Raw genomic sequence first — 72,089 nt, forward strand, 5'->3', positions numbered from 1 at the left:
GGAAAACATTGGACTATTCTGAAGTGGTCTTCTATGAGCCCTGACCTAAATCCTATTGAGCATCTTTGGAAAGAGCTGAAACATGCCTTCTGGAAAAGGCAACCTTCAAACACGAGACAACTGGAGCAGTTTTCTTATGAGGGGTGGGCCAAAATACTTGTCGAGAGCTGCAGAAGTCTCATTGACAGTTACAGGAATCGTTTGATTGCAGTGATTGCCTCAAAAGGTGGTTCAACAAAATATTAAGTTAAGAAGAACCATTATTTCTGTCCAGGCCTATTTCATCCGTTTCATTTTTTTAAAAATTCTGTGTAAGCAGGGTTGAAAAGCAATGTCTGACTTTCATTTGTTCATTTTCATAGATTTTTAATTTATTATTACTTTTCTCAGATTCAAGTTATTTCTGTGACCATTGTGTGTTTTTCTTTCATTAAAAGAGGGGTACCCACAATTTTGACCACATGTGTACATCACACAGATAGTACATGGATGCATTCCGTGTGCTATACGTATTTTTCACTGACCCATACACTTGTATTGGCAGTTGGCGGGGTCACAGGAGGCAGGGTCGCTGCTGCCAGAAGCCAGCGGCGGCAGGAGTGGGACGATGCTGCAGGCTCCGTTGTGGGAGGAGAGGGTGTCTTGGTGGTGCGAGGCTGAGGGCGCTGGGCTTCAAGAGAAGGTCCAGGGCAGGAGCGGAGTCTATTGATTTACCAGTGGTGGACTTCAGGAAAATGGCCGTCGGAGGCGGCGAATGCGCAGATTGAGATCTCGCATGCCCCACTCTTGCCGCCATCGCCGTCTTCCTGAAGCAGCAACCCTGCCTCTTATGACCCCACTCCACCGCCGCCGACCCATGGTAAGCTTCCGTAAATTCGGACTATAAGACGGACCCCAATTTTATTAAAAACATTTTTTTCCTATTTCCTTCTGCAAAATTTGGGGTGTGTCTTTTGGTCTGGTGCGTCTTATAGTCTGCAAAATACGGTATATACTTACTGATCTACTTGTGTAACATCTGTCAACTGTGACATCTTTAGATGATATTGAAAGATTTCATGTTTGGTATATACTAATTGTTCATGTGTCTGTAAATGTTCAAAGTTTTCTCATTCACTTCATGTTTTCTGGTATTTTCTGTCCTGCATGGGTGCTTGTTTAGCGTGCATAGTAATGCCTGCTCTGGTCTCTAGTTAGTTGATTAATTGTTTAAAAAGGTAAATTGAGCCTAGAATAGATCTTAGCAGAAACTTACCCATTTGATACAGAATACAATACAAACTTATCTGTCTCACCCACAAAGCTCTCCAATTTCTGCAACAACCTCTATCTCCACCCTCATCTCTGTCTATCACCCTACCCATGCTCTCCATTTTGCAACTGATCTAAGATTAACATCCGAATCTTCCACTTCAGTCTCCAAGATTTCTCTCGTGCTACGCCCGTTTTCTAGAATACACTACCCAATACGATCTTAATAATACTTAGCCCCCACATTCTTAAGTGTGCTTTAAAAACACATTTCTTTAGACAAGCTTATCACCTCACTTCACTAATCTAACTTTTCCCTATTCCCGCTTTCTAAATTTGACTCAGACTCAGCCCCTCCTAATTATGTGTGTCCACAGCCTCCATACACCCAATATCACTTGGTAACTACTTAGACAGATCCTGGCTGATGACCGGATCATGGAGCTTATTTGAAATGCCCTATTTATTATAATGATGGCCGGACCGTACACGACAAGCACTTTTTACCTATTGTCTCCCCCTATGTCCTTATAGATTGTAAGCTTGTGAGCAGGACCCGCACTCCTCCTGTAATTGTTGAACTATGTGTTACGTTTTGTTGTATTTATTGTCTGTACATGTCCCTACTTAATAATAAAGTGCTGCAGAATAGGTTGGCGCTGTATAAATCGTTGCTATAATTGCGGCAATAACTTGTGTTTTTTTTAAATCCAACTTTTACTACATAACTTGTACATCATATATTTTTTATATACATTTTTAACACCACACTTGTTGAAGTTCCTTATAGAAAGACACAAAAACATTATGGAATGGTTGAGGAAATCAATGTCTTTGTTGCTTCCAAAATCAAGTCTTCTAAGCGAGTATAACATACTGTCTCCGCACTAAATTGTCTGTGAATTTCAAAAGATAACTACTCGTGTATATAATATAAATGCCTTGGGGCGTGTAGCTTACAAAACTGGGTTACTTCTTATTTGACCCTCTGAGCCTCTGTAATCAGTAAGCAACACCAAAGTAGGCCTCAAATATTGTATGGATCATAAGTGATCATTTCTGGAGAGTAATCTTGATTGAATATAAATTAATATTTGTAAGGATAAGTATTTATTTACATATATATATGATGGTCATATATACAATACATGGTAGCAAACAATACATTTGGCAAAATATACTAGTGTATCCAATCCAAAAAATCATGTTTTTGCTAAGACCCTTTAAAAACTGATTATGCTAAGCCCATTTATATACTGATTATGTTCTTTAGGAAAACCACTCCTATAGAAGATTATTTTTCACAGTAACTTTGGGTGGTTTTCTCACCGTCATTGCATTGTAATATATGTTTCTTGTCTTTAGCAAAAAAAAGCACTAAGGGTAACATTTCTTTGGTTACTTTTCTGGGTACCATCCAAGGTACTGTATACAGGCTACGGAGTGATACTAAAACTGGCATTGAGTTCCTGCAATTAAGTTTTTGGTGGGCGTTTCACGGATCAGTTAGGTTCTCACTGTGTCATAGAATCTAGGACTGTTACAAATTGCTCATCATGTTGGTCAAGCTGGAGAACTCGGGATATGAACCATTTAACCTGTGAAAAGAAATGATTTACCATCAGGGGCCTTATATTTAGCAGGTAGATATTTGTTCTGTAGACACATGAAACATTAAGGTGAACTTTATACAAAATATAAAAAATAATGTCAGAGATTAATTCTAAAATTAATTATAGCTGCGGCTATGGTGCAGATTATAAAATGCAACATGAAGTACTAGTGACTAATACACAATAAGAAAGTCCTAATGCAATGTCATATTGAATAATACTAAGTTCAATAACCAGTCCGCAATCTTGACTGTTAGGCCACGCCAATACTATCAGTATTTGGTCAGTATTCGGTCAGTATTTTTTCTCAGGAGTGGGAGCCAAAACCAGGAGTGGGTGATAAATGCAGAATTGGTGACTTGTTTCTATTATACCTTGTTCCTCACCTGGTTTTGTCTCCCACTTCTGAGAAAAAATACTGGTCGAATACTGACCAAATACTGATAGTGGGGCCGTGGCCTTACAATAAGAATGGTAGCTTAATTATAAATTTTTATATGTTTTACAAATTTCCTCCTACTTTTACCCGTCCTTAAAGGGGTTGTCCGGGCTTTCTGTATAATTTGTGTGTGTACCTAGACTGCAGAATGCTGACAGTTTGTAATGTACTCCCTGTCAGCATTCTGCATGGTGTCCTAGATAGCACACCTAGTCATGTGAGCAGCTCATTCCTGATTCTGGAGGAGCTGCTCACTCTCTGACTAGAGTTTACCTGTCTGGCAAGAGAGTAGTCGGTGATGTCACAAAAGACACCGCCCCCAGTCTCTGCCAGACCCTCCCCCTGCCTCCTGCTCCAGCCTTCAGTGCAGCTCACAGCAGGGGAATGACTCAGCTGATGGGACTAACCTGGAAGGAAAAGGCTTCTACATAGGTGAGTATAATGTGCTGTGTGCATCCATCCCTCTATCATCCATCTATCCATCCCTCCCTCCCTCATCCATCCATCCATCCCTCCCTCATCCATCCACCCATGTATATTATGTGGTATATATGTAAATACATCACCATAGACTGAGATTCAGCAGCAGTTGAGGTGTATTATGTGATATATATGTATACACATCACTATAGACTGAGGTTCTGCAGCAGCTGAAGTGTATTATGTGGTATATATGTAGATATACACACACATACTTACACTCTTGCACACACAGATCCACTGTGGATGTGGAGTGCAGTGATTGTGCTGCTATGATGAGGGCACTGCTCTGTTATTTCAAATACTGGAGTGAGTGTGCAGTGGGCGGTGTTGGACACTGAGGCCGGGCGGTGGTTTGGTAGAGCTGCAGGTAAACAAAGTGGGTGAGGGAATGAAGTGAAATTCAGGAGGAACGAAAGGCAGAAACAAAAAACAAAATGTATACGGGTGTTGCATATTACAATACAGCACAGATTAGCTGAAAAAAAATTGGATTTCGTGATCAGACAATTTCTTTAAGGGTAGGTGCAGACAACCGTGTATTCTCTCATCCAAGAGAATTGGGTCGATTATGCAAATCACACTCTGATCAGAGTTTGATCAGAGTGTGATCACAGTGTGCTCCAATTCTATTGGATAAGGAGAAGATGGAGAAAAAAAAATTCTCCATCTTCCCTATTGTGTCAATCGGCCGCGCTCAGATGTAATTCAACTGCAGTCCGATGTTTTCCACGGAGTCATTGATTTACATGGCTGAGCATGATCCGAATATCGGATCCAATCCAGACATGCTACAATTTTTTCCCCGGACCGGCATTTTCCGAAGAAAAAATGTGTCATGTGCAGGGCCCCAAAGGCTAACATTGGCCCTAGTGTGATCGATGTTTTGTCGGATCGCACTCGGACCAAAAAGATGGCAGTGTGCACAAGCCCAAATAATTTCTAATCCCAGGTTGCTGCTAGAATCTGAAATTCCCTTACCTTTACAATTGTAATAGTTGCACTATAGAAGAAACTAATTAGAAATAAGGTGATAAATGTGACTGCTGTAGACCAGAGACTGTCATCATCCTCCTCACTGCTGCAGTCCCAGACTACATACTCTGTTGAGGAAGAACATAAATGCAATCATTATTTATTAAGCATAACTGTTATGTGTTCCCAGTGTATAGGCCAAAGGCAGGTCAACGAAACCCAATTGCAGCGTTAAACGACAGCCGATCGGCTATTTCTTTTTCAGGCCGTATCAGTAGTAGACTGTGCTGAACGCAGACTGCTATTGTTCTCAGCAGCACATTTCCCGACGTGCTGCAGAGGACGATTATTCTTTCAGCCATAAATTAAGCATTTAGCTCGTTCGTTGGATGGTTTACACTGAGCGATTATGGTGAACTGAGCATTCCTGAGAACGCTCATGATAATCGGCCAGGGTAGATCCAGCTTTAGCTTTTATTTCCTCCTTTCAAATTCATGTAATCCATTGCTCTTATTGTCAAATTAGGACAATCTCTTCTAAACTCTTAAAAGACAGATGACATAGCGAAAATGGAAGGGATTGAAGATAAATATTTGTTTGACTGCAATAACACGTAAATTGTTTTATTCCCAATACTGGACTATTGTTATAATTGACTACAATGTACCAAGGGTTGAGACTGTACCCAGGAAAACAAGCAGTATCGGACTGTGGTGGCAAGGGCCCACCAGTAAAATTGACTCCGGGGGGCCGCTGCTTAGCTACATATAAATATTACTTTACCCATATTCATTAATTTACCTCTGCTTCTATATAATAATAAACTGAGTAGTTTGTAAAGTAACAGAATGATGAGATGCTGCCTTTATACATAGTGAATCAACAGTATTTTGCAAACTAGTTCTCATGTAGAGGGGTGGGTAGCCACTCCTATATACGGGGCCCAGTGGGGCATCACCTGTTACCCCGTGGGCAAGTGCGAGCCCGGACACGAGATTGTAATATTTGAGAGTCAGCATTTTCTCTTCTTATATAGATATTATAAACTATTATTTGATGGATTGTGATCTTCGCAGATCATCGACATTTTGTAGCCTTATTATCTGCAATCTTTTGGTCAGTGATTGTCCGAAAGTCAGACTTCCACCAATCATTCAATGATGGCCTATCCTAAGGATAAGGTCAATGTTAAGGGTATGTGCCCACATAGCGTTTTACAAGCGTATGATGATGCAGAATTTCCGCAGCGGAAACGCTTGTAAAACGCTTGTTCTTCCGCACCCCATGGTCCCCAATGAGAATCCGCAAGTTCTATGCCCATGCTGCGGATTTTTCCGCAGCGTTTTTGATGCGCACAAAAATCCGCAGCATATCAATTAATTTTGCGTTTCCGCAAGCGGAATTGCCTTTTCAATGCATTAAAAAACGCAAGGCAATTCCGCATGTGGAAAACGCGCGAAAAACGCGCTATAAACGCTTGCGAAATTCCGCATGCGTTTTTCCGGGAAAGGACATGCGGAAAATGAAGCGCAAATTTTCCGCTTCATTTCCGCAACGTGGGCACATAGCCTAAGTCTTAAAAAATAAGTTTTCTTAATAAGGATATTTATCATTTATCTACAGGAATAATGGTACATTTTTGGGTTCCAAAAATGACTAGAACAGTAGTGAAGTTCTGAAAAGTTTAGATGGAACAGGCGTCAAGTATGTGCCCTCCAGCTCCATACAAAGACAGTCAAGTACATCATCAGCTGTTCCATATCTCCCATAGACATTGAATATAGCGGCATTGTGCATGATCGACTGCTGCTCCAATTAAACTCCTTTACTGTGATTGCGCAATGATCCATGGAGGGCCCATTTACTATTATTTAGACAACAGTTTGTTTAAAGGGATATTCCCATCTCCAAGATCCTATCCCAATACGTAGCAGGTGTAATAATATTAATATCAGCAAATACCTCCAATTAAAAATGTAGAATAGTTTTCCTGAATTCGCTATGTCGCTTACTCAATGTGTACGGCATTGCAGGACCTTAGGTATCCATGGTTATGATCAACAATATAGTGACAGTAAGTTAGTTGTTAGTGGTCGTAACCATGGATACGTAAACTACTGCAACGCCCTGCACACAGGTAAGCAACACAGATTATCAGGAGAACTATACTACATGTCTAATTGAAGGTATTTGCTAATATTATTACACTTATAACATATTGAAATAGCATCTTGGATATGGGAATACCCCTGTAAGGCGTCATACACAAGGTAAGACAATATTTAATCAGGGAGAAATACTATGGCACTATGTGAGCTCACTGATGTCTATAGCTGGTGTTCTATCCAACTCAGGGTATATATTGAGCCATATTATGTCCATGTGCTTCAGATCTAATTCCCAAATCCTTTTTTATGTCATGGGTCTATTTCTATTATTTTACGTACAATATCAATAAGTATTAGTAAATCATTGTTATATTCTGTATTGTTATGGGGCTTATGTCATACCCCACTCATAAATCTATTAATGGGATTTCTTTTGGATCCACATATTTTAGAAGCATGTCCTATATGTAGTGTTCGGTGGCATTTTGTCTCATTTCCTCATGTTTTTCTATAGAGCCAGTAGTGGTTTTCTTTTTTTTTTTTATTATTAGCATGCAATTTTTGCAGCATTTTTGAAATGCAGTATTGGTGTGATTGAGGGTGGAAAGGGATTTTGACATATTGACATTTTTGCTGCTGAGGTATATTATGACAGTGGCCAACTCGTATATTTCATGAAATAGCATCTATAGAGCTATTAACAACTGAACATTAAAAGCCACCAGTAAATCCAGTGATTACTTGCTTCAAATGAAGGATTGCGTCAAGAGTTTTCCATAGGGAAAAGTCAAGTGACATGTCCCAGACCGGCTCCTTTATAATATAGATCTGGTAAAACTCCCAGATATACAATATATATATATTGCTTTCTGCCTGGCAACTAATGCTGCATGGGCAAAAAGTCTTAAAGAGAATCTGTCACCAGGTTTTTACTACTATGTCTGAGAGCAGCATAAATTACGGAGAGAGACCCTAATTCCAGCAATGTGTCAGTTGCTGAGTTTCTTGCTATAGATTTGATAAAATCACTGTTTTATGGGTATGGACTTGTGAGTAAACAGGGTATAGATATAGGGCATATCCCACAGGGCATAGATAGAGGGCATATCCCACAGGGCATAGATAGAGGGCATATCCCACAGGGCATAGATAGAGGGCATATCCCACAGGGCATAGATAGAGGGCATATCCCACAGGGCATAGATAGAGGGCATATCTCACAGGGCATAGATAAAGGGCATATCCCACTAGGTGTAGATATAGGGTATATCCCACAGGGCATAGATGGAGGCCATATCCCACAGGGCATTGATAGAGAGCATATCCCACTAGGCGTAGATATAGGGCATATCCCACAGGGCATAGATGGAGGGCATATCCCACAGGGCATAGATAGAGGGCATATCCCACAGGGCATAGATAAAGGGCATATCCCACTAGGAGTAGATATAGGGCATATCCCACAGGGCATAGATGTAGGGCATATCGCAGAGGACATAGATGGAGGTCATATCCCACAGGGCATAGATAGAGGGCATATCCCACAGGGCATAGATAAAGGGCATATCCCACAGGGCATATATGGTGGGCATACCCAACTAGGCGTAGATATAGGGCACATCCCACAGGGCATAGATAGAGGGCATATCTCACAGGGCATAGATAAAGGGCATATCCCACTAGGTGTAGATATAGGGTATATCCCACAGGGCATAGATGGAGGCCATATCCCACAGGGCATTGATAGAGAGCATATCCCACTAGGCGTAGATATAGGGCATATCCCACAGGGCATAGATGGAGGGCATATCCCACAGGGCATAGATAGAGGGCATATCCCACAGGGCATAGATAAAGGGCATATCCCACTAGGAGTAGATATAGGGCATATCCCACAGGGCATAGATGTAGGGCATATCGCAGAGGACATAGATGGAGGTCATATCCCACAGGGCATAGATAGAGGGCATATCCCACAGGGCATAGATAAAGGGCATATCCCACAGGGCATATATGGTGGGCATACCCAACTAGGCGTAGATATAGGGCACATCCCACAGGGCATAGATGGAGGGCATATCCCACAGGGCATAGATGGAGGGCATATCCCACAGGGCATAGATGGAGGTCATATCCCACAGGGCATAGATAGAGGGTATATCCCACAGGGCATAGATGGAGGTCATATCCCACAGGGCATAGATGGAGGTCATATGCCACAGGGCATAGATAGAGGGCATATTCCACAGGGCATAGATAGAGGGCATATCCCACAGTGCATAGATAAAGGGCATATCCCACTAGGCGTAGATATAGGGCATATCCCACAGGGCATAGATGAAGGGCATATCACAGATAACATAGATGGAGGGCATATCCCACAGGGCATAGATAGAGGGCATATCCCACAGGGCATAGATAAATGGCATATCCCACAGGGCATAGATAAATGGCATATCCCACAGGGCATATATGGTGGGCATATCCCACTAGGTGTAGATATAGGGCACATCCCACAGGGCATAGATGGAGGGCATATCCTACAGGGCATAGATAGAGGGCATATCCCACTAGGCGTAGATATAGGGCATATCCCACAGGGCATAGATGGAGGGCATATCCCACAGGGCATAGATGGAGGTCATATCCCACAGGGCATAGATGGGGAGCATATCCCACAGGGCATAGGTAAAGGGCATATCCCACAGGGCATAGATAGAGGGCATATCCCACTAGGCGTAGATATAGGGCCTATCCCACAGGGCACAGATGGAGGGCATATCCCACAGGACATAGATGGAGGTCATATCCGACAGGTCATAGATAGAGGGCATATCCCACAGGGCATAGATAAAGGGCATATCCCACAGGGCATAGATGGAGGTCATATCCGACAGGTCATAGATAGAGGGCATATCCCACAGGACATAGATGGAGGTCATATCCCACAGGGCATAGATGGAGGTCATATCCCACAGGGCATAGATAGAGGGTATTTCCCACAGGGCATAGATAGAGGGCATATCCCACAGGGCCTAGATAGAGAGCATATCGCACAGGGCATAGATAGAAGGCATATCCCACAGAACATACATTGAGGACATATCCCACTAAGCATAGATATAGGGCATATCCCACAGGGCATAGATGGTGGGCATATCCCACAGGGCATAGATGGAGGTCATATCCCACAGGGCATAGATACAGGGCATATCCCACATGACATACATTGAGGGCATAACCCACTAGGCGTAGATATAGGGCATATCCCACAGGGCATAGATGGTGGGCATATCCCACAGGGCATGGATAGAGGGCATTTCCCACAGGACATACTTTGAAGGCATATCCCACTAGGTGTAGGTATAGGGCGTATCCCACAGGGCATAGATGAAGGGCATATCCCACAGGGCATAGATGAAGGGCATATCCCACAGGGCATAGATATAGGGTATATCCCCTCTATCTATATGTCAGTTCATGCACCCACAAACTACTGTACGTAAGCATTTCAAAGACTTTTTCCAATACAATTTCTAAACCAAAGTGTTAAAAGGTTTATTTCCATTTCCATCTGTTATGTTACAGTATACCGAGGCACCTGCTATTTAACCATTTAGATGTGGTTTTAAATTGTGTGAGCGTTCATCTGTTCATACCGTCGGGTTACCATGGCAGCCAGTGGCCTACTGAAAGCCACTGTCACTGCTATCATGGTGACACGCTGAAGCCCATCCTGTAGGTGTGCTATATAGGAGATTCTTAATTGACTGAAGTATTGCAGTATATAGTACTAGTGATAAAATGAATACAGATTTAATTCTCTTAGAAAGACTAAACCATGAAAAGAATTGTTAGAAACATCTGGAAAAATAAAAAACATAAAAGTTTAAAGGGATTCTGTCAAGTCAAGAAATGCTACTTACCTGCAGATATAGGGTTAATCTGCAGATAGATAGAGTTTAGGTTGGGTTACTGGATGAGCGGGTGCAGGGAGAAAATGAACAAGTTCTCCCTGCAGCTACTCGATAAATAGCATTTGTGGACATGACAGATTCCCTTTAAATGACCCCCTTTTCCCAGATGTTTCCATATTAGTGCAATGTATTAAAATGGAAAATTAACCAACTCATTCAATGTAAGGAGAAAAAAATCAAAATAAAAAAAATCTGAATTTCGATTTTTGGTCACTATAACTACTGAAAAAGTGCAAGAAAAAGTCCTAGAAACATCATATGCACTCCAAGATGGTAGCAATAAAACTACCACCCGACTCACATAAAAAAGCCATCATACTACTGAATTGACAGAAAAATACAAATTTTCAGTACATTATATGATAAAGTGAATGGTATCATTCAAAGCAACTAGTCGTATAAGAAACAAGTCCCTACACAAGTATGTTGGTGGAAAAATAAAATATGTTATGGCTCTTAGAAGAAGAGGAGGAAAAAACTAAAGTGCGAACTGAAAAATGGCTCCGGAAAGAAGGGGGCCCTTTGCTGTTAAAACCACTGAAATCAATATCATTTCAGATTTACCATTTCCTGCTATACAAAATTACTAATAGGTCTCACCCTTTACTGCAACCTTGTTATCTCAGTGACATGTTAAAAGGTTTGGAAATTGATAAACCATTTTATAAATATTCAATGTTGCAATTATTCTAAGGCAAATGGTATAAAGAAATGAGAAATGTAGCATAGTTCTTCTGATTAGCTACGTTGCTTGCCCCATGTGCAGGATATTGCAGTAGCTTAGATATTCATGGTTGATTAACTATAGTTGATTTAGTTAAAGTTACCAAATGGCAAACACGAATTGACCAGGATCATGGAAATCACTCATCTTTGTCATGCATTCTCCTGTGTATTCCTTCTCCTGTGTTGCTATTTTATGTGTTTTTATCACTAGAATCCAGACAAAAGCGACAGTATTGGATAGAGAGGAAATACACACTGTACGGCTCAGTCAGCAATCATTTTGGCAATGTACATGGTTTTAAGAGTACATTGTACAAGGAGGTTTAGCATTAAAGAGAATCTGTCCCAAGGTTTTTGTCATCTATTCTGAGAGCAGCATAATGTAGGGGCAGAGACCCTGATTCCATTGATGTGTCACTTACTGAGTTGCTTGGTATAGTTTTAATAAAATCATTGTTTTATGAGCAGGAAATTATCACTAGAAGACTTCTTGGCCTGCTGTATTCCAACCCTCCCTCCACCACTGATTGACAGCTTTCTGCCTATACATAGTGTACACAGAAAGCTGCCAATCAGTAATGTTGACGGAGTAATACAGTCCTCAGCATTCAGAGAACTGGTGGATCAGCATTAGATTAAACAGTGATGTTATCAAAACTGCAACAAGCAGCCCAGGAAGTAACACATCGCTGGAATCAGGGTCTCTGCTGCTCTCAGATTGGGTAGCAAAAACAGTAGGTGACAAATTTCTTTTAATTGCAATAGTATTATAAAAACACGTTCTTAGCTAAAGTTATAAGAGCATTTAATTTTGTAAGACAGCATAGATTATAGGTGACACTGTTACATGGTTGTCTTCTATCACTAACCTATATTTTGGTCTTTTTTTATAAGCCATTTCAATAAGTAACTGCAGTATTTTAGTCACCCAATAAAATCTGGTTTCCATGCACAGAAAGTCTCTTTGTAGCCTTAGATGCATTAACACTGAACGATTACTGTGATCGAGCACTGCTGGGAGCGCTCATTTCCCGATAATTGTGCAGTGTAAACAGGCTGACGATCACCCGCCAAATGAGAAAAAATACTCGCTTCTTTTGATTTACTTAAAAGATCATCGTTTTCAGCAGCGCATCGTTCTTTGTACACAGGACCTATGCTGACGAGAACAATGACAGCCTATGCGCAGAGAACAATCTATTACTGATCTTTCTGTGTGCATCTGAAGAGTGGTTTGCCTATTTAAATAGGCTATTACATGACTGCTGATCTGCTAATGTGTTGCCGATCGGCAGTTGTTTAATACCACAGATCGAAAGGTGTAAACCTGGTCTTAGTCAGTTTATCCCACTGCGTACAGTCTGTGTGAATACTTTGATAATACATAGTATGTTACATTTGGGGTAGCAAAGTTGGGACACGGTCTTTTCATCTCTAGCTCCACGTATTTCTGATTCCTCCAACACAGCCTATTGATTTAATTAGTATCTCATGAAATTAATTTTAGTGTTTCAAAGGGTAAAATATGGCGAGGTTGCGAGGCACTGTCGAAACCGTGTTTGCTCATACAAAAACTGGATAGAGTCAACCGCACAATTTTTTTCGACTGCATCATGACTAGTGTTGAGCGAATTTGTTCGGCATTTCAAATTCGGGTTCATGTTATCTGCGTGACAGGGTGGTAAATCAGGGATGTTCATGGGTGGAGCCAATTTTTTGGCGTGAACAAGCCGGAACCCCGAACACGAACCCGAATTTGAGATGCCGAACAAATTCGCTCAACACTAATCAACACCACAACTGTCCAGCTGGTCTGACCCTAAAACTAGGAGATTGTTGGGGACACACGTTCTCTGTGCAGAATAAGCCAATATATAAACATAAATGTTAAGAAGTTTTAGATTTTTTTTCCACAAAAGATTAGTATTTGCTTGAAAACTTCAGATGACAAAACAAAAGACATTTTGGTTTAGTGATTTCATCTTAAACAAGAGTTTATTGAAATACAAGCATGACATGACTCACAAAGTCTAGTGTTCCACACACCAGACACACGAGAAGGGATACATAGTAGATATACATGACATACATTGGTTAGAAACCGTGATGACCAATGTTAGTACAATGCACTTTGTACATGTTGTGATAGTAAAATCTATGTGATTGCTGGTCTGTTTGGTATTGGTTCTCCATAACTACGTCCTATGGAAGCATAGTTGGACGTAACTTCATTGAATTGATATGTGCATCACTTTATAGTGCTGAAACGTAGTTGGTTGATGTTCCACACATCAAGCTGATGAATAATTGTAGTTAACACACACTGGGTAAGATATAGGGGCAAACAATAAGCATTTGGGCCAACTTTATGGCCTGGAGAAATGCACAAAAAATCATTTACCATTAGATTTCTTTATGTTTTTTTCAGTAATCTTGCTGTGAACAGCACTGCATGTCAAAACTGCTCCTCGATTCCAGTCCGATTTCTCCATTGTGAGTGTACTGTAGATAAAGTAGGTTTCTTCATCATCTTGCTGCATAGGCTCAGAGTTTGTGTAATGGTCTTCGTCCTGGATGTAACCGTTCTTCTTCCACTGGACATAGATTTCTTTAGGCTTAAACCCTTTGATAAGGCAGGGTACACTGACAAAGTCATGGATTTTAAGTTCCTCTGCCGGAGGTGGGAAGACGTAGACTGATGGGTCTGTGGCTGGGACTAAAGGGAAAAAAGGTACAAAGTATTAAGTAGTTGTAGAAAATATATAGTTTTACAGTAGCCCAAATGTTATTTCTCTCCATCGCCTTTATAATTATGGTAGCAATGCAGAAGTAGAATAAAGTTGGGTAAGGAAGTGAATGATAGGAACATTCTCTTTAAAACCTGGGCTGATCTTATGTTGGATAATGTTGCCCCATATGATGTACTTGTATATATACTGTACAAATAACCATGAGACACAATGCCTACTTACAAGCATCATACAGGATGGTGCCCAAATTAGAGTGCCATCTCTTGGCCCAATAACGCCTCTATATAGTTGCCTGAATAACAATGCTATACAATCCTGCTACTGCCATACACTGTAAGAATATATATTGTGCGTGCTGAAGTAGCTCTGCCCCACATGGCTTAGAATTATATAGCTATGAATACCAACAGTCGTCAAGTAACACTGCCATATATAATGTCAATTAATAAGAATAGTAATATTAATCTGAAGATTTGCAGTAGTCCCATGCCTCAGGGAGCTATGTAATCTGTAGCACTTGCTTTATCAGTGGAGTTTGAGGCTCCATGTTGGGCTACACACGTTGCATACCATAGGACGTGCCCAGGGTAAGGCAAAAACTCCAACGCCCTATATTAACTCAAGCTTAAAAATACACAAATACATTTACCTTCTGTTTTTTTAATTGACTTTTCTATTGGAGATGGAAGTTCATTGTTTTGGACAATGCAGGTACAGCTTTGGCCACTTAACCAATCAGATAAACTTATTTTTAATGTACTTTTGACGATATATCGCCCAAATGTATCTATTTCTGGTTCTGAAAGAAATGCTATAACTCTTTTGCCGTCTTCTCTTTTCCAGCTGATTTTTAAAGATTCTGGAGATTCTACTTGAGACACCTGACAGACCACTTTTGCTTGCTTGGTGATTAAGATGTCTTTAGGGGTGGGAGGAAGAACAACGACTTTTGGAACAAGATTTTCTGGGACTGTGAGGGGAAAAGAACATAATGAAAGGGTTGATGATTAATTATTATTTGTTATGTTTTTTGTTGCAATTTATTACAACTTTTTATGTATTTTAAACTTTTATGTAGCTGAGATATCATCATCATCCTCCTTCTCCCCATCCATCCATCCATCCATCCATCCATCCATCCACCACTTCACTCTTGTGATTAAAAAGATCGTTCTCACCTGGACACTGGTGTATTGTGTCTTCATTTTTGGTCTCACTTGCTGGATGGCTCACTTTGCATGTGTACTTATCTCCAGCAATCCAGTCTTGTTTTGGAACACTAACTTTGCTGCGAGATCCAAATGTGCCATCACTTTCTTTGTAAGGTGTGCTGTTTGATGGGATAATAGATGTTGGCTCTCCATTCAACAGCCATTCCACATTAATGTTGTTAGGAGCAAATCCGAGTATGAGACAGACCAGATCAACAGAACCATTTTCACCGCAGGAAGCCTGCATGACTTCTACTGTGGGCGCGCTTGGTTTGCCTTTGCTTGAACATGCTAAAGAAATAAAGTCATTGTATATTATATGAACTCTATATATCTTTTTACATGTCAGTGAGATAAATGTGTTGTTATGTGCTAAGTATGACGTACTCGTAGACATTATATAGCTTCTTCACTAATATCCAACTGGTTGAAATAATGTGAGAGTATGAAGTACTCACAAGTAATATTATGTTTGTCAAAATGTTACTACTGCGAGATGAGGGGATGGATAAACCCATTAAAATCAAAGTTTAATATAAAAAATGACCGCTTAATGTCGACTATGTGTGAGTATTAGTGATGAGCGAGTATGTTCTGTTAAACCTTTCGGCGAGCATGCTCGGGTGTTTTCCGAGTATCTTCAGCGTGCTCGGGTGTTATGTTTTAGTCACTCCGTGCTCATGATTTGCAACTGTTTGACAGCTTTAATACTTGTGAGGAATGCCTAATAGTGATGAGCGAGCATGCTCGTTACTCGAGATTTATGTGCCTGCTTGGGTGATTTCCGAGTATCTTCAGCGTGCTCGGGTGTTATGTTTTAGTCACTCCGTGCTCATGATTTGCGACTGTTTGACGCTTTAATACATGTGAGGAATGCCTGTTTCTTTGCCATTCCTCACATGTATTAAAGCTGTTATACAGTTGCAAATCATGAGCACAGAGTTCCTAAAACATAACACCCGAGCACACTGAAGATACTCAGCGAGCACCCGAGCATACTCACCGAAAGGGTTAACAGAACATATTTGCTCATCACTAATGCCTAAGAAACACCTGAGCATGGTCGTAAATCTTGAGTAACGAGCATGTTCACTCATCACTAGTGAGTATGTATAAGGGCAGTCCAACAGTAAGAAATGAAATTTTGGGCATCAATTGATCAAGAAAGGTTGAACTTGATGACCATATGTCTTTATTCAGTCTATGTAATTATATTTCATTTCAATATGGCTCATCCTTTGTTTTTCTGGGAGTGAAGTGTTGCGAATTTAGCTTTTCATTCTTTTGAAATAAACATGGCACAGCCAATGTGAGTGTGCATATTTATGTGGAGGTCATATGTATGGTGATCTCATGTGTAGGACTGGCCTAAAGGAGTATTCTGGTCCATGCAAGTATTCATTAGACAAGTGATAACTAGTGTTGAGCGAGTATGTTCTGTTTCTTACACATTCCTCACATGTAATAAAGCTGTCAAACAGTTGCAAATCATGCACACGGGAGCGATTTAACCTTATCACCGAGCAGCTATAAATACTCGGAGCTCGGCTCGAGCATACTCGGACAGAACATACTCGCTCAACACTAGTGATAACTATTAGATTGGTGTGGTTCCCATTGCTGGATCCAATCTCCCGAATGAGGGATTTGTGTCACCATTTTGTCTCTCGCTGTAAGATTAGATCCAGGTGGAGTTGAAGGGAGTGGCAAGTCAAGAATGCACCTTACCACTCCATTGAAGCCTCAGACGCTTATGAATGCAGTGCACCATTGCGCATCAGACTTTTAATGGAGCTGAGCGTGCAAGCACAGCCCATTCCTTCATGAAACTGCTCTTGAACGTAGTCTTGAGGCAGAGGAGAACAGAGTATATCAGCCCTGCTATCTGGCACTAATACTCCTTTAAATGTGGCTATGCTGATATTATGTCTCTTCTCAGTACAGTCCTCAATAGCTATCCTTAGCAATCAAATGTTTAGAAAAAATGTACAAACCCCTTTAACTTATTTAGAGAATAATTGTGATCTACCTTCAATCTCTTTGTTGATTTTAACACCAGATGGTGTGTGGTTGACATTGCACACAAATTTCTTATCACTTGTCCATTCGGATGTAGGGATTGTCAGTAGACTGGTTGATAGATATGTGCCCTGTTTTCCAAGTACAGCCGGGAAGTTTCTAATTCCTCTTGTAATAGAACCTGAATTCCACTGTACGTCTACAGGAGTAGGAAGGTAACCGGTAGAGAAGCAACCAATGGAGACTTGATCGGAGAACAAAGAATCACAGCAGGGAACCAGTGGGAAGACTGAAGGACCACTTATCTCAGCTGGAATGAAATATGAATATGTGACAATAAGTTATGACATTTATCATATAGGAGTAAACTGAAGCAATGAAAAAGTGTTACTTATAGAAATTACTCAGGTTCTACCTGGTGAACAGAACTTCTAAGTAATGTGAAATATTACAGTTTGGATTGGGAATTCTTTTGAATTGAGGTTTACAGTTTACATTGGATTAGAAATTAGGGTATAGCATTAGGAATTACATACTATGAAATAAGGGCAAACACTTTTGGTACAAACAGAACTGATATAAAAAGAAAGCAGACAGATGGGCAGCATGATGGCTCAGTGGTTAGGACTGTTGCTTTGTAGTGCTGGGTTTATATCCCACCAAGGACAACTGCAAGGAGTTTGTATGTTCTCCCTGAGTTTCAGTGGGTTTCCTCTCATACTCCAAAGACATACTGATAGATTGTGAGCCCCAGTGGGAACAATGCCGATAATGTCTTTAAAGTGCTGTGGAATTAATGGCGCTATAGAAGTGAGTCATTCGCTGATGTGAGGAGTGAAGGTAGTGCTCTCCTTGTGAATATATACAGTAAGTCCACTGTGTTCTGTTTTGGGTGCTATTGACTAAATGGGTGTAAGGTGCCCTTAAATTGAGAAGTGACATCTGCTTTGAAGTTGGACTTTGACTGGATACCATGAGTAAAAAAAGGCAGTTCTTTACATAATATAAAGTAGGGAGACCCAATGAGAGAAATTTATTGATTGATGAATGCCAATTTATTGATGTATTTCGAGGTTTGTTAAAACAATGCAATTGATGCCAAATTTATCAAGATGGTGCAGTCAGCATGATTATTGTAGGACAATGATCTGGATACGTTGGGCCCATATCTCCTTATTATGCTGCCAGGTTGCTGCCATTTACAGTTTAATAAGTAGGAGGAGCTTGGAAAATGTTGTTATTTATTTTGCATACAAGAAAAATGGTGGTAAAAACGGACACAAAAAACAAAAATGGCAAAAATTGTATCTAGCATTCTGATGAAAACTGATGAAAAAAATGCCGACATCTGAATTATACTTTTTAGAGAGTGGTCAGAAGTGGGAGACATTTATCTATAAGAACTAATAGCACAGGGGGTTTCTTTCATAGACAATTAATTTAATGTTCTAAAATGGTACCTACTAACCTTACCTGCATACCAAATGCATAACATCTATTGGTCCCATATAAGTAGATGATACAGGTTTGCAAAACTTACAAGATTGGACATAAGAATGTCTTCCTTTCTTTGAGAACACATTGGGCTTGGTTTATTATTGCATTTACACCTTTTTTTAAATCTAGTTTACTGTCATTTATGCCTTTTTTAAAGTCTATTTTATATGTTCAACTCTTTTTTTTCAGTTTGTCATTGTGGCCAGGGTGTGAGGTTTTCCAGACATTCTTGGCTGATTCATCAATTGTGTTAATTGTGACTTTCATTTCATTTAAATTTCAGTTAAATTTCATTTAACATTTTTTGTTCAAATGGACTTCAGTCCCTCAAAAGGTTTTTTTTGTGATTCTGAAATTTTGAGCAAATGTTGCAATATTTTAGCCAACATGTGACTTTATGTACTAAAAAGTTGCAAAAAAAGATGAAAAAAATAAAGAGCATTTTTGATTTTGCGCCAAATTTATGAGCCATATGCACCAGTTTGAACAATTTGATGCAAAAAAAAAATCCTAAATTACCACAAGACAAAGAATGAAAAGCGACTTAATAAATATCAAAATATGAATTGGACCAAAAGTGTATTTGATAAGGGCACACAGCAGATTTCTAAATCGAGAACGACAGCATGACCTATTCCGGATTTGCCCCATATTTCACCCATTGCAGTCATACAAACCTGCTAGAAAATCTAGAACTATATTACTAAACTTCCATCTTGCCTCACATCTCGCCTACATGCTTGCAAAGCTGGAATCTTGCATCTTTGCTGTACGTTCCCACATAGCAAAAACACATTTTGCTTATAGTAGCTGCACTGAGCATGAGATTTTGAGAAATCTTTTGCACACTTTGCAAACAATATTCCTAGCACTGATTGACCAATGTTGAGGATTTGCAAACCAAAATGTCACTTCATGCTGATTATGTCACAACATTGCTCACTTTTCGCAATCCATTGGCATTAGCCCCCCCATCCACCAAAAAAAAGTTTCTCAACCTTCTCCTACCTAACGGTCCGTGAAAATCGGATTACACTTGAATAGAAGACGAGTGCGGTCTGATTTTTTTCACGGACCCATAGACTTTTGTTGCCGATTTTGATCCAATGTGCGGATCAAAATAGCATATCTCAATGATTTTGCTTGGACCATTCGGCCTGTGAAAAATCACAGACATGTGAAAGGGTCCCATTCACTATTATAGGTGTGAGTGCTATCCGTGAAATACATGAATTGCACTTGTATGCAATAAACCAATGTGTGAATGGGGCTTTACAGTGGTTGATTCATTGGGACTAATTCTTTCTAAGCAGAGTAGCTGATGATAAGCTGATCCACGCATGTCTGTGAGCTAAAATCCTAGGTGACCAGATAGTTGGCAGATAGTCACACTACAAATGCAGTACTATTTGATGCCCAGTCAGTGGAATGGGTGACCATCTAGTACATATAACGCCATGCCCTCCATCAGGAGCCACTTCATGCAGCATCTCTTCCCTCTGGCTTTCACACATCCGGATATTTCCAGTACTGGAAAAACCTGTACCGGAGATATCCATGTCCATGTGTCCCTGTGCACCTGTGTGGCAACCGTGTGCAGCATCCGGATCACACGTACCAGAGCCTAGGAATTAGCATACCGTTAGCGCTGTTCCCAAGCGCAGGGTGCTGAACGCTGCCCTCATCATTGTCCCCTGCTGACGCTGCGATCAGCCCCAGCAGGAGACCATGATGAGAGTAGTAGTCTGCTCCCGATGTCTCCAACTGTAAAAATAAGAATAAAATAAAAAATCCTTATACTCGCCTGTGCTCAGTCCTTGGTAAAGTCCTAGATATTTAACCCAATACCATCTGAGCAGGCTTGAAATATACCTCAGTGATTTCTACGTAGCTGGAATTTCACTCTATGTTTAATAGTTTTTCTTCTACTATCTAGGTACATTTGTCACCTAGCTAAAGGACTGATGAAGACAAGTACAGTTCTCCACTATCTCCACCAGTCCCATAGACAGTGAATAGTTGTCATAAATTGACTTAGTGACCCTTTTCTCATAACTGATAGGGGACTTTCACGTAGTCTTGGAGTTGATAGTATTTTCATCACTACATCTCTCCAAATTCACCCTAAAATGTTAAAACTTTTCCCAAATATTTTAGTCTAGCCTCAGAGCATTTACTATTGCTATATCATGTAGTCGTAGACTTTCCCTCACTACAGTTTCTCCTTGGTTGCACTGCACCCTTGATAATTTATGTAGCTTTATAAAACTAGATATTTCCCCGTACTATTGTTCAGACTTGAAATTTACTGTACTAATGCTATTTCATGTAGTCTAACAAATATGGATATTTCTCCATTATTTGTCTTTGGGTCAGGGGAGCTTGAAATGAATCCTTGCTATTTTATTCAAACTTGAAAAGGTAAACTTGTCCCCACTACATGGGCACCTAGTGCTTGAAACTTAATGGATTATCGAGTTCTTTAAAATAAATGACCTCTCTTTAGAATCCGACGCTCCATAAGCCTAGTATTGTAGCTCAGCCTTTTTACTTGAATAAGACAAAGCTGTGTAACCCAAATCATCAGGCACAACCACAACTAAAAGTATGGAGCTATGCCTGGTAAACAGTGAAGGGGATGTGGTGCTTACTCAATTGCCACAGACACAGACCATTCAGGCAGCTGACTGGTGATGGTGCTGAGAGTTGGACTATTGAGGGTTTATCTTACCAAACATATAGAACCAGATAATCCTTTTAACCCTTGCTATTTAAGTTAGTCTTACATAATACAGCACACTAGATTGTAGAGTCTGCATATGTGAAAAATGTTTGTGGAAACTTCTGTATTTTACAGTGCCAAAATAGCGCAGGAGGTTTTAAGAAATCTCATTAACACAATATGAAAAATATCTGTAGCATAATTTGACAAGGGATGCAGGTTTGAGATCAACATGTTAAGTTATGCTGTGACATCAGTGCCAATGTCAACCACTGCTATGTAAGGAGTGAAATGTGAGGCTCAACCATTGCAATGCAAGGAGTGAAATATGAAGTTCAACCATTGCTATGTAAGGAGTGAAATGTGTGGCTCAACCATTGCAATACAAGGAGTGAAATGTGAAGTTCAACCATTGCAATGCAAGGAGTGAAATGTGCAGCACAACCATTGCAGGGCAAGTAGTGAAATGTGCGGCTCAACCATTGCAATATAAGGAGTGAAATTTGCGGCTCAACCATTGCAATATAAGGAGTGAAATGTGCGGCTCAACCATTGCAATATAAGGAGTGAAATGTGCGGCTCAACCATTGCAATGCAAGGAGTGAAATGTGAGGCTCAACCATTGCAATGGAAGGAGTGAAATGTGCGGCTCAACCATTGCAATGCAAGGAGTGAAATGTGAGGCTCAACTATTGCAATGCAAGGAGTGAAATGTGCCGCTCAACCATTGCAATATAAGGAGTGAAATGTGCCGCTCAACCATTGCAATATAAGGAGTGAAATGTGCGGCTCAACCATTGCAATATAAGGAGTGAAATGTGCCGCTCAACCATTGCAATATAAGGAGTGAAATTTGCGGCTCAACCATTGCAATACAAGGAGTGAAATGTGAAGTTCAACCATTGCAATGCAAGGAGTGAAATGTGCGGCTCAACCATTGCAATACAAGGAGTGAAATGAGCGGCTCAACTATTGCAAAACAAGGAGTGAAATGTGCCGCTCAGCCATTGCAATATAAGGAGTGAAATGTGCGGCTCAACCATTGCAATGCAAGGAGTGAAATGTGCGGCTCAACCATTGCAATATGAGGAGTGAAATGTGCGGCTCAACCATTGCAATATAAGGAGTGAAATGTGCGGCTCAACCATTGCAATATGAGGAGTGAAATGTGCGGCTCAACCATTGCAATATAAGGAGTGAAATGTGCGGCTCAACCATTGCAATATAAGTAGTGAAATGTGCGGCTCAACCATTGCAATGCAAGGAGTGAAATGTGAGGCTTAACCATTGCAATGGAAGGAGTGAAATGTGCGGCTCAACCATTGCAATGTAAGGAGTGAAATGTGAGGCTCAACCATTGCAATGCAAGGAGTGAAATGTGCGGCTCAACCATTGCAATGGAAGGAGTGAAATGTGCGGCTCAACCATTCCAATGCAAGGAGTGAAATGTGCGGCTCAACCATTGCAATATAAGGAGTGAAATGTGCGGCTCAACCATTGCAATATAAGGAGTGAAATGTGCGGCTCAACCATTGCAATGCAAGGAGTGAAATGTGCGGCTCAACCATTGCAATATAAGGAGTGAAATGTGCGGCTCAACCATTGCAATATAAGGAGTGAAATGTGCGGCTCAACCATTGCAATATAAGGAGTGAAATGTGCGGCTCAACCATTGCAATATAAGGAGTAAAATTTGCGGCTCAACCATTGCAATGCAAGGAGTGAAATGTGCGGCTCAACCATTGTAATATAAGTAGTGAAATGTGCGGCTCAACCATAGCAATATAAGGAGTGAAATGTGCGGCTCAACCATTGCAATATAAGGAGTGAAATGTGCGGCTCAACCATTGCAATATAAGGAGTGAAATTTGCGGCTCAACCATATCAATGCAAGGAGTGAAATGTGCGGCTCATCCATTGCAATGCAAGGAGTGAAATGTGAGGCTCAACCATTGCAATGGAAGGAGTGAAATGTGCGTCTCAACCCTTGCTATGTAAGGAGTGAACTGTGTGGCTCAACCATTGCAATGCAAGGAGTGAAATGTGTGGCACAACCATTGCAATATAAGGAGTGAAATGTGCGGCTCAACCATTGCAATATAAGGAGTGAAATGTGCCGCTCAACCATTGCAATATAAGGAGTGAAATGTGCGTCTCAACCCTTGCTATGTAAGGAGTGAACTGTGTGGCACAACCATTGCAATACAAGGAGTGAAATGTGAGGCTCAACCATTGCAATGGAAGGAGTGAAATGTGCGTCTCAACCATTGCTATGTAAGGAGTGAACTGTGTGGCTCAACCATTGCAATGCAAGGAGTGAAATGTGTGGCACAACCATTGCAATACAAGGAGTGAAATGTGAGGCTCAACCATTGCAATGGAAGGAGTGAAATGTGCGTCTCAACCCTTGCTATGTAAGGAGTGAACTGTGTGGCTCAACCATTGCAATGCAAGGAGTGAAATGTGTGGCACAACCATTGCAATATAAGGAGTGAAATTTGCGGCTCAACCATTGCAATATAAGGAGTGAAATGTGCGGCTCAACCATTGCAATATAAGGAGTGAAATTTGCGGCTCAACCATTGCAATATAAGGAGTGAAATGTGCCGCTCAACCATTGCAATATAAGGAGTGAAATGTGAGGCTCAACCATTGCAATGGAAGGAGTGAAATGTGCGGCTCAACCATTGCAATACAAGGAGTGAAATGTGCGGCTCAACCTTTGCAATACAAGGAGTGAAATGTGAGGCTCAATCATTGCAGGGCAAGGAGTGAAATGTGCGGCTCAATCATTGCAGGGCAAGGAGTGAAATGTGCGGCTCAACCATTGCAATATAAGGAGTGAAATGTGTGGCTCCCCTGAACTTTTTTCCTCCATGAAATCTGCAGTAGTAAAGACTTATGCTTATAACGTTACCCTTACAAAGATGGATATAATCACTCTAGACCTGCAGAGGGTGAAATACCCCCCAGCTAATTTAGGGAGTCTTGCAAGGCTAAGCATGTTATCCATTATCTTTCTGAAGTGCATGAAATTTGCTTCTGCTAGTTCATGTAACCTGATAAAGCAGCTGTAGCTCCACTCTGCCACTCTAAGCTTGTAGAGCTTACAATGACCTCCAGCTAGTTCATGGAGCCTGGTAAAGCTTTATATAGTACCCTTGCCTGTACTTATATTGCAAGAAATGTACCCCTATATCTATACAAAGCTGGGCATGTTTCTACTACAGCGCTCTATGCTTGCAGAGCTTGAAATTTACCACTGCTCTTTCAGGTAACCTTGCAAAGCTCGGCAGGTTCCACAGGGATTGGCAGTACCAAGTTTTAGGTAGTTTTGTGCATAAAGGGGTATCTTCATCATGGCTAAAATGGGACTATCCATCTGTGCCACCACCACAGGTGTTCAGAGCTATAGAAACTGAGTGGGCTACGCTATATTGTGTCTGTTACCCCAATTGATAATTACAGAAACAATGTATCAAACCTACCAATGCTGTTTCAATAAGTCTAGCACCATCAAAGGCTCAGAGAGGTATACGTTTTCACCATGTATCCCAATACTGCTCTCCAACCCTGAAATATGTACCTACCCTTTCATCTAGCCTCTCTCCAGGCTTGCAGAGCTTGATTTTTACCCTTGCTCATTTTATGTTTCCTTAAAAAATACATACATAATACATTTGTCTAGGCTTGCATAGTTTAAAATGTGCTCCTGTACTTTCTTGTAGTATGACAAATCTGAATACGTCCCTAAGGTTTCTCTCCCAGTTTGCAGAATTGTGCATCTTCCCCAGCTATTCCATGTAGTATTGTAAGGTTGAGCATTTTTTCCTACTACCCTTCTGTAGGCATTGCTGGGCATGGCATTTACACCTGTTCTTTCATCTAGGCTTATAAAGCATAGCTCTGTGAAGTGTTGTATAAGTTAAAGCTGAATCTGACTCATTCATGAAGCCTTACACTTTCTATAGTACCTTGGCACAGGACTGGACTTGGACAGCACAACTGCAAGTGCACACAATGGATTCCCGACACGTGGAGCTTAGATCCGAGTGGAAATAATTGCAGCATACATTGTTATCGTCTATTTTATTACCTTCAATTATGCTGAACGGTACACCTGTCCTTGATACAGAAAAGCACAGATACAAGCACATCCATAGATCGATGATGTGACTGTCTTGACCTAAAGCTGTAGAATACTTTATAGTACCCCTGAACCTAAATCTGGCCATATACAGCTGGCAGGCTTGCAGGAGCTATATTTTTATACTCCCAAGCAGACGTGCCAGCATGGACTCCTAGGCACTACCTGCATCATTTATTGCAACCTGGAATATTTTTCCGTGCAATGAGGTAACTTGAACCTCATGAATCCTAATGCAAAACATAGACCCCAAGTATCACAGGTCATTAAAACTACTGTTCTTCTCAGATGGGCCAGAGGGGTATCTTTGGCTTTCCCCTGTGCTCTAGGGCCAGGGTGCGACTGCAATCCTTGCACCCACTATAGTTATTCCCCTGCATGTATCCTATCAAAGCTGGCAGCACCTTTATCAAAAGCTAGCTGAGCTAGAATGATGTAGTTCTACCCAAACCTACAAGCATGTAGATCGTATCCTGCACCTGTATGAATCCATGCCATAAATCCCTGAATAAGCTTTCAGAACGTGAAACGTAACTCTGTGCTGTTATACACCCTTCCAATATTGACATTGCCTCTACGAATAGGTAGTGGCGCAGAACTAGCACTAGGCTTGCAGAGCAATGTTTTAAGGCGAGGGTGCGACTGCAATGCCTGCACCGACTATGTGTATTCCCCTGCATGTACCTTTCCAAAGCTGACAGCACCTTTTGTCAAAAGCTAGCTGAGCTAGAACTATGTAGTTCTACCCAAACCTGCAAGCATGTATATGTATCCTGTACTGCATCCTTGGCAAGTCTGGATAAATCCCTGAATAAGCTTGCAAAACCTGAAACATAAGGCTATGCTTTTATAGACTCTTCCAAAATTGTCATTGCCTCTGTAAATAGCCAAAAGAGCAGAATTAACGCTAGGCTTGCAGGGGTATGCTCTAGGGCCAGGGTACTATAGTTATTCCCCTAGATGTATCCTTCTAAAAATGGCAGCACCCTTGTCAAAAGCTAGCTGGGCTATGCCAGGGCTATGCTCTAGGGCAGTGTTCCCCAACTCTGGTCCTCAAGAGCTACCAACAGGTCAAGTTTTTCCTTCGTATTGCCCAGGTGATGGAATTTTCCTTTGTGCAGTACTAAGGAAACCCTTAAATCATGACCTGTAGGGGTATGCTCCAGGGCCCAGGGGGCGACTGCAATCCTTGCACCCACTATAGTAATTTCCCTGCATGAACCCTTCCAAAGCTGGTAGCACCTTGGTCAAAAGCTAGCTAAGCTAAGCAGTTCTACCCAAACCTGCAAGCATGTATATCCTCTCCTGCACCTGTATGCATCCTTGCAAGTCTGGATAAATCCCTGAATAAGCTTGCAAAACCTGAAACATAAGGCTATGCTTTTATAGACCCTTCCAAAATTGTCATTGCCTCGGTGAATAGCTAGTGGAGCAGAACTAGCACTAGGCTTCCAGGGCTTAATCTTTACTCTTATACATTAATTACAGAACGTAAAAGCACTGGACACTTCTCATGCCTTTACAGAGATTTATAGGAATGATCATGTATTCCCGGACCTCAACGTAGCTGTTAAATCATGAAAATTCACCCAATGACATTAAAGTATAACTCAGTATCTTCATTCATGCCTTTATAGTGTACAATTTACAAAATCCATCCAGTCCTACAGATGCTTTTCTATAACCCCTATTATAGCGCTAGAATAAATGAAACAAAGTGCATAAAACATAAAGCTAGCTCTAACAATCCATAAACTACATTACTGTACGTTAATTTCCTGCAAATCCTCATCCCTTCACACCATATGTATTGCTTTTCTCCCTAACTATAGACCCAGCTAAGTGCACAGTCCGCCCGCGTGTCCACGTATTTAGTAGTCTACATTTTATAAGGCATTTGATATAAATGGTTATTTACAAAGACGTGCACTTTTCATAGCTCTTCCTTAAATATTCTATATTCACCACTGAAAATTGTGTGTAATAATAATCCGTATTACTATAATTTACCAAAGTAATCTCAGTATTAGTCATGCGCACAGCCCTATCGTTGTACAGCTGCAAAAACTAGCAATACTATCTAATATAAGTCAGCATTGTAAAAGTCATATCATATATCACGGCACAATTTTACAATTTGCAATGTCGCTGTTGTATGTTGTATTCCTCATTGATAATATGTATGGGCATGTACATTTTTGGGAAATCTGTTCTCTAACAATACAACAATAATGTCCAGATACTTACCTGTTCTCAGAAATGACTTTATTTCTTGCATCAGACTAGTTCTTTACTGTTTTGAAGAAAAAAAATATATAGATGGGTAAAAAACAGACATTGTACTCCCAGCATTAGGAATATTCATCTTTTTCAAGAATAGAACTCATAACCGCAGAGTACAGAATTAAAAAACATTAAAACATGATAAAGCGAACAAAAACAAAACAAAAAACTAAGCATGTCACATAGCAAAGCAAAAAAACACTTAGTAGTTTAGGTTGATGATGTGGTTAATGTTCAGACTTATGGCACCTTCTCTGTAGAGTTGAGTTCACACATGGCAGATTGGTTGTAGAATTTTCTATGATTGTTCCATACAGCTCAATAGGGTTTAGAGAGATCCCCGTGTATGCTGCAGAAATAATCATATTCCAATATATAGAACAGAAATTAATTTGCAAAAATGCCACTAATAAATTAGCTCTATGTTAGTATATCCTTACTGCACTAAAGAAGACCATTATATTAAAAAATAAATGCCCCTTTCCTCCCACCCACTCTCATTATTAAATGAATCTTATATCTATTTCATCTCTATGTGTTCATTATGTGCTATTGCCTACGGTAAGTGACACGGGGGAAAGCTAAGTAACGACTATTCCAATTTCGATGATGGTTGCAGGTCACTTGTGACTTGATAATAACTGAACACGTCACTTGAAGCATGTTACATTATACAAATCACAAATGTTAGATATTGTCTAATTTAATGTCTTATAACCAATCTACTACCAAGATGAAATCTTACCTCTGTAGAACAACTCACTCCCAGCTAACCTGATGCTCTTAGTATGCCAACTAAAGGAAGCAGACAAGGCCACCAAGGTCATATCCTCTTTAGTTTTTTCATTTCTTGCCTAAGAAACACAACATCATTTCTTGTAATCAGCTCATTAGAATATCCAGGCTGAAACAGGCTGGTAAATACATTTTGTCGCTATGTTTGACTGTTATTTCAAGTTCAGTGGGAGAATGTGAAACAGACAAAAATAGTATCACACTTTACACATTCAAGATGTCACAACCAAATGTGTTCATAAAAAAAAGTCAAAACAGAAAAAATCCATACAGATCTCTATTAGTGATGAGCGAGCACTAAAATGCTCGGGTACTTGTTGCACAAGTCGAGCAAATTGGAATACTCGAGTGCTCGACGAGCCCAATGTAAGTCTATGGGAAACATGAGTTTATTTCCGGCAGCCCCCCGGAGGTCTGCAGGGGGCCTAAAAACTGGCCAAATCGATAGGAACAGTGCTGAAATGACATGGGAACAGCATGGGGAAGACCCCTGGAAGCATTTCTGACTCCCAGGTCACTGCTGTCAACAATCTTGTCAGAGTATTACGCCACTTTTATGGAATCACATTAAAACATACAAAAACTAAACCAAAATGGATTTTCCTGGGAAAAATGTTAAGGAACATCCTTTCCAGGGCAATGACTTGTATATAAGGTAAAATAAATAACCAAAAACAAAAATGCTCCTCCACACCTTGGGCTATGTTCACATGTAGCATTTTTGATTCGTGTTTGCATTGCTTTCAACAGTGAAAAATACATTTACCGATAAATGTCATTTTAACATTTTACTACCTTATCTTCCCATGTGGAGTGCGAGACATGATCAGACACATCCTGTTTCATTTATGAAGGAGGGACTCTGAAAATCACAAAGCCTATTTTTATCGGGCCATCAGACTGCCCTCACTATTGTTAGAGAGCCATCAGCCAGCTATGCTTTGTTGTTCCCATTATTAAAGAGTGTGTCTCCTATACTGTTATTGTGTATGCAGTGACTGCAAGGGCTGCCAATAATTTGGACGTACCCAAATACCCCTTTGAAGAGACATAGAGGAGATCACAGCGGGATACATATGGGTAAGCCAGACTTATGCTAAGTGGCGAGCGCACAGATGTATATATACTGTTCACTAGATTGATATTTGTATTGTGCGCATGGCACTAGCATTGCCATATGAGTCCATGCATATTTGTACCTTAAACCATGAACATTGCCGTTTGGCATCTATTAACACAAAGGACACTTTTTGCAGCGCTTATAGAGCCTCTATGCCCCTCTGTGATCTCTCTTTTTTCATGTATCTCTCACCTCATACCCATTGTTTTTTCTTTTATATTTTTATTGTGATTTTGGTTTTAAATATACCTAAATAATATATATATATTTTTTAATTCATTCTTTAGAACTGTATATTTCTTGGGGTGCACCATTTCTCTTATAGGTTTATATAGAGGAGAGTATCAGTAAAAAAATGTTCCCATTATAAAGGAGTGGGTCTCCTATAGTGGTAATGCCCATGCAGTGACTGCAAGGGCTGCCTAAATTTGGGAAAAACCCCAATACCAATTTAAAGACACATAGAGTAGGACCTCTGTAACAACACGTTCCCATTAGAAAGGAGCGGTTCTGCTATACAGTTATTGCGTATGCAGTAAGTACAACAGCTGCCTAAATTTAGGAAAAACCTCAATACCAATTTGAAGACACGTAGAGGTGTGCCTCTGTAACAACATGTTCCCATTATAAAGGAGCGGGTCTCCCATACTGTTCTTGCATATTCAGTGACTGCAACAGTTGCCAAAAATTTGGACGCACTCCAATGCCCCTTGCAAGAGACGAAGAGGAGGGCCTCATGAAAAAAATGTTCCCATTATTAGGAAGTGGGTCTCCCATACTGTTATTGCATATGAAGTGAATGCAAGAGCCGCCAAAAAATTTGGAGGCACTCCAATGCCCCTTGCAAGAAACATAGGTATGGTGACATGGTAGATATGGTGGTGATATGGTGGTGGAGGATGAGGAGAAAGAGGAGGACAACAGCAAATAGACAAAATCAGGAAGCGTATACCCATGTCTGGGTGTGAAGAGGTGCATGGGAATAGACCTCTCAAAAAAAGACACTGGATTTGAGTTTATGTTATGCTACCATTCGGTGGTGTTGAGAAGTCTGGCCCAATCCAGCCCTTGTTCATTTGATAAGAGTCAGCCTGTCAGCATTATCAGTTGATATCAGTTATAATTCCCCCGGCTGCACTAAAAACCCGCTCTGACAAAATGCTAGAAGCAGGGCAGGCCAGGACCTCCAAGGCGTAGAGAGCCAGTTCATGCCACATGTCCAGCTTGGACACCCAATAATTATAAGGCACAGAGGAATCATGGAAGACGATAGTACGGTCGGGCAAGGTACTCCTTCAGCATCTTCGTAAAATTATCCCTTCTTGTGAGACTACCCCACGCATCAGGGCCTGTGCGATGAGAGGGTCTGAGAAAATCTTGACAGTGTTCCCCTGCCTCTGCGGCATCGTATTCATGTCTCTCTCGCCTATACTCCTTAGTTGTCCAAGGAAGTGTGACCACTGCCGCCAGCATTTTCAGATGGGAATTTTTTAAATAATTTTGCAACAAGGGCCTTCTGGTACTGCCCCATTTTAGTAGACCTGTCCGCAGAGGGAATAAGAGATAGAAAGTTATTCTTGTAGCGTGTGTCTAGAAGTGTCACCAACCAGTAATGACTGTCACCCACAATTTGGAGAACGCGATGATCACGGGAAAGGCATCATAACATAAACTCAGCTATGTGTGCCAGACTGCTAACAGGAAAGACTTCCGTGTCCTCACCAAGAGGACGACTGGCCATGTTCTCCTCCTCATCCTCCTCCTCGTGCCTCTCCTCAGGCCATCCACGCTGAACAGGCGGTATGACAGTTGTGTGGGTAGTACTGACTAGAGTGCAGGAAACTAGCTCCAGTTCTTCCTCTTCCTCCTCCTCTTCCTTATTGTCACCCAATCCACATTGGTATGAGATGAGGCTGGACTGTGTGGAATCACCCTGTATAGTTCCTTGCTCCATCTCATTGGGCTCTGCCTGCAATGCCTCCACTTTATTTGTGAGCAGCGATCGTTTCAGAAGACAGAAAAGGTGGTGACGCTAATTATGGTGTCATCGCCACTCACAATCTTGGTGGAGTCCTCAAAGTTTTGAAGAACGGCACAGATGTCTGATATCCATGCCCACTCTTCAGCTCTTATGTGCGGAAGCTGACCTGAATACTAACGGACGTTTTGAAGCTGGTACTGAACAACTGCCCTCTTCTGCTCACAAATCCTTCCCAACATCTGCAAGGTTGAGTTATAACGCGTGGGGACATCGCACACCAGTTGGTGAGCTGGAAGCTGCAAACATTGCTGAATCACGGCAAGGGCAGCGTTAGCTGGAGCTGACTTTCTAAAATGGCACACACGCGGCATACTTTGACAATCAGATCTGGCAGATCTGGGTAGGTTTTGAGAAACCACTGAACCACGAGGTTAAGCACATGGACCAGGCAAGTTACGTGTGTGAGCCCGCCTCACTTCAGAGCCGCCACCAGGTTCCGGCCATTGTCACACACGACCATGCCTGGCTGTAGGTTCAGCGGTGACAGCCACAGATCTGCCTGCTCTTTCAGAGCTGTCCACAACTCTTTAGTGGTGTGCGGTTTGTCCACTTTTCCACGTGTCCGTGGTTAGGCGGACCTTCCCAGTAACTGCGTTGTTGAGGGCACGGCTAATGTTCTAGGACATGTGCTTGTGTAAAGCGGGGACGGCACACCGAGAGAAATAGTGGCGTCTCGGGACTGCGTACTGAGGGACGGCCGTTGCCATCAGGTTGCGGAAAGCTTCCGTCTCCACGAGCCTAAAAGGCAACGTTTCGAACGCAAGCATTCGCGAAATGTGTTAATTTAGTAGTGTGGCCTGTGGCGCGTTGGCTGCATATTTGCTCTTGCGTTCCAAGGACTGGGGTAGGGACAACTGAACGCTGCACTGGGACAAGGACGTGGATGTGGTTGCTGATGGTGCTAGTTGAGAGTGTGCAATGACAGGTGCAGGACGGTAGGCATCTTTGCATGCGCCATGGACAGGGGATTGGCATGCATGCACAACAGCAGAACAAGCAGTGGTGTCACCCGCAGACACTGTTTCTGGACCTTGGCGTTCGACCCACTTAGTCGAGTGCTTTGCTGTTATGTGCCTGATTATGCTCGTGTTGGTCAGACTGCTAGTTTTGCTACCCCTGCTGATGCTGGTCTGGCAGATGGTGCAAATGGCCTTTTTGGGATTATCTGCAGAGTCTTTAAAAAAGTTGTACTGGCAACTTCCGTCATGTTGGTGTTCCGGGGAATGATTGTCTGCCTTTTGTCTGTGGCCACCACATGGATTGTTCCTGCCTGTTGTGGTGGTACGCCTCCCTCCCCCTGTGTGCTGCTGTCCTCACTCTGCAGGTCCCCTTGCCAGGTTGGGTCAGTGACTTCATCATCCACCACTTCGTCTTCCACTTCCGCACCCTGGTGCTCCTCCTGACTTTCTGGCAATTGTGTCTCATCATCAACATCCACCTCTTGCAATAGTAACTGAACTTTCCCATCGCCTTCGTGTGACCGTGGATGCTCAAATATTTGGCCATTGCCATATATTGCCAATATTATTCTCCTCTTGCCCCGCTTGAAGCTGGCTGGGCGAGAGGCCCGAATCTAAAAATGGAAAAGTCAACAGCTCCTCAGAGAGTCCAAGTGTGGGATCAGTTGTCTCCGAGCACTCGGTATAGTGGGAGGAAGGAGAATCAGGGTGAGGAATATGCGGTCCAGACTCACAGCTACTGAGACTTGACCGTGTGGAAGACAGGGTGGTGGTGTCAGTGGCAAAGTGACTGGAAGCATTATCTGCTATCCAACCAACAACCTTTTGACACTTCTCTGGGTTCAACAGTGGTGTGCTGCGGTCCCCTAGCAATTGGGACAGGAAGGTCGGGTGACAAGATGTGGGTTTTTGTTGTGGCACAATTTCACCTTGCCCTCAGCCTCGGCCTCTGCATGTACCATCAGCATCACGTCCACTTCCCTGTCCCTTACCCATTTTAAATGGAAGACAATATTTTCCAAGGTCCCTACAAATGACTGGATTTGTACCGCAGTTAAATGTGATACGTCTAACGGATGCCAACAGTTTTAAATAGCGGGCTTGTAGTTTCTTATTATTCACAGCGACCACGTGTGAATAGCTTCACTGACACACTGCTACAAACTTTAAATGGAAGACAATATTTTCCATGCTCGCTACAAATGGCTGGATTTGTACCGCAGTTATATGTGATTCGTCTGACGGACGCCAATGGTTTTAAATAGCGGGCTTGTAGTTTCCTATTATTCACAGTGACCATGTGTGAATAGCTTTACTGACACACTGCTACAAACTGTAAATGGAAGACAATATTTTCCACACTCGCTACAAATGGCTGGATTTGTACCGCAGTTATATGTGATACGTCTGACGAACACCAACGGTTTTAAATAGCGGGCTTGTAGTTTCCTATTATTCACAGCAACCATGTGTGAATAGCTTCACTGACACACTGCTACAAACTGTAAATGGAAGACAATATTTTCCACGCTCGGTACAAATGGCTGGATTTGTACCGCAGTTATATGTGATACGTCTGACGGACAACCACGGTTTTAAATAGCAGGCTTGTAGTTTCCTATTATTCACAGAGACCACGTGTGAATAGCTTTACTGAGACACTGCTACAAACTGTAAATGGAAGATAATATTTTCCACACTCGGCACAAATGGCTTGATTTGTACCGCAGCTATATGTGATACGTCTGATGGACACCAACGGTTTTAAATAGCGGGCTTGTAGTTTCCTATTATTCACAGAGACCACGTGTGAATAGCTTTACTGACATACTGCTACAAACTGTAAATGGAAGATAATATTTTCCACGTTCACTACAAATTTCTGGATTTTTATCGCTGTAATATGGGATCACGTTTGATGATGGAAAAGATCTGGCTGTAATCTGCAGTGCTAACAAGCAAATGGAGTAGTAAAATGGTATACTCTGGATTGCTTTTTAAGCAAATAATCAGTATTAAGATTAAAAAAAATTAGCCCTGGCTCCTGATATCTGGGGCTATGTCTACGGATATCTGTAACAGCAGGAGCAGACAGAACGTGCAATGGACCCTCTTGTGCTGTATACACTGCCACAAACCCTGCCTGTCTGCCTAACTCCTGCTATCAGGATTAATATATGCAGCTGGATTAGTCCTCAGAAGGACTGTTAGTTCAGATGGATATATATATATACTCCTGGAGTACCACTACCTATATCTAACTATTACACCGCCAATCCTGTCCCACACACAGCAGCACCTCTCCCTACTCTTCCTGTTTCCGCGATAGACTGTGACGAGCCTAGCGTCACCAGGTCTTATATAGACCCGATGACGCTAGGCGGCCAGCCAATCACTGTAATGCCACAACCAACATGGCTACGGCATTACAGTGCGTGCCAAACAATCCTTGCATGTTCACCGCCCTAGCAACCCTGGAAATACTTGCCAAACATGTCGAGCAGGGTGATGCTCGGGCGAGTACCGAGCAGTGGCGAGCACGCTCACTCATCACTAATCTGTATTGCTACAGAGAAAAAAATTATAATAGATAGAAAAGTACAAAATTATTAATGAAAACCAGCTGTTCCTGTAATGTTTGCATTTATTTTGGCAAGCTTCTTTTTTCGGAAATTGCATATACATATATTTCTTAAAGTTGTAGCCTTATTAAGAGAGTCACTTTTAGGCTAGGGTCAGATGGCTGTAGATTCTCTCATCTGATGACACTCTGATTGAGTTTGATCAGAGTGTCAGCATAGTGCAATCCGATTCTCTCGCAGATGGAGAACAACATTTTTTTTATCTTTTCCATTGTGTCAGCGCCTGGAAATCAGACTGTGATCAGATGTCATCCGAGTACAGTTTGATGATTTCCATGCACTCATTGACTTGCATGGCCGAGTGCAATCTGAATATTGGATCAAACTTTGACTGGCTTATTCCTAGGAAAACAAAACGAACATGTGTAGTACAAATTAGAAGAAAAAGTTTTCCAGCGGAGTGGTATCCAATTTCCAAAATTTATTATGTAGAAAATAAAATCTTCAATCCAAACAGGGAGTTACACAGTGCTTAAGCCAACATGTTTCGACAGATGGTCTTAGTCATGGCAATAGCTGACAAATAGGGATGGAGATAATTATATACACATGCCCTCATTAAACCAACAGCTGAATAAAAAGCAGAATCAGTGGCATACAAAGTAATAAAAAAGAAAAAGAGAAATTTTTTTTATATATATATAATGAATGAAAAACAAATATACAGAAAATAATACAATAGAGGGCGACACGGAGGAGGAAAAATATTTTTATGTGTTTTCGGTTATGAATGGTATATAGGGATGATCGGATGGTCTACCATTAAAAATTCCTCAGTTTTTTTATCAATAACCCCCATATATAAACCTTCATGTAAGAGAGAGATAAGTTCCTTTTGGAATCGAGCTGTAGGGTCGTCCGATAATCTAATATATACCTCAGTATTGTTCAAATCCTCCAAGGCCAGTTTGTTATAAAGACCTGAGTTAAGAAGGACCACTGCCCCCCCTTATCAGACATTCTCACAGTAAGATCCTTATTATCCCTCAGTTCCCTTAATGCCAGCCTTTCCATACTACTAAGATTATCTGGTATAGGGGGTTGTTCAAAACCCAATTTAGTGAGATCTTTCTCCACTAATTCCTGGAAAACATCCAGAACATCAGGTCCAGATGCAACAGGATAAAAGTAGGGATTACTAATCGAGATGTTAATACTATTTTCAGTAGGAAGATCAGGGGACAAATCTCTCAATGCTACAAGTGTATTTAATTCCACAAAATTCGGTATAATATTGGTAACAAAATCAGTTGTTGGAACCAAATTATCTTCAGACGGTATGTGTACATCATTAAAAAAATGACATTTCAAGGTTAAATTACGACAAAATTTGTTCACATCAAGAATAGTTGAGAAAACATCAAACTTGTTCCTGGGAGAAAAACCAAGTCCCTTAGACAAAAGAGAGATCTGAGTATTAGACAATATATAACTAGAGAGATTCCATACTGGTACTGTAAGTCTAAATCCTTGTTCTCAGATTGTACCTGTGACGCGCCCCCTGGGCCATATTCGTTAGTGGGAATATCCGGAGCCGGATCAGATGGGGGTTGTAGTCTTCCGAGTGGCTGCGACCCGGCCCGTGCCCAGGGCGTCAAACTCAGAGTTATGTGGCAGTCCTACAGATGTTATTAAGAGTTCTTTTGTGTCGACTACGCCACCCGTTGTGATGCGGTCACTGTGGCCGCCGCTGCAGCAGGGTCCGCTGAGGCTGATGGTGGGTGCGCAGCTTGGTGGGATAACCCCCAACGGGAGGGGTATAGCCTCAGGGGGGACAGGTGCAGAGGATGGGGGTTGTGGTGGTGCAGTGCAGACGGCAGTGAAGACAGAGTCGGGTTGTGCAGTTAAGGGTATTTACTTACTGCAGATGTTGTACTGGTCACTCCAGCTTCGAGTGACCACCCGAGCCGTGCTGCGTCCACCAGGTTCTGGATCCAGCCAACCCCCAAACAAGTCCGGAGCGTGGCCCTGAGCTCTCCTTCTGTCCCGTTCTCTGGCCGTCCCCACCAGTGATCCACCTAGGTCCAGCTCCCTCGGGCCTTCTGTTGGGACACCCTTGGCCTTGGGTTCCCTGACCCTTCATGTGGTGTGCCTTCGGGGTGGATGTGGTGGGTGACCGTGGCAAACGCTGCCCACGGTCTCCGGTCTCTGGCTGGGGAATGTTTTTACCCCCACCAGCTTGGGTTCCGGTACCCTGATGCCGACTCTTCACCCGGGGATTTAAGTTGGGATCTTGGAGTCCTTTTCTGCTGTTTCCCTCTCTGGGTCTCTCTCTTCTCCTCTCTCACTCTGGGTCTTTCTTCTCCTCTGCTCCTGGCTTTCTCTCTGCATCTGACCCTGTTCTTAGTTGGTGCCCACCTTATATACACCCTCTATGTGTGAGCTCAGGTGACCAGCACCCAATGAGCTCCTAACTTTACCCAGGCTGCTCCCCCTATCTGCCCCTACACTACTTGGGATGTACCACCCCCCTCCCACTCCAGCCAGGAACAGACTCGGTCGTACCTGCACATTTCTAAGTGGGAGTACCGTCGGTCTGCTCCTCGGAAATGGGATGTGTGTAGTGCATGCAGCCTACCGAGCTCAGATCCACACTCCATCCTTACCCGGGAGTGGAATATCACACCTCTGGGTTGAGGTGCAATACCCCTGTAGCAGCCGAATCCTCAGGGTGCTACATTCCCCCCTGGTAAATCACAGCACGTCCTCGGGCTGTAAGACAAAACACCAAAACATACAAAATTTTTCATAAACATATAAAACATATAAAAACATTATATATATATAAAACATTCTCGTCGCCTCTGGCTCCTCCTCCGGTCACTGTGCAACGTGTGTCCGGGAAAAGTGCGACAGTCTCTTAGAAAAACTGGTTTTCCTATAAAACCGGTAGGGGGCGCTTTAGGACGCGCAACTATATACAAGGGAAGTTGGCCGCTCTCAGTCCTCGGCCAGGTAAAGGGAAGGGAATGGCTGCTCACAGTCCTCAGCCTGTGGGATTAAGGGTACACGGGTAAACAGTCCACTCATGCTGGTCCCAACGGGGACTATATATATGTAGCAACAGTTTCTTTGGTACCCGGTCGGGTAACTATTTACATCTACTGCTCTGCCGCACTCAACGGCGTCTTCCTCCTGCTCTTTCTTTGGGGATCTCAGCTTCAGACCCGTCCGGGTCCTCTTGCTCCTCTTCCTCGCACCGCAACTCCTCCTCCGTCAGGCGATGCACATGGAGGGCGTAAGGTCCTTTGGCACACTTGTGCCGGGTAAAGGTGACCTCGTCCCCGATATAAAGGTCACGACCTCTGTGCCCCTCCGGCAGATGGGACTCCACATCTCTGCGCGTGACAAAGACGTCGCCGGGGGTGTTGTTGTCTCTGATGAAGCCCCACCCATGCTGCAGGTTAAACTTTACTACAGTCCCGGTGGTACGGGGACTGTGCGCTGCACGGGGGTCCCTCCTGGTTCGGCTCTTCTGCTCGGCGCTCCGTACTTGGGCCTGTTGCTCCCGGACCCGCCTCTCTCTCCGCTCCCTCGCAAACTCTTCGAGCTGCTGTCGGCAACACTCAGCACGCTCCGCTGCAGCTGCCCTGGTTTCCTGAGTGAACCCCATTAGGTCTTCTCCGGTGGGGTCCCACTCAAATTGGGCTTCTTCCAGAGGAGGCGAGACCCGTGCCACGGGCTTCGGAGCCGGAATCAGGGGCTCACACAAGGGCCCTAGTCTCTGCTGCCGTTCCAGCTCATGGAATTCTTCGGGCCAGATGAAGGGCCGCCCGTCCGGCCATGTGAGCTGGCTGAACAAGTCCTCCCCCAGGTGTGGCACCCTTGGTTTTACGGGCGCGGGCGCGGTGGTGGTGGCGCCCGGATTGCCCAGGCCTTGCGGCCAGGCCTGGGGCACCTGGAAGGTGAAGGGCACCGTTAATACGGCGGCACCCTGGGCTACCTGGCCTTGCGACCAGGCCGGAGACTCCGCGGAGGTAGGGGGCGCTGTTGGTGATGCGGCGCCCGGGGGTACTAGGCCTTGCGACCAGGCTGGTGGTATTTCCTGCTTTGTCACGCTCCGGGTCGAGGCGCGTGACGTCACAGGGGTCGCGGCGGCGGCTTCCGGTTGGGGCCTAGTCTGCGTCGGTGACATGGCGTTTTCGGGCACAGCAGGGGGACTTTCGGGCTCTGCGACGGGGAGCTGGGGCAGGTGGGCGGTGTCCCGGCTTGGGGTATAGACGTCCCCTTTACCTGCCTCCATGCGTTCGGCTCCCTTCTCGGCGCCGTCTCCGGCCTTTGGTCCTCCCGCGCCATCCTCAGAGGCGGTCTGTTTCCTCTTCCAGGGTAGCGTGCTCCGTTGACTGGTCTCAGCTTGCTGGGCCATCTCCCGGCTCCATTCCGCCAATATCTCGCGCTGTACCCGGGCCATCCTCCGTGCGAGGCCCTCCAGCGCAGTCTGTGCACACTCCTGGTCTCGGGGGAGCTGTGCAAGGACCTCCACTAGGCCTAGTGGGGTCGTGGTGTCTAGCAGGCTCCTGACCAACGGGTCGGTGCTGCTCTGCTCTTCTTCCAGCAGGCTCCTGGCCAGCGGGCCGGTGCTGCTCCGCTCTCCTTCCTCGGTCTCTAGCAGACTCCTGGCCAGCGGGCCGGTGCTGTTCTGCTTTCTCTCCATCTCCGGGTAAGCTCCTCCGCTACCCCTCTCCAGGCTTCTTGCCTCCGGGTGCGCTCGCTCCAGACTGCTCCAGGCGGCACCCATCTTCGTTCTTTTCTTTCGTCTCCTCCCACTTCGAGGGCGGTCCCGGGGCAACTCGGTGACTGTCAGCTCCAGGGGTAGTTCTTTCACGCTGACAGACACCTCTAGCATCACAGTCTCTGTTGGTGGGGGCGGTTTCCACTTTTGGCGCCATTTTCTGTCCCGGCCCACGATGGGAGGCGGCCTCTTGCCCTCCTTTGGCACGCCCATAATGGCGTCCGCTGCTCTTCCAAGGCGGGAAATCTTCGGATTTGGCGGGAAGCGTCGCCCAGTGGCGGGAAACTCTGCAGATGGCGGGAACAAGCTGGAAATGGCGGACAATCGGCGGGAAACGACCTGTGATGGGGTCCGATGGCGTGGACCCTCCGGAACCGGCGGGAGACTTCTTTCTGAGGTAAACTTGCACTTTTCTTCAGGCACGCAGTACCCGGGTGTTGCGGGCACGTAATCCTGCCGACTACGCCAAAGTAGACGCGCCCCCTGGGCCATATTCGTTAGTGGGAATATCCGGAGCCGGATCAGATGGGGGTTGTAGTCTTCCGAGTGGCTGCGACCCGGCCCGTGCCCAGGGCGTCAAACTCAGAGTTATGTGGCAGTCCTACAGATGTTATTAAGAGTTCTTTTGTGTCGACTACGCCACCCGTTGTGATGCGGTCACTGTGGCCGCCGCTGCAGCAGGGTCCGCTGAGGCTGATGGTGGGTGCGCAGCTTGGTGGGATAACCCCCAACGGGAGGGGTATAGCCTCAGGGGGGACAGGTGCAGAGGATGGGGGTTGTGGTGGTGCAGTGCAGACGGCAGTGAAGACAGAGTCGGGTTGTGCAGTTAAGGGTATTTACTTACTGCAGATGTTGTACTGGTCACTCCAGCTTCGAGTGACCACCCGAGCCGTGCTGCGTCCACCAGGTTCTGGATCCAGCCAACCCCCAAACAAGTCCGGAGCGTGGCCCTGAGCTCTCCTTCTGTCCCGTTCTCTGGCCGTCCCCACCAGTGATCCACCTAGGTCCAGCTCCCTCGGGCCTTCTGTTGGGACACCCTTGGCCTTGGGTTCCCTGACCCTTCATGTGGTGTGCCTTCGGGGTGGATGTGGTGGGTGACCGTGGCAAACGCTGCCCACGGTCTCCGGTCTCTGGCTGGGGAATGTTTTTACCCCCACCAGCTTGGGTTCCGGTACCCTGATGCCGACTCTTCACCCGGGGATTTAAGTTGGGATCTTGGAGTCCTTTTCTGCTGTTTCCCTCTCTGGGTCTCTCTCTTCTCCTCTCTCACTCTGGGTCTTTCTTCTCCTCTGCTCCTGGCTTTCTCTCTGCATCTGACCCTGTTCTTAGTTGGTGCCCACCTTATATACACCCTCTATGTGTGAGCTCAGGTGACCAGCACCCAATGAGCTCCTAACTTTACCCAGGCTGCTCCCCCTATCTGCCCCTACACTACTTGGGATGTACCACCCCCCTCCCACTCCAGCCAGGAACAGACTCGGTCGTACCTGCACATTTCTAAGTGGGAGTACCGTCGGTCTGCTCCTCGGAAATGGGATGTGTGTAGTGCATGCAGCCTACTGAGCTCAGATCCACACTACATCCTTACCCGGGAGTGGAATATCACACCTCTGGGTTGAGGTGCAATACCCCTGTAGCAGCCGAATCCTCAGGGTGCTACACCTGATTCCGTCGATGTTTCCGACCCCCCCTTCTCCGTTTTTTTGGTGGGGGTCTAACAGAGGTACTTTCCATGCGTACAGGAGTTGAGCTGGCAAAAGCTCATAAGGACGATGCAAAAGCAGATGAAGGGGAAGATTCTTGGTTAGCAAAACTAACTGAGCGTTGTCTATTCCTCTTTCTATTGCCAGATTTTTTGAGGATAGATCTTTTCCTTCGCAACTGTTGCCAGGAATAAACCTGGTCTGTAGAATAATCCAAGGAGTCTCTGGTAAGCTTTTTCTTTTTTGTCTCAGCAATACCATCCTCCAATTTCTCCAAGTTCACAATCATCCTCTCCTTAATGGAAGTAAAATCAAGTGCTCTCTTGAAGGGTTTCAGAGCAGTCTGTAACTCATTAATTTCCAGTTTAGTTTTAGATAGTTCACGTTCCTCATTAGCAACTATAAGTCTCATTAGTTGCCTAGAGCAGTTTGAAAGAATATCATTCCACTCCATCTGGAATTCCTGAGAGTAGATGAAAGTTGCACTCTTCCGAATGCGTAGACCTCTGGGCACCATATTTTTATTAATATAGGATTTAAGTGTAGTAGAACCCACAACAATCTCATCTCTCTCTGTAGTTTTGACTCTAATTGAGACATTAATCTTTGTAAGTCACTTCTTACAGATGCACCATTGCAACCTCCTGTATTATCAAAGATTGAAGTAACTTTAGACAATCTATTCGATTGTAAAATTTGTGTAGTACAAATTGAACCAGCTGCGATCCAATGAAAATTACGGTGGTGTGAGCAAGACCTTATACTTGCTGATAGAGCATTAGCAAGGGGAGAGAGCTACTAATAACACTGTTCTACAGCCAAATTGTTTCAGAGACGAACTTAACTAATTTTATGGTGCTGAGAACTAATATGATGCTTAAATTTGCTGATTGGCTCTAATTTTCAAGTTCCAGAGGAGGTTGTAATTACTTATGACACCTTTCATTCAGGCTTATAGAAAAATTGAGTCTATATTATTTCATCATCATTATTGCATTGTTAGTAGCTGGTCTATTACTAGAGATGAGCGTTGTTCTACTCGAACTGTTCGCCAATCTCAAATTCGAGCTGTTTTGGGCGGTGTTCGAGCCGTTCGGCGAACACGAACAATTTGAGAAAAATTTGGCTGTTCGAGGTTATGTTCGATAACTGTTCGTGCACCAAAATCATAACTGGATTTTTTCTCAGTAATGATGAAAATTAATGTTAATACGCAGTTTGAGTGTACAGCGGGGTGGGGGGAGGGGCAGGGGATGGATCTCTGCAGGAACAATGAAGATCTCCATTTTTTTTTTCTCTTTCCCGCATTTACAGTGGGGAGGTGCAATCTGTCAGCCTATCAGCAGCGCACACACGGAGCGAAGTGCTTTTTTTCACACAAGCAAGGGCATGTGTCATTGGGAGTGTATGTCACATGTCCTTGCCCTATAAGACCAAGCCATTTTCCCCGTCGCCACCATTTTCTCACTGCTGCAGCTGCGTGTTAGACGGCACCGCTGTTGCTGTGTGTGCTATACCTTGTTAATTTCAAGCCAATTTTCGCACAAATCTACAGATAGCTTGGGAGTAGGGAATAGTTGTGATTGCAGTCCTTTTAAGGACTAGGTTACAGCATTTCCTACGACTTTTATCAGGCAGGTCTGTGCTCTTAAATAGATAGATTGTGGGAGTAAAGACTAATTGTAATTGGAGTCCTTTTCAGGACTAGGTTGCATCAGTTCCTATCAGTTTTTGCCAGGCAGGTCTGTGCCAGTGCTGTGCAAGTTTTTTTCACAGCATTTGGCTGAATCTAGCAAAGCTAATCCTTTTTGGCCTATTGCAGAGTGTGTTAGTCAGTGGAGTAGCCTATCTGTGTTGCAAGATATACCACCTGTGTATAGAATACCAATTTTTTTACTGCACCTAGTGAAGTAAAATCTTTTGGGCATAGCATCATTCTATTAGTCCATCTATACTGACCTCCATCAGGTTGCAAATTGAATATAATTTTTTTCTGCATCTAGCTCTGAAAAAATATTGGGCTTCTAGCTGTGTGTGGGACTTGTTGTATTAGTCCATCTATACTGACCTCCATCAGGTTGCAAACTGAATATATTTTTTTCTGCATCTACCTCTGAAAAAATATTGGGCTTCTAGCTGTGTGTGGGACTTGTTCTATTAATCCATCTATACAGACCTCCATCAGGTTGCAAACTGAATATATTTTTTTCTGCATCTACCTCTGAAAAAATATTGGGCTTCTAGCTGTGTGTGGGACTTGTTGTATTAGTCCATCTATACTGACCTCCATCAGGTTGCAAACTGAATATATTTTTTTCTGCATCTACCTCTGAAAAATATTGGGCTTCTAGCTGTGTGTGGGACTTGTTCTATTAATCCATCTATACAGACCTCCATCAGGTTGCAAACTGAATATATTTTTTTCTGCATCTACCTCTGAAAAAATATGTGGCCTTCTAGCTGTGTGTGGGACTTTCTCTATTAGTCCATCTATACTGACCTCCATCAGGTTGCAAACTGAATATAATTTTTTTCTGCATCTAGCTCTGAAAAAATATTTGGCCTTCTAGCAGTGTGTGGGACTTTCTCTATTAGTCCATCTATACTGACCTCCATCAGGTTGCAAATTAAAAATAATTTTTATCTGCATCTACAGTACCTCTGAAAAAATATTTGGGCTTCTAGCTGTGTGTGGGACTTGTTCTATTAGTCCATCTATACTGACCTCCATCAGGTTGCAAATTGAATATAATTTTTATCTGCATCTAGCTCTGAAAAAATATTTGGCCTTCCAGCAGTGTGTGGGACTTTCTCTATTAGTCCATCTATACTGACCTCCATCAGGTTGCAAACTGAATATAATTTTTTTCTGCATCTAGCTCTGAAAAAATATTTGGCCTTCTAGCAGTGTGTGGGACTTTCTCTATTAGTCCATCTATACTGACCTCCATCAGGTTGCAAATTAAAAATAATTTTTATCTGCATCTACAGTACCTCTGAAAAAATATTTGGGCTTCTAGCTGTGTGTGGGACTTGTTCTATTAGTCCATCTATACTGACCTCCATCAGGTTGCAAATTGAATATAATTTTTATCTGCATCTAGCTCTGAAAAAATATTTGGCCTTCTAGCAGTGTGTGGGACTTTCTCTATTAGTCCATCTATACTGACCTCCATCAGGTTGCAAATTGAATATAATTTTTATCTGCATCTAGCTCTGAAAAAATATTTGGCCTTCTAGCAGTGTGTGGGACTTTCTCTATTAGTCCATCTATACTGACCTCCATCAGGTTGCAAATTAAAAATAATTTTTATCTGCACCTACCTCTGAAAAAATATTTGGGCTTCTAGCTGTGTGTGGGACTTGTTCTATTACTCCATCTATACTGACCTCCATCAGGTTGCAAACTGAATATATTTTTTTCTGCATCTACCTCTGAAAAAATATTGGGCTTCTAGCTGTGTGTGGGACTTGTTGTATTAGTCCATCTATACTGACCTCCATCAGGTTGCAAATTAAAAATAATTTTTATCTGCATCTACAGTACCTCTGAAAAAATATTTGGGCTTCTAGCTGTGTGTGGGACTTGTTCTATTAGTCCATCTATACTAACCTCCATCAGGTTGCAAATTGAATATAATTTTTATCTGCATCTAGCTCTGAAAAAATATTTGGCCTTCTAGCAGTGTGTGGGACTTTCTCTATTAGTCCATCTATACTGACCTCCATCAGGTTGCAAATTAAAAATAATTTTTATCTGCATCTAGCTCTGAAAAAATATTTGGCCTTCTAGCAGTGTGTGGGACTTTCTCTATTAGTCCATCTATACTGACCTCCATCAGGTTGCAAATTAAAAATAATTTTTATCTGCATCTACCTCGAAAAAATATTTGGGCTTCTAGCTGTGTGTGGGACTTGTTCTATTAATCCATCTATACAGACCTCCATCAGGTTGCAAACTGAATATAATTTTTTTCTGCATCTAGCTCTGAAAAAATATTTGGCCTTCTAGCAGTGTGTGGGACTTGTTCTATTAGTCCACCTATACTGACCTCCATCAGGTTGCAAATTCAAAATAATTTTTTGTCTGCATCTAGCTCTGAAAAAATATTTGGCCTTCTAGCAGTGTGTGGGACTTTCTCTATTAGTCCATCTATACTGACCTCCATCAGGTTGCAAACTGAATATATTTTTTTTCTGCATCTACCTCTGAAAAAATATTGGGCTTGTAGCTGTGTGTGGGACTTGTTCTATTAATCCATCTATACAGACCTCCATCAGGTTGCAAACTGAATAAAATTTTTTTCTGCATCTACCTCTGAAAAAATATTTGGGCTTCTAGCTGTGTGTGGGACTTGTTCTATTAGTCCATCTATACTGAAATCCATCAGGTTTCAAATTGAATATAATTTTTTTCTGCATCTAACCCAGCCAATAGTTTTGGCCTAATACCACAGTTTGGCCACTCAGCTCTGCTCGGTTCCCATCCATTGTTTTTTTGTGCAAACAACTCCAGAGTTGTGAATTAGTTAACCACCAAAATGAGTGGAAAAAGGCCTGCTGCTGGTGGAAAGGGGAATAGGCGTGTTGGGAAGGGGAAAAAAGGTTGTGTCCGTGGGGTAGGTGTTAAAGCAACAGTAACATCTGCAGAAGAAAGACCATCTTCCAGCCAAACTAAAATGTCTACTTCTTTTAGCGGACAATGTGATAAGATCCCTTTCTTACGGCCACGCCAATCGCTACAAATTCCAGATGAGGCACAAAAACAGCAGGTGCTTCAACGGATATCAAGTGCTCCTTTAAGTGGGCTCTCCTCCACATCAATTTCAACATCACAAATACTCCAGTCCTCAAAGGTGTCACCCCAATCGCACTTGCTTCCTCACAGCTCCCAAATCTCCAGCTGCCCGTCTGAGTATGAGGTAGAACAGATGGTTGAGTCTGCAGAGCTGTTTACTCATACTATAGCCTGGGAATCAGAGGTCGACTCCAGCGCTTCTGTGAATCCAGACCAGGAAATGATCTGCACTGATGCCCAGAATCTTTATGAGTCGGATCCAGGACCAGACGCAGAAGGTTCTGACCATAATGTAGACCCTCATTCCCAAACTGTAACTCCTGTTGGTGGAGACAATGAGGAAGACGATGATAAGACTCAAATACCTGATTGGAGCGACAACTTTAGTTTTTTGTCAGGGCAGGAACAGGTTGGCTCTGAGGACGACGGGTGTGATAACGCACAGGGTGATGATGATGAGGTTGGAGATCCCACTTACTGTCAACCCACAGTCAGCCAAGAGATGAGGTCAGCAGAGGAGGTGGAGGAAGATGCTAGTGACGACGAGGTCAGGTTGCGCCTTCCTGGACAGAGACGTAGTACTGGAAGCACGTCAACAACTGCATCCTCAAACACAACTCTGCCTCTCACCACAAGTCGTGGTGGCTCTTCAGGTCGCATGGGTGCTAAGCCTTGCATAGCCTGGGCATTTTTTCAGATCGATAAAGATGACCCAACTCGTGTTATCTGTAACATTTGTCAGCAAAAGCTAAGTAGAGGCCAAAAAATACATAGTTTGAGTACTTCATGCATGAACCGGCACATGGACATGAAGCATAAGTTGCAGTGGGAAGCTCAGTGTGCTACAATGCGGCCTAGCCGGCCGGGCCAACCACCGTCTGCCATATCTTGTGCATCCGCGGCCTCTTCATCCTCTGTGACTGGGGGGACAGCAGTCACACCTGTTTTGGGGCGCAGACCTGCCACCTCTTTACCCGCAACAGCCAGCGTGATTGGCAGGTCATCATTTTCTTTGGAGGTGGTAACACCAGCTGGTGTTGAGCGCTGTCCGACATCGATAGCACCACCTTTGGATCAAGGCAACCTAACATGTCCGCCTGCATCTTCCTCACAGACCGGCAGTTTGCCGGGGACACCCTTATCAACCCCGTCTAAGCAAAATTGCCAGCCCTCGGTCCCTCAGATGTGGACAAGTAAAAGACCATTTCCTCCTAGCCATGAGAAAGCTAAGAGGTTGAATTTCACCATCTGCAAGCTCTTGGCTACAGAAATGCTGCCTTTCCGCCTGGTGGACACAGAGGATTTTCGAGACCTTATGTCCGTCGCAGTGCCCCAGTACCAGATGCCCAGTCGGCACTACTTCTCAAAGAAAGGTGTGCCTGCGCTCCACCAGCATGTCGCACACAACATCACCGCTTCTTTGAGAAACTCTGTGTGTGACAGGGTGCATTTCACCACAGACACTTGGACGAGTAGGCATGGACAGGGGCGTTACATGTCGCTGACTGGGCACTGGGTAACTATGGTGACAGCAGGACAAGGGGCTGCTGTCCAAGTCTTGCCGTCCCCACGAGTTGTGCGTCAATCCTCTTTATGTCAAAGTTCCTCCACTGCTTCTGCCTCCTCAACCTCCTCTCGGTCTTCCACCTGCACCCAAAGCCTGTCTGGTCATGCCACAAGCTTTCTAACTGCGCAGAAGGGATCCTGCACACCTCCTTACTATGCTGGCAGTAGGGCTCAACGTCATCAGGCGGTTTTTACATTGAAATGTCTGGGAAATGTGAGTCACACAGCTGAGGAGTTGTGGTCAGCTCTGGAGAACCAATTTCATGAATGGTTGTCTCCACTGGACCTGAAACCAGGGAAGGCCGTGTGCGACAATGCTGCAAACCTGGGTGCGGCCCTTCGCCGGGGCAATGTCACACACGTGCCTTGTATGGCTCACGTGTTGAACCTGGTTGTCCAGCAATTTTTAGCCCACTATCCCAGACTAGATGGCATTCTGCAGAGGGCACGGTCGCTGTGTGCTCACTTCCGCCGTTCGCATCCCGCAGCTCAGCGACTTACATCTCTACAGAAGTCGTTGGGCCTGCCACTTCACCGGCTAAAATGCGATGTGCCTACCCGGTGGAATTCAACTCTGCACATGTTGCAGCGACTGTGGCAGCACCGACAAGCCCTGGTGCAATACGTTCTGACGTATAGCCTGGGCCAACGAGATCCAGAGGTGGGGCAAATCACGCTGGAGGAGTGGTCTCAGATCAGGGACCTATGCACCCTTCTGCACAGTTTTGAAATGGCGACGAAAATGTTTAGTGCTGACGATGCCATTATCAGCATGACTATTCCGGTGATTTACATGCTGGAGCCCATGTTAAACAGAATTCGGAGTCAGGTGGTGGCACAAGAGGAGGTGGAGGAAGTAGAGGAGGAGGAGTTGTATGCGGAAGGGCTAACATCTGCAAGGTCCAGACAGTCGGCAGCACCAAGGCGGCAGGCATGTGAGGGTGGGGGAGATGGTTTTACCAGGGCACATGGTAGCAGCCGAACTAGTGAGGAAGGTGCAGGAGCCCAGGAAGAAGTGGAGGACGAACTGATGGAAGACTCATCAGATGAGGGAGACCTTAATCACATTTCTGTTGTGCGAGGTTGGGGGGAGAGGACAGAGGAAGGAAGCATGATTGTTACCTCGCCACCAACACAACAGGGACTTGGTGCTCCTGGATGCGCAACACACATGAGTGCCTTCTTGCTGCACTACCTGCAACATGACCCTCGAATTGTGAGAATTAGAAATAATCCTGACTACTGGGTTGCCACACTGTTAGATCCCCGGTACAAAAGTAAATTTGCAGAAATTATTCCTGCCATAGAAAGGGATGCACGCATGCAGGAGTATCAGCAGAGACTGTTGCAGAATCTTACATGTGCTTTTCCACAAAATACCAGTGGTGCACGTAGTGAATCTCACAGTTCCAACTTGCCAACCGTGGGACCGTCAAGTGTTCAGCACTCAAACCGTAACAGAACCACAGTATCTGCTGGTAACATCAATTTTGCGGAATCATTTCACCACTTTTTTAGCCCATCCTTTGCAAGGCCACAGGAGACAAGAAGTCTGACACATAGTCAACGCCTAGAGACGATGGTACAGGAGTATCTCCAAGTAAACATTGAAGCCATGACTGTGTCACTGGACCCTTGCTCTTTTTGGGCTTCCAATCTGGATAAATGGCCGGAGCTAGCCACTTACGCCTTGGAGATCTTGTCATGCCCCGCAGCCAGCGTTCTGTCTGAACGTGTGTTCAGCGCTGCTGGTGGTGTGCTGACAGATAAGCGCACGCGGCTCTCCACTGATAATGTAGACAGACTCACGTTCATAAAGATGAACAAATCATGGATCCGAAACGACTTTTCTACCTCTGTGTCATCCTGGGGAGAGTAAAAGCTTGATGATTGGTTAAAATCACCCTACCAACCGTTTTAAGCTTTCAAATTACTAATCATGTTTATCTGTATCTTGGCTGGAAAATAATTTGGGCTTTGTAGCAGTGTGCAGCACTGATTCTATTAGGCCATCTATAATAAGCTCCACCAGATTTAAAATTACTAATCATGTTTATCTGTATCTTGACTGGAAAATAATTTGGGCTTTGTAGCAGTGTGCAGCACTGATCCTATTAGGCCATCTATACTAAAGCTTCACCAGATTTAAAATTAATAATAATTTTTAGCTGCATCTAGCCCGAAAAATAATTTTGGGGCTCCGAGATGTGCAAGACACATAAGTGCCTTCTTGCTGCACTACCTGCAGCATGACCCTCATATTGTCAGAATTCGAAGTAATCATGACTACTGGGTTGCCACACTCTTAGATCCCCCAAACTTTTCGATCAACCTTTTCATTTTAATAAAGACCAAAAAAATGGTCATTTTTGAAATTATAAGCATTAGCAGGTTGTTACAAACTGAAATCAAACAGTTTTCAACTCAAAACTTTATTCTAGGTGATGTTACATTTTCACATAGGACCCCTTGTTCGAAAGGAGCTTCTGAACTCTCTCGTCCATTGAATTTGTCAGGTTTTGGATGGTTTCTGCTTCAATTGTTTTGCATGAGAACAGAATACCCTCCCAGAGCTGTTGCTTAGATGTGAACTGCCTCCCGCCATCATAGACACTCCTTTTAATGATGCTCCAAAGGTTCTGAATGGGGTAGAGGTCAGGGGAGCATGGGGGTCACACCATAAGTTTGTCCCCTTTTATGCCCATATCAGCCAGAGATGCAGATGTTTTATGTGCAGCATGAGATGGTGCATTATCATGCAAAAAAATGACCTTGCTGTGAAATACACGGTTCTTCTTCTTGAACCATGGCAGGAAGTGCTGTTTGAGAAAATCCACATACATTATGGAGTTCATCTTTAGCGCCTTCAGGGATCCTAAAGGGGCCGACAATCTCTCTCCCCATGATTCCAGCCCAAAACATTACTCCACCTCCTCCTTGTTGGCGCTGTAGCCGTGTTTGCGTGGGGTGTCCATCAACCAGCCATCCTCCACTCCATCCATCTGGACCATCGAGCGCTGCATGGCACTCATCCGTGAACAAAACAGTTTTGAAATCAGTCTTCATGTAATGTTTGGCCCACTGGAGCCGTTTCTGCTTGTGTGAAGTGGATAGAGGAGGTCGACAGGATGGCGTATGCACAGCTGCAAACCTCTGAAGGACCCTGCATCTTGTTGTTCGGGGGACATTGGAGGCACCAGCAGCTTCAAAAACTTGTCTGCTGCTATGACAAGGCTTTTTTGCCGCTGCTCTTTCAACCTGACGTAATTGCCTGTAGGAAAGAGTCCTCAATTTGCCCTTATCAGCACGCACACGTGTGTACTGTGAATCAGCTACATACTTCTTGATTGCCAAGACACTTCATCCTGATCATCGCACAATGTTGATTGTAGTCATGCCTTGACCTAAACACTCCACAATTTGTTGCTTCTCAGCAGCCGACACATCCTTTTTCTTTCCCATTTTGGCAGAAAATGTAGGCTGCTTAATAATGTGAGACAGCCTTCTTAAGTAGTCTTGCCTTTCATTGGACACACCTGCCAAACTAATTAGCACAGGTGTCTGCAATTGCTTACAGTGATATAAAGAGCCCTGACACACATCACCATCAATGAGTTTAACTGACAAACAAACAAATTCTTCCCTTATCACTCCTAAACACTTTTTGCATAATAATTTGGAACACAGTGTACATGTGCTTTTCCACAAAACACCAGTGGTTCACGTAGTGAATCTTACAGTTCTAACTTGCCAACCGTGGTCTGTATGGAGTTGTTCAATAAAGGGCCCAAAATTAAGATAACATAGATGGGAGAGGTCTCTATGAATAGGAATTCCTAAGTATTTGATACCCTGTGAGGGCCAGGCAAAGGGAAAGTTGGACTGGATGGAATCCTATATGGATTTGGGGAGGGAGACATCGAGGGCCTCAGACTTCGCTGCATTGATTTTAAAATTTGACCATGTAACAAAGTGATCTATTTCAGCCATAACAGCATGGATGGATATATGTGATTGAGTGATATATACTAGGACATCATCAGCAAATAGAGAGCACTTGTACTCGGTGCCTCCCACCTCAATCCACCTAATATTGGGGTTATGGCGAATTGATGAGAGCAGGTGCTCCGTCACTAGGATGTATAAGAGAGGGGACAGAGAACATCCCTGCCTTGTCCCATTGGTGATTGTGAAAGGTGATGAAAATGTTCTGACGCGCCCCCTGGGCCTTGGGACACCCGGAGCCGGACCCTTTTTGGTGGATGCTGGTGGTTGTAGTCTCCGTGGCGGCGACCCGGTTCCGTGGCTCAGGGCGGTCAAACCAGTGGCGGAACTATTTATGTGGTTTTGATGTTTAAATGTCCGACTACGCCACCCGTGGATTGCGGTCAGAGTGAACCGCCGCTCCAGGGCAGACCGCTGAGGCTGGTGTTGTGGGTGCAGCAGAGCGTAGCATAACTCCCCACGGGAGGAGTATAGCCTCAGGGCAGTGTATGCGGAGGATGGGGGTGATGGTGCAGGGCAGCAGCAGTAACGACACGGAGTCAGTGATGCAGTCCAGGGCCTTTACTCACAGTTCTTATTATCCAGACCACGTCTGCAGGTAACGGCTGCCCACGTCGTACTGTGCTCACCAGGTGAGGGGCTCAGACAACTCCCAGATAACTTTGGAGCGCTTCACAGGACCCCCTTTGTGTGTCCTTTGTCTGGCCTTTCTTACCAACCCTTCTGTCCGGCTGCCTCGGGCCTCCTCTTGGTAAACTTGGAGCCAGTTTCCCTGACCCTATGTGGTGCCTTCCTAGCGGGTGTAGCGAGGGGCTGCGCCACATAAAATGTCACAGCCTCCTGTTTCTAGCTGAGGGTCGTTTCCTGCCTCCACTAGTTTCAGGGACCGGTCTCCCCCTTTGGCCTGACCCCTCCACGCAGGTGGATTCGGGCGTGCGGTGGCGACTCGCCCGTCCGCACCCCTGGGATACCTTCGTTCCTCGTTCCTGGATCCTTCTCCGCTCCTCTTCCTTCCTTCTCCCTCTTCCAGGCCTGGGCCTCTGTTACTAGGCCCGCCTCCGGAGCAGAGCTCATGCAGAGCCCCTGCTCCCTGCCACTTCTGCTCAGACTTCTCTGCACTGAACTAAGATGGTGCCCACCTTTTATACTCCCTTCTCAATGCACCCAGGAACTGCTTCCTCCCTGCTCCTGCACTACAGGGTTCCCCTTCCTCAGTGTTCCCTCCCCCCACTCCAGCCAGGGACAGGGACTGTCGTGCCCATCTCAGGGGCATATTGGTCGCCCTGCCCCACGGCAATGTGGTGTAATGCATGCAGGTGTCGGGTCCTGATCCACACTACATCCTTACCTGAGAGTGAGATATCACACCTCTGGGTGAGGTGCAATACCCCTGTAGCAACCGAGCCCTCAGGGTGCTACAGTTCCATTTATCTTCAGCCTAGGTGACGTATTGCGATACAGGGCCGTGATTTTGGCTATAAAAGGGTCCCCTAGACCCCTACCCCAAGCTTTTTAAGAGAATCATATATGGCGTGCCAGGAGACTCTATGGAATGCTTTCTCAGCATCCAACGAGAGTATCTAATTACAAATTTTTAACTGCATCTAGCCCAGGAAATACTTTGTGCCTAGTAGCAGTGTCTGCTAGTCAGCGGATTATCCCGGCTGTTAAGCAAGCTACACCACCTGTAGTTTGGACACTTAATTTTTTCAAAGGAAATGCTTCGGGACCACGGGATACTCAGTGAAGAGCATCAGGAGGCACCCCAAGGCATAGGGGCTGGGACTGGCAGTAGGATGCCTTGCGGTGGACAGCCGAGCTCGATCCTTATAAAAGCTTTTTAACTGCAGCAGCTTTAGTGGACGCTACTGGAGCTGGAATTACGCGGCTGCTGGCATGAGACTTGCCCTCCAATAGATCCTTGTAAATGGATTTAAAGTGTATTCATTCAAATTAGAGAGACAATTTAAATTAAAAAGCTTAGAGCTGCCTCCACCACAGGGGGGCTCGCTCGACCCACCAGCGGACAGGCACCAGTATTGGGAGAGGGGGGCTGGCCGTCAGGGTTCACCGCGGCTCTGGCACAAACCCGGCGACGCGGAGGTGGCACGGGCAGGAGCGGACTGAACGTGTCGGCTTCTCACTTTTTGGATTTTAGAAGGGCATGACATGCCTATATCTGTGTCTCCCCCTCCTTTTACTCCTCCACCTCTTTTCTTTTTGCATGACTATATGTACTTGTCACTTTTCCATGTGTTAGTTGTGTCTTCTGAGCAGTTTGTCAGCTTTTGGACACCTTTGAAGGTGTTTTCTATGTGTTTCTATGTGTTTTTGTTTGCCTGCCATTGGTTTTAACGGTGTTCGAAGGTGTTCGACGAACAGTTCGACGAACAGTTCGGCGAACACACGGGTGTTCGACGAACCGAACCGAACTCGAACACTACGGGGGTGGCTCAACACTATCTATTACATCATCTATTTAGTCTATTGAGGCTTCAGTATTCTATCATCTTAGGGTGACCAATCAAAAAATACCAACTCAGCTCTGATGACATTATCCTAATTACAGTGGCATCATTTACTTTTATAAATGCTGTCTGTATAAGGTATACATACAGTTTTAGAATTTCTTATTTTAATATGCTAAGAAACTAAGCTGTTTCTATATTTTTTTTCAGATTTACCTCATTCTTGCTTTAACAAAGCGGATAGTTTTTGCTACATATGCGGAGAAGTCACTTTTGCCTCACAAATGCGAAACTTGACTACCATGATAACGAAAGCCTACAACCTATATTTTGGCTGCAGAATCGGAGATCAGGACAAGAGTTGGGTCCACACATTGGAAAGAGGCAATCTATGCCTTTTGCAGTCCCAATGATCTAGAGACTGCCAACCGATCACACTACTAATTGCTATTTTTGAATGGTGCCCCCCATTATGAAAGGAGTTTGAAGGAAGAAGTGGACTTTTCAGTATCCAAACATTCCATACAGAAGAACTGCCAGTTCTTCTTGCTCCTCACCAGTCCCACACTTCCTTCCCCTGCCTCTGCAGGTCCCTTCAGCAGCAGGATTGGATCCCCTATCCTGGGCCAAACCCACCGGACTCAAAACCACATTGGCGAAAGAACGTGGACAGCAGCTGAATGGATGACCAAGATCCCCACACAGGTTACACCTAATGTCCCGACAAGTCACAGCAAGATGACCATGGCCCCGACACAAAGCTGCCCCTGGTAAAAGATCATGATCAGATCCCTCCTCAAGAACATTGAGGAGGGAATGTGAGTAACAGTGTGACCTGAAACCTTCAACTTAATCATGGAGGTCCAGGCCCCTGACCAGATGCCGAAACAGTCCAGATTCCTCTCTGGGACCACCAAACAGACAATAACATATAAAACAGTCCCAGCAAATGCCCAAGGTGCAGATTAAAAAAGGGGCTTAAAAGCACACTACTCCCATAGAAACGGGTGCAAAGTAAAAAAGTGTTTTTTAGGCACATACTCCCACAGACACAGGTGAAGAGTAGAAAAATTTGTTTTTATGCACAGTACTATCACAGACAAGGGTACAGATTAGAAAAATTTGTTTTTACGCACACTACTTCCACAGACATGGGTGCAGAGTAGTGATGAGAGAATATGTTCGAAAAACGATTGCAAGTTTTAAATTCGATACGAATATGGCAGTTTTAAATTCATGATCGGAAACCCGAGCATTTTTTCTTAAAATCGGCAAAAATCGGTAAAATTCGATGAAAAAGTGCGGGAAATTATTGCGTTGCAATTAAAGTATTTTTAACACTTTGGCTAGCATACTGGTGGTGTATGATGAGCGAGGGGGGCGTGTTTGATGAGGGGAGGGGCTGGGGAGAGCTGATAGGAGCTGAAAGCAGTGAGTGCTTGTATCCCCCCCTAACTTTATGTGTGAAAATCGTGGCCGCAGGAAGCATCCACTCTGTCCAGACACAAGGTCTTGTGCCATTGGTTGCTGAAATCACATGTCCTCTCTATATAAAGAGTGGCCATATACTCTGAGCGCCATTTTATGCATATAATTCTTTATTATAACAGGTCACAGACGCTGCTGCTGGACGCTGCTCCTACATATTGAGAGATTTTAGCTAGTTAGATAGACGCTTGCTTCTAAGTCAGATAGTTTAAATAGCTAGTGTACTGTGTGTCTGTGAAATCGACCTTCCAGCAGATTTTTTTTTTGTGCCATTACTGAGGTCCACAGCAGGGCCCATGTCATAGAACTCTGTTGTGCACTGCTTCTATTGTGCTCCATGCACGAGTACACCTTAAAAAAATCTATTTTTTTCACTTGCTAATGTGATACAGCAAGCCCTACTAGCCCACCTTATCATTTTGTGGGGTTAAAATTCAGCTGTATGCAGAGCTCCTGAGTGCAGAGTACAAAAATCTATTTTTTTCATTTGCTAATATGATACAGCAAGCTATATTAGCCCACCTTGTCCTTCTGTGGGGGTGAAATTCAGCTGTATGCAGATTTTAAAAAATCTTTTTTTTTCTGTGAGCAACGTGACGATGCAAGCCAAAAGCCACCTTGTCATTTTGTGGCAGTGAAATTCACCTGTGTGCACACTAAGTAAACAAACCTTTTTTATCTGTTGCTAACAAGAGTAAAAAAAAATATATTTTTTCTGTGACAAACGTGATACAGCCCGCCATAAGCCACTTTTGTGGCGGTGAAATTCACCTGTGTGCACACTGAGTAATCAAACCTTTTTTTTCTGTTGCTAACAAGAGTTAAAAAAAATATATTTTTTCTGTGACAAACGTGATACAGCCCGCCATAAGCCACTTTTGTGGCGGTGAAATTCACCTGTGTGCACACTGAGTAAACAAACCTTTTTTTTTTCTGTTGCTAACAAGAGTTAAAAAAAATATATTTTTTCTGTGACAAACGTGATACAGCCCGCCATAAGCCACTTTTGTGGCGGTGCAATTCACCTGTGTGCACACTGAGTAAACAAACCTTTTTTTTTTTGTTGCTAACAAGAGTAAAAAAAATATATTTTTTTCTGTGACAAACGTGATACAGTCCACCATAAGCCACCTTGTCATTTTGTGGCGGTGAAATTAAGCTGTATGCAGTGTAAAAAAATATTTTCTTCTGTTACTAACGTGATACAGTAGGGGATATCTCAGTTTGAAATTGTTCATAGCATAGCTCCTATGTTATACAGGCTTCATCCACACTAAAAAAATATTTTCTTCTGTTACTAACGTGATACAGTAGGGGACATCTCAGTTTGAAATTGTTTGTAGCATATCTCTTATGTTATACAGGCCTCATCCACACTAAAAAAATATTTTCTTCTGTTACTAATGTGATACAGTAGGGGACATCTCAGTTTGAAATTGTTCGTAGCACTGACTGGGCACTGGATGACTCTGGTGGCTGTGGGGGCAGGTGGGGAAGAGGCTGCTCCACAAATCTTGGAATTTCTAAGGCTTGCATAACAAACCTCTGTATTTTACTCTTCCTCCACTGCTTCTGACTCCTCCACCTCCTCTTGGGCATCCAACTGCGCACTCAACCTCTGCCTTAATGAGACACATGTTCCAAAAGTGCAGAGCGAATTCACACCACCTCCGTACTGCGCAGCCAGGGCTCACCGCAATCAGGCAGTCTTAAAATGAATATGCCTTGGAGATTGCAGTCATACAGCTGAAGAGTTGTGGACAGCTCGCCAGGCTAAGTTTGAGCAATGGCTATCTCCGCTGATCCTGGAGCCAGGGAAGGCTGTGTGCGATAACAGTGCGAACCTGGTGGCAGCCCTATGCCGAGGCGAGCTCACACATGTGCCTTGCATGGCTCACGTCCTCAACCTGGTGGTACAGCGATTTCTCTGCCACTATCCCTGCCTGGATGAGGTGCTTCAGAAAGCACGGAAGCTGTGTGCTCACTTCCACTGTTCGCACCCCTCATGTCATCGACTTGCATCGATACAGAGGTCTTTGTCCATGCCACTTAACAGGTTGATATGCGATGTGCCGACATGGTTGAATTCAACTCTGCACATGTTTTAGAGACTATGGCAGCAGCGAGTCCTGACGCAGTAGGTCATGTTGTCGTATAGCCTGGGCAAACGCAGTACGAATGTGGAGCATATCATGTTTACGGAGTGGGCACAGATTAAATGTCGCTGCACCCTTCTGCAGTAATGCAGAGTGAAACAGAATCGGGCAAAGAATAGAGACCACCTGGCCTGACGCGGATTTAGTCTTTGGGCGTTCTGCAAATATGCGAGGTTTTTGTGGTCAGTGTAGATGACCACCAGGTGCAAAGCCCCCTCCAGCAAGTAGTGCCATTCCTCCAGTGTTAATTTGATGGCCAGCAGCTCACGATCTCCTATGGAGTAGTTGCGCTCGGACGAGGAGAAGAGCTTGCAGAAGAAGCCGCACGTTACTATTCTCCCGGACGAGGAATTCTGGGTGAGCACCGCTCCGGCTCCGGAGGAGGAAGCATCAACCTTCAGGAAGAACTGCTTGTTGAAATCCGGACGGTGCAGCACAGGAGCGGAAGAGAAGGCTTGTTTAAGGGAGACAAAGGCCCTCTCCGCTTTGGAAGTCCATTCCCTGGGATTTGCTCCTTTATGGGTGAGCGCAGAGATAGGAGCAGTCCGGGAGGAGCAATGAGGAATGAAGAGGCGGTAATAGTTTGCGAAGCCCAGGAATCTCTGAATCGCCTTCAACCCCTCCGGTCGGGGCCACTTTAAGACGGCAGACACTTTCTCGGGATCCATCCGCAGACCAGTCTTGGAGGTAGGGAGGTCTGCTCAAAGAGGCATTTCTCGAATTTAGCGTATAGGCAATTCTTCCGGAGTCTTAGCAGAACCTGACGAACATCCCTCTGGTGTGAGGGCAGATCCGGAGAGAAAACCAAGATATCGTCCAGGTACACCACCACACAAGAATACAGGAGATCATGGAAGATGTCGTTAACCAGCTCATGGAAGACGGTTGGAGCATTGCAGAGACCAAAGGGCATCACGCGGTATTCGCAGTGACCGTCCTGGGTGTTGAATGCTGTCTTCCACTCATCTCCCTGGCGGATCCGGACCAAATTGTACGCCCCACGAAGATCGAGCTTGGTGAAGATCTTCGCGCCTTTAAGGCGGTCAAACAGCTCCGAGATGAGAGGCAGGGGGTACTTATTTTTGATGGTAATCTGGTTAAGGCCCCTGTAATCAATACAGGGACATAGGGAGCAGGATTCTTCTTCGTCAAGAAGAAAGACAGCTGATGAAGAAGAATCCTGCTCCAGCCAGAGAGGTGGCTTTCTGGATAAATCCCCTAGCAAGATTTTCTTCTATGTACTCAGACATGGCCCGGGTGTAAGCCAGCAACAAGGGGTAGATTTGCCCATGTGGAGGAGAAGCACCAGGTATCAGGTCGATGGGGCAATCATACAGCCTATGAGGTGGTAGTGTCTCTGCTTCCTTTTTGTCAAAGACGTCCACATAGGACCAGTAGTGTGCCGGCAGACCAGGAAGATTAGCCGGAGTAGACGGGGGTCGAGCAGGACGAACAGGAACCAGACAGGACTCATGGCATTTCTGACCCCAACGGAGCACTTCGCCAGATCTCCAATTCAGGACGGGCTCATGTCTTTGTAACCAGGGTAGACCAAGCAAGATGGGGTGAGAGAGACCGGACAGCACATGAAAGGAGAACTTCTCCGAGTGCAGCATTCCCACCTGAAGGGTTACAGGCTCTGTGACGAGCAAGATTGTCTCCGGAAGAAGCTTCCCATCCACGGAGGCAACCACCAATGGTTCAGCCAGACGTACGGTGGGAATCTGGTACCGTTCCACAACAGACTGTTGAATGAGATTCCCAGCGGCTCCGCAATCCAGATGGGCAGTCTCGAAGAAGCGGGTCTCACCACTGGAAATAGAAACAGACAGAGTCAAGCACGGAGAGTATTTACTCTTGCCTAGGATGACCTCTCTGAGCGGTCCTAGACACTGGAGTTTCCTGGCCTCACCGGGCAGGAAAGGATCGGATGCTCTATACTGCCACAGTAGAAACAACTCCCATCGGCTCGGCGCGTCTCCAGGCGAGACTTGACCATCTTGGTTTGGTCAACACGCCCGGGGAATAGCTGGTTGCGAGGCTGGCCTTTGGAATGTTGGAGCGAGACGCGGAAATCTTCTCTCCCTGGTAGTCTCCTTAGCACCTTCCAGAAAACGGATGATAATCCGGGTAGCTAATGACACCAGGTCGTCCAGGGTGGAAGGGATTAGTGTTGAGCCACCCCCGTAGTGTTCGGGTTCTGTTCAGTTTGTCGAACACCGGCATGTTCGCCGAACGGTTCGTCGAACACCGTTAAAACCAATGGCAGGCAAACAAAAACACATAGAAAACACCTTCAAAGGTGTCCAAAAGCTGACAAACTGCTCAGAAGACACAACTAACACATGGAAAAGTGGCAAGTACATATACAGTACAGACCAAAAGTTTGGACACACCTTCTCATTTAAAGATTTTTCTGTATTTTCATGACTTTGAAAATTGTACATTCACACTGAAGGCATCAAACTATGAATTAACACATGTGGAATTATATACTTAACAAAAAAGTGCGAAACAACTGAAAATATGTCTTATATTCTAGGTTCTTCAAAGTAGCCACCTTTTGCTTTGATGACTGCTTTACACACTCTTGGTATTATCTTGATGAGCTTCAAGAGGTAGCCACCGGACATGGTCTTCCAACAATCTTGAAAGAGTTCCCAGAGATGCTTAGCACTTGTTGGCCCTTTTGCCTTCACTCTGCGGTCCAGCTCACTCCAAACCATCTCGATTGGGTTCAGGTCTGGTGACTGTGGAGGCCAGGTCATCTGGCATAGCACTCCATCACTCTCCTTCTTGGTCAAATAGCCCTTACACAGCCTGGAGGTGTGTTTGGGGTCATTGTCCTGTTGAAAAATAAATGATGGTCCAACTAAACGCAAACCGGATGGAATAGCATGCTGCTGCAAGATGCTGTGGTAGCCATGCTGGTTCAATATGCCTTCAATTTTGAATAAATCCCCAACAGTGTCACCAGCAAAGCACCCTCACACTATCACACCTCCTTCTCCATGCTTTACGGTGGGAAACAGGCATGTAGAGTCCATCCGTTCACCTTTTCTGCATTGCACAAAGACACGGTGGTTGGAACCAAAGATCTCAAATTTGGACTCGTCAGACCAAAGCACAGATTTCCACTGGTCTAATGTCCATTCCTTGTGTTCTTTAGCCCAAACAAGTCTCTTCTGCTTGTTGCCTGTCCTTAGCAGTGGTTTCCTAGCAGCAATTTTACCATGATGGCCTGCTGCACAAAGTCTCCTCTTAACAGTTGTTGAAGAGATGTGTCTGCTGCTAGAACTCAGTGTGGCATTGACCTGGTCTCTAATCTGAGCTGCTGTTAACCTACGATTTCTGAGGCTGGTGACTCGGATAAACTTATCCTCAGAAGCTGAGGTGACTCTTGGTCTTCCTTTCCTGGGGCGGTCCTCATGTGAGCCAGTTTCTTTTCAGCACTTGATGGTTTTTGCAACTGCACATGGGGACACTTTCAAAGTTTGCCCAATTTTTTGGACTGACTGACCTTCATTTCTTAAAGTAATGATGGCCACTCGTTTTTCTTTACTTAGCTGCTTTTTTCTTGCCATAATACAAATTCTAACAGTCTATTCAGTAGGACTATCAGCTGTGTATCCACCTGACTTCTGCACAACACAACTGATGGTCCCAACCCCATTTATAAAGCAAGAAATGCCACTTATTAAACCTGACAGGGCACACTTGTGAAGTGAAAACCATTTCCGGTGACTACCTCTTGAAGCTCATCAAGAGAATGCCAAGAGTGTGCAAAGCAGTCATCAAAGCAAAAGGTGGCTACTTTGAAGAACCTAGAATATAAGACATATTTTCAGTTGTTTCACATTTTTTTCTTAAGTATATAATTCCACACGTGTTAATTCATAGTTTTGATGCCTTCAGGGTGAATGTACAATTTTCATAGTCATGAAAATACAGAAAAATCTTTAAATGAGAAGGTGTGTCCAAACTTTTGGTCTGTATTGTAGTCATGTGAAAAGAAAAGAAGTGGAGGAGTAAAAGGAGGAGGAGACACAGATATAGGCATGTCATGCCCTTCTAAAATCAAGAAAGGCTGGAGTAAAAATCTAAAATCAGCCTACCAACACCCAGACGTTGTGACAAGAAAATTAAAAAAATAAATATCTTTAGGTAGAATGCCGGTTCCATTCAGAACACTTTACTTACAAGACGTAGTGGTATCCCCGTTGGGAGTCGTGCCAAAAACGGAACCCAATACATTCGGACTAATCCACCATTTGTCATATCCAAGGGGCAGGTCAGTAAACGACAACATAGACACGGAACCAAGTTCAGTAGTATATACTGTACTTCCTTTGACAAGGCAATCAGGCGGGTCAAGAAGTTGGGAAGGGGCACCCTAATGGCTAAAACAGACATTGAGGGGGCGTTCCGGTTACATACTACCTGTGCCTCCGAATAGTGTCCGCCTATTGGGCTGCTTCTGGGAAGGAGGATACTATATAGATCGCTGTTTGCCCATGGGGTGCTCCATATCCTGCTCACTATTTGAGGCGTTTAGTTGCTTCCTCAAATGGGTCATCATGGACGTTTCTAAGGGGGCACATATTATCCATTACCTCGACAGCTTCTTATGCCTGGGCACAAAAGATTCGCCACAGTGTGAATACACGCGGTAGTCCACCTGTGAGAAGGAGAGAGCTGGAGGGAGAACAGACACCACAGAGCCGAGGGGTTAGATGGAGAACGGAAGAAGGAAAGAGGGAAAGGGAGGTAAGGAAGTACGGTGGAAGGCCGACCTGAGCTCCCCCACGTTCCTGCTGGGCGGGGAACAGCCCTGGGAAGAAAAGCCGCTTGCGTATCCCTTTGAGGTTACGAGCGCGAGCGGACAGAGAGACTATGCTGGAGTGCGAAGCCGAGACGGCCAGGCCGTTCCTGCCCGTGCGACCTCCGTGTCGCCGGGTTTGTGCCAGAGCCGCGGTTGACACTGACGGCCAGCCCCCCTTTCCCAATACTGATGCCTGTCCGCTGGTGGGTCGAGACCCCCCGCGGTGGAGGCAGGTCTAAGCTCTGTAATTTAAATTGGCTCTGTAATTTGAATGAGTACACTTTAAATCCTTTTACAAGGATCTATTGGAGGGCAAGTCTGCTGCCAGCAGCCGCGGTAGCAGGAAGAGGAAGAGGCGGAGCCTGCCATCTGCTGCTGTGTTTGGGGTGTGGAGAGAGCTCCTGGGAAGGGAGGTTTTGTTTTTCCATCTGGGACTTTTTGACTGCCCCCTTCCCAGGAAAGCAGGCTTGTTCTTGGATTGGCCTCCGGGGCTGGGCCCCCGGCTCCTGCCCCCCTGTCAAAGCCGGCGGGGGGCGGGAGGAATACCATCCCGGCCAGGATGACCAGGACCAGGTCCGGAAATGGCAAGGGGTCCGGCATGAAGACCAGAGGGACCCCCGAGGCCACGGCCGAGGTGGCTCCTCCTCCCGAAGGTAGGCCGAGTACGAGCAGGGGTGATGCAGCGGTGCCCCTTGATTGGGGCACCAAGGTGGCGAAGGAGTCCACGGTCAGCTATGGCTCCCGCATCCATGTGCACCTCTGTGAGTATGAGGACGCCTCTAGGAAGCTAAAATCCCTCTGGGGGGAGTTGAGGGTAGCTCAGGAGAGGTCCGAAAGGGCCTCTAGCAGCAAAAAGCCTGAGCTATCCGCCGCGGTCAGGAAGATCAAGGAAGTCATTCAGGAGGAGGAGAGCCGGTGGTGTACCATCCTGGCCGGCAGCGGGCCATTCCGGGAAAAACTCGAGAATGATGACCGGTTCAGAGCCATGGCCGGTGGATCTCTGGAGGGGTCACGGAGCTCCAGCCAGGTGGCGGTGGTGGAGGATGAAGAGGAGGAAGAGGACTGTGAGGAGGAGGTCGCGCCCTACCCGCCATCTGGTGGCCTGGTAAGTGATCTCCAGGCATCGCATAGCGGGATAGCCCTTGAGCAGATGGCTCTCCCATCTGATTCTGGCCCTTCAGAGGGCAGCGGGAGCGAAGGGGAGGATGAGGAGGGCGGTAGTAGCAGCAGTGAAGGGGGTTGCCTCGTCATGAAGCAGATCAGGCAGATCGAGTTCCCGGTACGTTTTAACCAGCTGATGTTCGGGGACGAGATCTGCGAGGATGAGGCAACCGGGAGGGGGACGAAGAGGAAGAAAGTAAAGAAAAAGCAAAAAACATCTGTGGCACATAAGTTTGTGTATGTCCCCCTCTCTGGGGCCCCCCGGTCCCGTTGTGCGGCACCTGCTACCCACCCCAGCTTGGGCTCTGTTGTGGGTCCGCAGCGAGGGATCGGGGAGAATGTAGGCCATGGCACACAGAGCGCCGCCTCTGTAGTAACGAAGGTGGTGTGTCGGATGTGTCTGACATGGAGCATGGCACGGAGGGGCGCCCGGAGGCCGGCAAAACCTGTGGTGGTGCTCAGCCTGGGTCCCCTGTGAGGGAAGGGACTGGCCTGGCACCTGGTGTGCCTGCTGGTGTGCGGAGGGCGGCGAGTGTGACTGCCGCTGCCATCCGAACTGCTGTCGGCACACCGGCAGCCGGGGCTGCATCTCCGGCGGCGTGTGCTGGGAAAGTGTCTGGGCCCCTCACTCACGGATCCGTTAAAAAAACTGGATCACCTTTGGGAACCCAGGCACCCGGTAAGGCATCTGGCAAGGCAAAAGGTGCGGGGCCGGCGACTCCGGCAGAGCAGGCTCATAAAAAGAAGGTGGTGGGGCCAGCTCCCCTGGTGGGGTCCGTGGCGAAGTCGGGGCCCCCGGCGCAGGGGCCCAGTAATGGGTCGGCGCCGGGGGCTCCGCCACCGGTGAACGCCGAGGGGAAGTGGCCTAGCCTGGGGCTGGCCGCCGGAGTTGTTGTGGCCAAGGGAGTGATGGTGGGGGGTGCTGTGCCTCTGGGAATTGGTGCCGCTGGACCGGGGACCCCTGAGAGTAGACTCGCCTCCGGGTCGGCTTTGGGGGTTCCGTCGCGGCAGTTTTTTTTGGGGGGGACGTGGCCTCCCTGGCGTCCCCCGCCCTCAGAGGGCCACACTGTGCTGCCAGGTGCAGGGGGCGTGGCTTAATGGGCAGGGCCCGCCCATGTAGGAGTAGCTCCAGAGAGCTGTGCTGTGCTGCCGAGTGGTGGGGGCGTGGCTTCCAAGGCCGGGTCCGCCCATGTGGACGTGGCGACGCCCAGGGGCAGGGCTTAGCGCCGGCGGCCGCTCCTGGAGCCGTACAGACCGCATCTGCGGTCAACACCAATGTGGAGGCTGCTGCGGGTGCCTGCGTGTCGGGGTCCCCTGTGTCTGGGGGCTTACCTGGGGCAGGGGCTCCGAGCAGTGCAGGTGTCCAGGAAAGCTGCAGCAGGGCTGGAAGGTGCAGGGGGAGGAGCTACGCCTGGCTCTCTTCCTGCCAGTAAAGCAGGAAGCTCCAGGAATACTGGGAGCAGTGGTGCTGTACTGCTTAAGGAATGCAGTGTGGTCCTTAAAGGGCCGGCAGCACACTGTGTACAGAACCCCCCGGCAGAGAAGACGCCACCTGCAGGTGGCAATACCAACAACACTGGTAACGTGGAAGGTGAAAATAAAGCAGTGCATAGTAAGTGTGCCCAGAAAACAAAACACATCGACCCCAGTGCGCATGGGAGTGGGAGCGGGGCGAGTGGGGTGATTGTGGATGCAAATGGGGATGGTGTGGGTATGGACGTGCTGGTGGCTGAGGATGCAAATGGGAGTGTGTCTGCGGTAGGGTGTGTGAATGGTGTGTCTGTTGGTAGCGTGGAGCACGGGGAGGGGGCTGGTCCATCGGCCTCCCCGGCCGCGGGCCCCCAGAGTTTTGCGGGGGTAGTGGCCGGGGTCTTGGGGTCCTCTCGGGGGGTTTCCTCGCCTCTGGACCTGGACTTGCGACGCCGTTTTCTGGAGGCCCTCAAGAAAGGAGAACGGACGATCATTGTAGAGGGAAAAGAGGTGGACCTGGCCTTTTGGCTGGACAGGCACGGCCAGGCCGCCTTCCAAGATATAAAGGAGGGGGAAACAGTGTGGTCCCTCCCGACAGCTGGACAGGGGGTGGCTAGGAGGAATGTGGTCCGTCTTCGGTGGAGGGGCAGTGAAGTGTGCCCGCCTAGAGCGAAGGTCGTGGAGCTCCTCCTGAAGATGGACTTCAGGGCGATTGACATCTTTGCCCTGATCCATCCTTTTGGTACCTCCATCTTTGACATCAGTTTTGTTTGGCCAGAGGGCTTAGAGCTTTTCTGGTCGAATTTTGAACTGGTGAAGGGGGAGCCTGGCTGGCGAGACTTTGCCGTACAGGCGGTGTCTCGCCAAAATGGCGTAAAGAGGGTGACCGTTCTAACAAATAACGAATCACTCTCTGGGATTGATATTATGACGTGGCTTTCTCACTATGGGGAAGTCACGGAGACGAGTTTGGCATTTGGTCAGGGGGCTGGACCTTCATGATGACGTTGAAGGTTTCAGGTGGTACTGTCACCCACATCCCCTCCTCGGCATTCCTAGGGAGGGAAAGGATCCTGATCTTCTACCAGGGGCAACTGAAGGTCTGCCACAGGTGCGGTGATCCCCGCCACTTCAGCGTGGGCTGCAAGGTGCAGAAATGTGCCTTGTGTGGCGGGGTAGGTCATCTGGCCGCGGCCTGTGGTGACATTAGGTGTCACCTGTGTGGTGACCTAGGTCACCCGTATAGCCGCTGTCCCCGTTCATTTTCTAACACCATCTCTGGTCAGGCAGGGGAGAGCCGTGGGGGGGTCCCTGGCGGTGCATCTTCTGCTGAAGCTGAAGGTGGGGGCGGGAGAGGGGCTGAGGGGCCAGTGAGGGAGGGAAAGAGGCGAGGCCAGTACATCTGCCCACCAGTGGCATCAGGTGAGGCGCCATGGGGGTAGGGGGCAGGATAAGCCTCAGGCGACTGGGGTGATGACTGTCCCCTCCCCGGAGGCTGCAGCCGGTGCCTCTGAGGCCCTGGGGGAGAAGGCGGTGAGCGAGGAGATCAGGAGGATGAAGAGGGAGGAGGCGGCTGCTTCCGATAACTCCTCCCAGTATGAAAGTCTGGATGAGGACGTGGTGGAGCAGCCCAAAAAATCGGGTGACAAAAGTACCAGTAGTCGGAGGAAAAAGAACAGGAAAAGGGTAAAAAAATCTAAAGCCCCCCCCGACCGCTACGGTGCCTACTGAAGGGCTTACCGGCTCCCCTCTGATCCCTCTCTCCAATCGGTTCCTAGCCCTCGATGACTCTACTGTGTCGGAGGTCGGGGGTAAGGAGCCAGAGACAACATCTGAGGTGCCTTCAGAGGGCGGCAGGGTCCTTCCCCCCAGGGGACTCAGTTGCACCTGGGGGGAACTGCCCCGGGGTCCAGAGGCGAGGAAACCTGAGCTGGGAATGAGGTGTCCGATGCTGGAGGGGCGGGCATGGACACCTCGGTATCCCTAAAAAGGAGGGGTGACTCAGGCTCCTCCTCAGACAGCGAGAGGAAGAAGGGGGGTACGGTGAAAAAGAAGGCCATCTAACTCAATCACCCATGATGGCGGAACCTACCCCGTTGACTCTGGCGTCGATTAATGTCGCCAGTATAAAGTCAGATGCGGCCAGATTTGCGGCCTTTGATTTTTTCACCCAAGTTGAGGCTGACATTTTATTTTTGCAGGAGACCAGACTAACGGACATGGGGGCCATTTATAAAGCACTGTTGGAAGAAGAGGATGTAAGACAATCCTTTGAGGAATTTCTTCAGAGCCAGGTACCTCTCTTGGGTCTCTGTAGTACTAAGTGAACAACCTTATCCACACCAATAAATAGGTGCAGAAAAACAAAGAGATCCATAAATAATTAATAAATTTTATTTCATCAAACAATTAAAATCATGACATATTATCAAAATTACCTGTAATAAAAAACAGAGTGCCCAGTTTAAGGGGGCCAACATCTGCCCAATTAACAGTCTGAGTGGTGGGAGATCTTCAAAAGAATGGTTGCAAGGTTCTTCCGTCAGCTTTCGAGCCTCAGGGGCCTGAACAGGTACCGCCTGTATCGGGATCTGGGGAGGAAACTCGAGCAGCTCGTCTCGACCGGAGGGGACCGCGAGGAAATCTCCAGGGTGAAGACGGTACATAAGGGGTGCCAGTATGATAGGCACACATCCTTGGTTTTTGAGAGGGATTTCGGGAGGTACCGCTCGCCCGACCCTTACAGGAACTGCAGGATGTCAGTGAGTTGTAAGGTGGTAACAGGACTGATCGACAGTACGGGGTCCCTGAACAGATCCAAATCAGGGATCCTGGAGGTGGTCAGATCCTTCTACTCGCACCTCTTGGGGAGGAGGGAACCTGATCGGGATGAGATGTCGGCTTTCCTGGCTGAGACCATCCCTGAGCCAGGGGATGACCCCTCTCTTCATGTTTTGGCAGAAGCAATCAGGGAAGAGGAAGTTAGACGGGCGATTGATGGGCTTTGGCCCAAAAAGTCGCCTGGTCCGGATGGCTTAACATCCGAGTTTTACAAGACCTTTAGGGACTCTTTGGTCCACCTCTTGACTGAGGTGTTTAATGAGTGTCTCTCCTCGGACACTCTGCCCAGTTCAATGAGGAAGTCAGCCTTGATTATTCTGTCAAAGGGTAAAGACTCGTCCCGTATTGAGAATTGGTGTCCCATAGCGCTTCTCAATACGGACCGAAAGGTTCTGGCAAAGGTGCTTTTTAATCGGTTGGTGAAATTTGCACCCCGGCTCCTTTCGGGGGCCCAGCACTGCTCTGTTCCAGGCCGCAGTACATTTAGTGCTGTGCTTGGTGTTCGGGAGGCAGTGCAGCGGAGCAGGGCAGGTCACTGGAAGGGGTACTTGCTGTCCTTAGACCAGGCGAAAGCCTTTGACCGGATTAACCATGAGTACCTCTGGTCCGTCCTTCTGAGATACGGTCTGCCCAGGAGGTTTGTTGATTGGTTGAGAGTGTTATACATTGGGGCAGAGACTTTTCCGCTCGTGAACAGTTGGGTCAGACACCCTTTTGAGGTGAATTCTGGTGTCCGCCAGGGCTGTCCTCTGAGCCCACTGTTATACATGTTCGCGATCGACCCCCTTCTAAGGAGGGTGGAACGTGGACCGTTGGTGGGAGTCAGGATGGACCAGGCGGACCCAGAGGCCTCCTTGAGGGTAGTGGCGTATGCCGATGATGTTTCCGTTTTTGTATCCTCGAGAGGGGAGGCAGATTGGGTCATGTCTGAGGTTGAGCGCTACTCGGTGGCATCCGGGTCCATGATCAACCGGTATAAGTGTGAGAGTCTCTGGCTGGGAGGGGGAGATCCTAGTTTTGATCTCCCGGACACCCTTCTAGGGCCTCAGGCCACAGCAAAAATTTTAGGCATTAGTTTCGGCCCGGGGGACTATCCCCAGCAAAATTGGGAGGGCAGACTTAAGATCGCCGCCCAGAAGGTGGATCAGTGGAAGGGTTGGTCCTTGACCCTGAGGGAAAGGGTTAGCCTGGATAAAAGGTTATTTGCTCCCTTTATTAATATACCTGGGCAGCTTCTGCATCTTGCCAGAGCCTCTTTGGACACGGGTCTACAGCCTGTTCTTCCAACTATTATGGGGGAATAGGCTGATCCTAATCAAGAGGGAGGTCATGTACCGCACGAGGAGACAAGGAGGGTTGGGTATGGTCAACCCAGTGGTGTTCCTTGTAAACACCTTTATTATTAATAATAATCTTTATTTTTTTATATAGCGCTAACATATTCCACAGCGCTTTACATACATTATCGTCGCTGTCGGGGCTCACAATCTAGATTCCCTATCAGTATGTCTTTGGAGTGTGGAAGGAAACCGGAGGAAACGCACGCAAACAAGGGGAGAACATACAAGCTCCTTGCAGATGTTGTCCTTGGTGGGATTTGAACTCAGGACCCCAGCACTGCAAGGCTGCAGTGCTAACCACTGCGCCACCATGCCACCCTGGCAAACATCGCCAACCTCTGGTTAGAGAGGGCTCCTCCGTGGGTATTCTCCTGTAGGGGGTGGTTTCGGCCTTTCTTCCAGGAATGGGAGACAGGAGTGCAGGTGAAGGACCTTCGAACGCCTCATGGGCATCTTTCGGCTTATGCTACCCTGGTTCTGAAGGTGATCCGCCGGTGGAGTCTGGGAGTGTGGGAGATCAGGACCTTGTCAAGGAGGTTACTTGACAATAGGGTCCTGTTGACCCACTTTCATAAGCCCCTGGCGCTCAAGGATTGCCCAAGCCGGGATCTGGAGATAGGGCTTGGGTTATTGAACTCTAAGCAGATCCCCTTGAAGTTTTGGGACTTGGCTTGGCGCTGCTTCCATGGGAGACTGTATGTGAGGGACAACCTGAAGTACAGGAACTCTGATGACCGGGATTGTCCCTGCGAGGAGTGTGGCGGCATGCTTGAAAGCATGGAGCACTTCCTGCTTCGGTGTCCCTTTAATACAGAGGTCTACAGTAGGGTGAGTGCTTTCATTGGCTGGCCCAGGCTGGCAGGCCTTTCCTATGCGGAGTGGGCCTATGGGGCATTCAGGTCCCTTGGTGGCCGAGATCGGGGCACTGTTTTCTTAGTTAGCTTAGTGACTAGGTTCTACACGTGGAACGCACGGTATTTAGTGTCAACCCAGCAGAAAGCCCTCCCCCGGGAAGAGGTGATTAGGAACATCCTGGGTGACTTGGCAAAGGTGCACTCGCTGGAGTATGAGAGGCTGGGTGCAGGGAGGGCTTCCCTTCTATGGTTCTCATTTACTGTGCCCTAGGGAGAGTTAGGTTACGTGTGTCTGTGATAGGGTGGGTTTAGTCTCTTTCTATATTTTATATTTATTTGTACGGTCAGATAGGTGTGTAGGGTCAGGGAGGGACAGGCAGGGACAGTCTTCAGGGATAGGTAGTTAGTATTAGGTTGCTAGTGAGGGTCAGTGAGGGACAGGTAGGGAAAGATTGGTAGGGCGGTAGGGACAGATTTTTCTTTTTCTTTAATAGGGAGTGACAGGGTGTTGTGTGTTAGATTAGGGTGAGAGCCTCTGTAGTCTCCAGTTTCCTGGTGGTGGGCTGCTCCCCTCACATTGTAGAGTTTTGTTTCATGGTATTGGAAACCTGAATATAGGGCTTGCAAGCACTGAACTTGGGTCTGATTTTGGTTCATAGTTGGGAAAAATTTAAATATATGGTTAGTAGTTATATTGTTATGTGGTGTATATTATTATAGTTATGTTGTGTATTGTGTAGCTTTTATAAGGATCGAGCTTGGCGGTCTGCTGCAAGGCGTGCTATTGTCAGTCCCAGCCCCTTTGCCTTGGGGCGCTTCCCCGATGCTCTTGACTGAGTGTCCCAGGGGCCCGAAGCGTTTCCTTTGAAAAAATTAAGTGTCCAAAGCACAGGTGGTGTAGCTTGCTTAACAACTGGGCTACTCCACTG

The 72,089-nt window shown here is 45.6% G+C and overlaps 1 gene segment (V, D, J or C); it reads right to left on the reverse strand.

The window, feature by feature from the left end:
- Window positions 1-13,659: 13,659 nt before the first annotated feature.
- Window positions 13,660-29,102, reverse strand: LOC141166540 (Ig gamma-2C chain C region-like). The segment is given in 6 exon segments: window positions 13,660-14,286; window positions 14,970-15,290; window positions 15,499-15,822; window positions 17,561-17,860; window positions 28,164-28,209; window positions 28,945-29,102. Coding segments are annotated over 5 exon segments (1,299 nt in total).
- Between the last annotated feature and the right edge of the window lie 42,987 nt (window positions 29,103-72,089).

This window comes from Phyllobates terribilis, unplaced genomic scaffold (genome assembly GCF_046119375.1).
Source record: "Phyllobates terribilis strain yellow unplaced genomic scaffold, ASM4611937v1 Scaffold_1__5_contigs__length_1240528914, whole genome shotgun sequence".
Taxonomy (NCBI): Eukaryota; Metazoa; Chordata; class Amphibia; order Anura; family Dendrobatidae; genus Phyllobates; species Phyllobates terribilis.